The following is a 72,089-nucleotide window of genomic DNA, read 5'->3' as shown; positions in this document are numbered from 1 at the left end:
TTGCAAGGAGTTCTTTTGTTTTCAACTCTTTTCAGATGGAAGACGAAGAACCAAGAGGGTACATTGAAATGGAAACCTTTCTCCCTGCAGTGACCAAAATGATAAAAGAAGGAAGGTACGTGGGGACTCTTGAATCATGCAGACTTGCATAATGATAAAAAGAATCATGGTGACTCTTGCATAATCATCAAATATAAACTTAGGTGTGGAATAACAAAAACAATAAAATGCTTCTTTGCCGCAGAGCAACACATTTTGGGATAATTATATTTCATGATCCAAATAATTTTGCCAACTTGTAGTTTAATCCACTTGTTTATTTAATAAAAACCCTTGACTTATTGGGGCGATACAAATCACACAAATTTCACATTACACTGCACATTGCACCCCATTCAATTAACACAACTTTCGAATCAAAACACATTTAAAGTGTAGGTGTAATTTCAGATTCTTGTTTGAAACATTCTCCAAATCCAGCAGACACCAACCCTTTGTGTATTAGAGCAAGTCGTTACTTTTCTGCAGTTTTTGCTAAACATGCTTACAATGTCGTATTATTCTAGGTATAAACCCATTCCTGGAGATGCAATTTTGGCTGCGTTCCAGGTAAATACACATCCATCAAGTTGCAGCATTCACAATGTATCCCGTTTTTTAAGATTTTAAAATCCTCTGTTAATGCACTTCAAAAATGAGTCATTGGCTGACTGTATGAGACTTCGTAATGGCATTTGGTACCTTTGGTACTTTGGCACTTTGTGGTATTGACACAGTTTACTCCTCCATCAAGATTACATCTATTTTTTTTTTTTTTGGGCTAAAGCTAGTAATAGAGCACACACATCTGGTTTTTTCATTTCTGTTCCTCACAATTCTGTCTCTATCTTATACACACACACACACACACACACACACACACACACACACACACACACACACACACACACACACACACACACACACACACACACACACACACACACACACACACACACACACACACACACACTGACCTTGGGGGAAGTGCCATCACTTCCCAGGATACTCTGGGTACCAGCGACGTCATAACAATGGCACCGCTTTTCTCACCATACTCTCACTGAGGGGCATTTCCTCAAGAGGGATTTCCTCCTCCACATGGATGCCAACTGATGGGGATTGTCCATGCTCTACCTTTTCAGCGAAGGAAGCACCACGTACCATTTAATGTCTTTGGTATGACTTGAACTGGTCCAAACCGGATGGGTGATTTTTAGGACACACCATCTCCTTACTGGATGGCCATTGGAACCCTACGGGAGCTCATCCGCCCTTTGCCAGGTGTTGTTTTTGGTCCTGGCAGGGTGTTACAGTCACCCTCCACACCAGCAAAGCCAGTGAGGGATGTCGGTTTTGTCGCCGACAATCCGACCATGTGGCATGTAGCACTGGGTTACATGTTACCAGTGGCAGTCCCAAAAGACTGACCTTTCTGACTGACCCAAAAGACTGACTGAAAATTCCCAAAAGACAAAAGTGCGACGTGTTCCTCCCCGAACCCCGGTTACGGTGCACCTCAGAGTCTCGAGAGGGAACGTGGCAGAAAGATTTGTTATTTTGCTTGTTCTAATAAACCATGGTAAAACCACACCAATGCAATTGTAGAACAAAAGAAGTAATTGTATTAAGAACTCTCACATACACAATAATAACACTGTTAAAGAAAGTACAATGAAAATATAACTTGCCTCAAATGAACAATACATGTGATGGTACCATTATTCCCCCAATGCTCTCAAAGCAATAAACTCACGATATGACAAACGTGAGTGGAATGTAACATTCCCCAATGTCCGTTGTTACGGATTCGTCACTTCCGTTGTGGTGGTTTTCATCCATTGTAAACATTTCTGATTCCATGTATTATTATTGTTGTCATTTAAAGGGAATAGATAGTTCTATTTTCAAAAGTTAAAAGTTAATGTTTTAAATGAAACAGGAACAGGACGACGAAGAGGAAGAAGAGGAAAAGAAGGCGGAGCGAGTGAGTCGGACAAGAAGGAGCCAGGCTATTTGCGGTCTGGAGCGAACGTTGGCGAACAACAGTCACTAGTGAACTTTCGGATTGCCCAGGAAATGGATTCCTGTGACAGAGTGGTTATCGCTGTGAATGTCACAGCATTCCCATATGATGTCGATATGGGAATCCCAACGACAAAACAAGATGCACCAAGCGGACAGCCCCTTCGAGGACAAAATGACGTATCTGCCTGTAATGGAGGCATTAGATTTCTCTCTAACAATAACTCACACTTGGTGATAAAACTGAGATGCAGGTTTAATTGCGATTGCAATATAGGACAATGTCGCGGGCAATCCCTCCCCTGGGAAGCCTCAACTCATTTGCGACCAATATCAAAAAAGTCCGCTCACAGCCCCGATGCGACTTTACGGCTGTATCTCTCTCATGGCCGTCTCCTCCTCTCTCTGCCGACTTTTTCTTTATCCTCTTCCGGCCTATTTGCCACGACTTCCTTTTTCCTTCACAAACATTTATTTTCACATTTTACTAAAGTCATCTCCATTTCACAGAAAAATCTTAACAACAATATTACCTGAAACTAAAAATCCTACAAGTACATAATAACATCAAAGGTGGAAGTGACGGATCCTTAACAAAAGACTATTGTTGCATTTCATACAAATACATTGTCAAACTCCCTTTTTTTTAGTAAGCATCATTGATATTAACTCAGTTGTTTGCTTTTTTAAGGAACAGGGTGTCTCACCAATGCAGGATTTTCTAAATGATGTATGAATGCGAGTGAGACTTTTCGCACATGCGGTGTGCCTGGTGTTAGCCTGGTCTCACTATCTGGTGTTAGCCTGGTGTTGGCTTAGCGGTTAGGGTGCCAGCTTGGGATCCTAGGATCCTGGGTTTGAATCCCGGTCGATCGCTGAATTAACGCCGGGGGGTTGACTCAGCCTGTCATCCTTCCGAGGTCGGCAAATTGAGTACCAGTTCAATTCCCTGTGTGTAGCAAGGGGCGACCAACAGGGTTGGTGGCAGGAAGGGCATCCGGCCATAAAACATTGCTTCAAAAAGGGGACCAAGGTGCCCAAAAAAGGCCAACCCCTGCTCTGTGGGGAAAAATGGCCTCTAAAGGTGGTTCTTCTATCTGCCATAATCCTTCCTGGGAAAACCACATTTCAAAGCTGGCCGCCAAAGCCAGTCGCCAACTGGGCATCCTCCGTCGTGCGAAGTCCTTCCTTGGTACTACTGAGCTTCTCACCACATACAAAACTTTCATCCGCAGCTTGATGGAATACTGCTCTCCCCTCTGGGCTGGTGCTCCTGCCTCACACCTAGCTCGGCTTCACACTGTAGAAACCAAAGCTTTTAGAATCGTTGGTATCTCCTGTGATGAAGCCGATTCTGAGGGCCTTTCATTGTCTCCCCACAGGTAGGTTGGCAGTCTTTCTGTCTTCTACCGACTCCTCTCCGGCCTTACACCACCTGCTCTGTCTGTGCTCTGTCCCCCAAATATTCCTGCAGAACGCACAAGATCTGTCAGCAACTCTCTTCTGGTGAAACAGCCAAAATCAAGACTCTCTGTTCACCTTCACTCTTTAATTCCTCTTTTTCCCCGCCTCTGGAACAAACTCCCTCACTCTCTTCAATCCCACTCCTCCCTTCAGGTCTTTAAAACTGCTGTTCACCACCATCTCTTATCTTCCCCCATGCAAAACCTTGATCTTTTCTACCCATTTAATTCACCCCAACCCAACTCCTTCAAATTCCATTTTCTTTCCTGAAAGTCCTTGTAGTGTCCATAGTGTTTATCCTGTGTACTCCACCCTAGCCCCCCCTCTTCTACAGATCTCCTGATGTCCCTCTTCTCTGCTGTTGTGCTCCCGTCTCTCTCCCTCTCTTGTCTCCCGCTCCATTTATTATATGTTCTATGTGTTAGCTCTTGCACGAGCCACGATTTAGTATGCCAAAGAGGATGGCTAAGATATCGCCCAGACAAACAAACAAACCAACAAACAAGAAAACAAAGGGAGTGAAAACTGTGTACTCCCTTTTGGCGCACTCTATCACCAGGCCCCTTTTCGGCAGGTTTCAGGTCGATAGATTCTCAGATTTATATTCTCACTTTTCGTATTGCTCTACTTGCCCTCTGTACACCTAAAGTTAATTAATTTGCTTATTATGTCATAGTTACCCCAGCACCTGACTGTCAGTTCATGTCCTCAGACACTTTGCTCTTACATGAGCCTCAATCTTGTATAAAACCTTCCCCCTCTCTCCTTTTCTCATGTCTGCGGATGTAATATGAAAATGACCCCTTATTTTCCCCCTTTATTTCGTCATGACAAAAAGTGATAGCAACACTGTTCTCTTACAAATCAACACAACAGCATTTTATATAAATAATCAAGTGTTTATATTTACCTGTATTGCAATTTGCCCTTTTTGTGGTCAATCATAACTATAAACTTTTTTCCTTTTTCTACGGCATTGGATATCATTGCAGGTTTTGGATCAGGATGATAAAGGATATCTCACCCCTGAAGAACTTATTCAGTACATGATGCAAGGAGGTACTTTGCTTACGCTTTAGCAAAAACAATTCTGCACACACTGGTAAAAGTACAATCTCCTTAGAAAGAATTTTTTCTCTGCAAGAGCAAGGCTCATGAAAGAGCAAGGTTGAATGGGGTAGGGGGGAATAATTGGACACAACCGGCAAGGGAATAACTGAATAGGAAAGGAGATGGAGAGATAGAGGGGACTGGAGAGGAAACTAGAGAGGGAAAAGACGAGAGAGGCAGAGAACGAGAGTCAGAGAACAAGAATGGACAAGAGAGACAGAGAACGGGAATGAACGTGAAAGACAGAGAAAGCACTTAAATCAGCAAGGTAGAGGGTTGGGCTGGGAGAGATTAAAGGGGGGGGGGGGGGGTTATAAAGATCATGGATCAGGATGGGGATGACACAAGGCGAGATAAGTTAGTAGGAGAGGTTAAGTTTTAGAGGCGGGAGAAGTTAAGGTGTGCAGACAGCCTGGATTTTGGAAGTTTAGCCAGGGGAGGGTTACTGGAAGAATGTGTGCATTCCTGTAGTTATTTGGGAGGGTCAGAGGATGGAGAGAACAGAGAGAACAATAGTGGAGAAGATGCGGTCAAAAACAGAGGCCCACAGTCCCACACTGACCTGTCTGCAATATGAAAGCAACAGATCTTGTGCTTCAGACTCGTCATCGGACATTCCAGTAATGTTGAAAGCTTTAGATTCCACAGACTCCAGCAGAGACAATTGTGATGCTGGGGTGCCAGCCCATAAGGAAGAGCAGTACTCCATTGAGCTACAGACAAAAGCCTCGTAGAGTGTGAGTAGCTCTTAATTATTTTTTTTCCAAGGAAAGATTTGGATCGATTGAAAATGGCTTGTCTGCAACTGGGTTTCTAATAGTAGTAGTAGTAGTAGTAGTAGTAATAGTAGTAGTAGTCATAGTAATAGTTGTTGTTGTTGTTTTCCACATTTCAAACAAACAATAAAACAAGAAGCCGTCATGTGGAGCACGATACTTGCAAAATCCGTCCCCCCCCCCTCCCCAAGAAAAAAAAATTCCATTGATACAGCAAATTGTCTATTTCATCAAGATTAAAATTGACAATCTTGATCAAAGCTTGGGTCAATAGGAAGAAAAGTGATGATTTTTCAGAAGAAAAATGATGATTTTGGAAGGTTGACCTTGAGTTGACCTTTGACCTCAAAAATAGTTGGTTTCCCTATTTATTGACTCCATGTGCAAATGCTGTTTAATTTTCAAGTCAATTGGATGAAAATTGATGGCTTTTTAGATGAAAATTGATGATTATAAAAATAGCCCTTGAGTTGACCTTTGACCTTTTGACCTCAAAAATAGTTCATTTCCCAATTTAGTGACAATATACAAATGCTATTCAATTTTCCAGTCAATCGGATTTAAAATGGCGATTTTAGAAATTTGACCTCCAGATGACCTTTGACCTCAAAATCAATAGTCTTCTCAATTGGGACGACCAATACAACTTGGTAAAGTTTCGTCACGATCGGTTTAGAATTTTGACCTGTAGGCCGGTGACAAACAGACACAACAAGCAAGCAAACAAACAAACAGACAGAACCACAAACGCAACCGACCAATATACTTGAAAAATCTTCGATTTTGCAAGTAAAAATGTTTCTATATTAAACAGTGAAGAAAAAAATTGTTTCATGCAAACTAGTAGAAAACAAATCGTTACACAGTTCCTTTTGTACATTGTCAAATGAAGAAACCTAATAAAAAGCAAGATTGTGGAATGTAGATTTTTTTTCCGATATGGACGAGTAAATCTTAATTAATCATTGAAGACATGGAAAGAGGAAAGAGACAAGAAGAAAAAGGAAAAGGGGGAAAAGGTCTGCAGAACCATCACATTCTTTCACACACAGTAGTTATTAGTTAGCCTGGCGTTGGCTTAACAGTTAAGGCAGCTGGCTTAACATCCTCGGATCTTGAGTTTCAAGCCCCCTATCGTGCCATTGAATGATGAATGAATAGATGAATGAATGAATGGAAATGAAATGGATGAAATGAAATGGAAATGCTGTTGAATGCAGAGAATGAATGGGATGGCAACAATGAGAGTAACCCAGTTTTAGGACCGGCAGAGAAGATAACCGAGAACGAAGTTGAGGAAGTGATAAAAGCAATGAAGAGTAGAAAAGCGAGAGGGCCGACGGGAGTTGTGGGAGATATGTTGAAGGCAGCAGGAAGTTGGGATGTGAAGAGAATGACAGAGATCTGTAATCTGGTGGTGAAAGAAGGCCGCATTCCAGTAGATTGGGAACTGAGGCTCGTACCGAGCGATAAAGTTATTGGAGCATGGAATGAAGGTATTGGAAAGGGTGTTGGAGAGGAGGATAAGGAAGAAAGTGAAGATCGACGAAATGCAGTTTGGATTTATGCCAGGAAGAGGAACGACAGACGCGCTCTTTATTGTGAGGCAGTTGCAGGAGAAGTACATGGAGAAGAGGAAGAGGTTTTTCTTGGGTTTGTTGATCTGGAGAAAGCATTCGATAGGGTTCCACGTGAAGTAGTGACATGGGCATTGAGGAAGTTAGGAGTGGAGGAATGGTTGATCAGAGTAGTGATGGCAATGTACAAAAGAGCGTGCACAGCTGTAAGGATGAAGGACGGGAACAGTGGTGAGTTTGAGGTGAAGGTGGAAGTGCATCAGGGGTCGGTACTAGTTCCCCTACTATTTGTAGCTATGATGGAGGTGCTGGCTCGGAACATAAAGGAGGGCTTACCGTGGGAGTTGTTGTATGCAGATGATCTGGTGTTGATTGCAGAAAGTATGGATGGACTGAAGGAGAAGATGAACAAGTGGAAGGAATGTATGGAGACAAAAGGTCTGAAGGTGAATATCGGAAAGACGAAGGTGATGGCAAGTGGTAAAGCATGTGGTGAGGTGGAAAGAACTGGGAAGTGGCCGTGTGCTGTGTGCAGGAAGGGTGTCGGAGTGAATTCCATTCAATGTACAATGTGCGCTGGTGTTGGCTACATACTAGCCTGGTGTTGGCTTAGCGGTTAGGGTGCCGGCTTGGGATCCTAGGATCCTGGGTTCGAATCCCGGTCGATCGCTGAATTAACACCAGAGGGGTTGACTCAGCCTGTCATCCTTCCGAGGTCGGCAAATTGAGTACCAGCTTGCTGGGATGAATGATCCCGGTGTGTACCCCGATTTAGAATAGGTACACTGTACCCCTGCACATCGTAAGAGGCGACAAAGGGTTGGCGCCAGGAAGGGCATCCGGCCATAAAAACATTGCCTCAAACAGGGAACCATGATTGTCATGGGGCCCCACAAGGCTAACCCCTGCTCGAGCGGGGAAAATGGCCTTAAAACGATCATTCATTCGCACAATTCACGCACAATTCACGCTTTCACGGTGAGGAGCACGCACAATTCACGGTGAGGAGCACGCACAATTCATGTACAATGTGCGCTGAGTGGGTTCATCAAAAATGTAGTGGTTTGAGAGGGTCATTAACCAGTGTGGCAGCTACATTCACGTGTAAGGTGTGCACAGAGGGAGCTGCAGATGGAGGAAATGTTGAGTTGGATCTTGGAGACGGCGTGAAGCTGGAAGGTGTGAAAACATTTTGCTACCTCGGAGACATGCTGAATGGAGAAGGTGGATCAGACTCGGCAACGGTTGCTGGAGTGAGATGTGCATGGAAGAAGTTTCGGGAACTGAGTGGCGTGCTGATGAGGAGGGGAGTGGCGTTGAAGCTGAAGGGAAAGGTGTATGCTGCATGTGTGAGAAGTGTTATGATTTATGGGAGCGAGACATGGGTCATGAATGTAGAGCAGCAACGAAGGCTGGAAAGGGTGGAAATGCGAATGGTTCGGTGGATGTGTGGAGTATCGTTGAGAGAGAGGAAGACAAATGATGAATTGCGAAAGATGATGGGAATAGAGCCTGCGATGGATGCTGTGAAGAGAAACAGTTTGAGATGGTTTGGTCATGTGTTGAGGAAGGATGAAAGTGACTGGTTGAGAAGAATGATGGAAATGAATGTAGAAGGAAGTAGAGGACGGGGAAGACCGAGAAAGACTTGGCTAAAGATGGTGGAAGAAGAAATGCGGGCAAGGGGGTTAACAAGGGGAGATGCAGAAAATAGGGCAAAATGGAGAAGATTGTCATGGGGACCGCAAGGCTAACCCCTGCTCTTGCATGGAAAATGGCCTGAGAATGCCTGTTGTTGTTGTTGTTGTTATCGTTCCATTGAATTAACACCAGGTGGGTTGACTCAGCCTGGCATCTTTCCGAGGTCAGCAAAATGAGCACCAGCTAGCTTGTAAGGGGGTGTTGCATCAGCAGTGCAGCCACGACCCCAGAAAATGATGCAGCCACGACCCCAGAAAATGATGCAGCCACGACCCCAGAAAATGATGCATCTAGCAGCCACAGGCCGCTAACGAATAAATAAACACGGACATTGTGTAGAGTGTTGCAAAATCCCCTCCCCCCCCCCCCCCCACCCCAAAAAAGTTGTTTTGGAAGCATCAAATTGTCCATCTCTTTAGGATTTAAATTGACGATCATAATCAAAGCTCGGTGCAATTGGATGGAAATTGATGATTTTTCAGATGAAAATTGATTTTAAAAGTTTGATCTTTGACCTTTTGACCTCAAAAATAGTTGATTTAACAATTGAGTGACTAGATATGCAAAGGCTGTTCAACTTTCAAGTCAGTCGGAGGATAAATGCCAATTTCAGAAATTTGACCTGAAGATGACCTATGACCTCAAAATCAATGTGCTTTTTCCTTATGACCAACTTTTTTTTTTCTTTTTTTTTGTATACAAGATCGAGGCTCGTGAAAGAGCGAACATTTATCACACAGAAAGACAAAGCGACAAACCGACACACCGACACATAAAACAAATAACATCGGGAGCGGTAGACAAGATGGGGAGAGAGGGGGAAGGATACAAACACAACATTTGAGAGCAGGAACCGAGAGACATGGAGACATCGAGAGATCTGTGGGAGGGAGATGGCTTTGGGGGGAGGCATGGGAAAGGGGGTGGGAGAGGCATAAAACATATGGACACTGCCAGGACTACCAGGAAAGAAGTTGGAATTACAAACAACAACAATTACAAAACAACAATTACAAACAACAACAACAAACAACAAACAACAACAAACAACAAACAACAACGTGGATCTGGGGTGAATTAGTGGGGGTAGAAAAGATCAAGGTTTTGGATGGGGGAAGATAAGAGATGGTGGTGAACAGCTGTTTTAAAGACCTGGAGGGAGGAGTGGGATTGAAGGGAGTGTGGGAGTTTGTTCCAGAGGCGGGAGAAAAGAGGAATGAAGGAGTGAAGGTGAGCAGAGAGCCGAGATTTCGGCAGTTTAACCATCAGAGGCTTGCTGGCAGATCTTGTGCGACCTGCAGGAATATTTGGGGGACAGAGCACAGAGAGAGATGGGGGAGCAAGGCCGGAGAGGAGTCAGTAGAAGACAGAAAGACCACCTACCTGCCTGCGGTGAGTGAGTGAAAGGCCCTCAGAGATAGCTTCATCGCGTGAGATTCCAATGATTCTGAAAGCTTTGGTTTCAACAGCGTGAAGCCGAGCTAGGTGTGAGGCAGGAGCACCGGCCCATAGGGGAGAACAGTATTCCATTGAGCTGCGGATGAAAGCCTTGTATGTGGTGAGGAGCTCAGGTGTGCCTAGGAAGGACTTCGCACGACGGAGGATGCCCAGTCGGCGACTGGCTTTGCAGGCCAGCTTGGAAATGTGGTTTTCCCAAGAAAGATCATGGCAGATAGTGAGACCCAAAAGCTTGAGCGACAGAACTTCTTGGAGAGGATTGTTGAGAAAGTAGATGGGAGGGTTGTCCAGTCGATCTTTTCGGAGAGACATTGTAAGAGTGTGAGATTTGTCAGGATTGAAAGACATGTTCCACTTGTTTGACCAGTCTGTGATTTTGTCCAGGTCTTCAGAGAGTGAGGAGGCTGCAGACTGCCGATCTGAGGGAAGAGGAATGGAGCGGCAGAGAGTGGAGTCATCAGCAAAGATATAGAGAGGATTTTCCAGAGAGTCGGAGAGATCATTGATAAAGACCAGAAAAAGTACAGGGCCCAGCACACTGCCTTGGGGAACTCCAGCCTGAACAGGAAGGGGAGATGAGAGAAATCCATTCAGGGCCACACGTTGACTACGACCAGAGAGGAAGTCCACAAGCCGCAAGTCCGCAAGTCTACCGTTTGGTGAAGTTTTGTGAAGATCAGTTAAAATCGTGACCATTAGATGATTGACAGACAAACAGACAGAATGAAAAATCACTCATAGAGCGACACTTGGCAAAACAGAACAAAGTGGAATGGCACTCAGTGGAGCATCCTTTTAACCTCAAAAATAGTTGGTGGTTGAATTCAGTTGGCTGATATGAAAATCCTATTCAAATTTCAAGTCAATCGGATGAAAATTGAGGATTTTAGAAATTTGAAAAAAGTGGTTGACCTTTGGCCTATGTTGACCTTTTGGTCGAAGCTAATCTCAAAAATAGTTGGTGGTTGAATTCAGTTAGCCGATATGTCAATCCTCTTCAAATTTCAAGTCAATCGGATGAAAATTGAGGATTTTAGAAATTTAAAAACAGTGGTTGACCTTTGGCCTAGGTTGACCTTTTGGCCCAAGCTGATCTCAAAAATAGTTGGTGGTTGAATTCAATTCGCCGACATGTATATCCTATTCAAATTTCAAGTCAATCGGATGAAAATTGAGGATTTTAGAAATTTGAAAAAAGTGGTTGACCTTTGGCCTATTTTGACCTTTTGTCCCCAAAAATATATCACATTTTGTTGGACCACGAACTCTACCATTGGGTAAAGTTTCGTGAAGATCGGTTTAAAATTGTGACCTGCAGGCAAGTATAAGTGAGCGGACAGACAAACAAACACACACACACACACACACACACACACACACACACACACACACACACACACACACACACACACACACACACACACACACACACACACACACACACACACACACACACACACACACACACACACACACACACAAACCGGAGTGATCAACATACTTGCAAATTTTTTTTTGTTGTTGCCAAGTAACAAACACAAACACACATGAACCAGAGTGATTAACATACTTGCAAATTTTTTTTTCTTGCCAAGTAACAAACACAAACACACAAACCAGAGTGATCAACATACTTGCAAATTTTTTTTTTTTTTTTTTTTGCCAAGTAACGCACAAGACCAACTAATTTATACTTGAAAAATCTTCGATTTTGCAAGTAATAAACACAGAGTAGTTGTAGTATATTCTAAATATGCAGTATGTGAAATATGAAGTTAATGCTATAATTTCAATAACTGTCATTAATCGATTAAACATTGTGACGCAACACGAAGGAAATATGAAGTTAAGAGAAATATGAGGGTGACAAGATGGCCAGCCCAAGAGGCACACTCTCCTCTAAGCTGTCTAGCCTGGGTTCGAATCCCGACCCAGCTATTATCTGTCATAGGTCTACAATGTGACAATTTCAGTTATTGGCCTCTCCATCTCTTGCCTTATTAAATGTGACTTTCCCCGATTCATTAACCTTATATTCCATGTTCCAATTTTGTGAACTGCTGAGAAACTCAAGTTCAGCTTGCAGTTATGGCGACCTCAGTGACTGGATCAACTCGCAGATTTGATCCCGTCCCGTCATAGCGGCCAATTCAACTCGTCAAAACACTTTGCTCTTCTGCATTAGCCATTTGGATGTTTTCAAACCTGTGGGGCTCATTTACTTATCTCTTGCATTTCTGAGCATGATTGTTTTCTTGGCATGTATGGATGTGGTTTGCCGTTGCCTTCTTCCGGGCAGTGTCTATACTAGACAAGTAATCCTAGCCAATGATCTCCGTAAGAGAATCCTCTGCCTTGCATCAAAGTCCTCCTGCTTGCATGGTCATCCACATCCACCATCTGTTCCCATGGCTTCACATAACCCTGTTTGGGAGGCTAAATTGGGGGTAGCACAACTTGCCCAAAGGTAGCTCACAGGCCATCAAATGCCCCGGCCACCTCCTTTAAGCAGGATTGCTGCCTTTACCCCCATTAAATCCTTCGACATTGGTTTTAAAACCTGCACCGCAAGGCAGCGGCGGATGTGGATTTAGAGTTTCCTTCTCCAAGATGAGCTATATCTACCAAGGCTAACGACCCCATCTGCCCCAAGCAACTGGTTTTAAGGCACCAGTGATTCGTCTTTCACCTCTACACCCGTTAGTGAGAACAGCCCCACCACAAGAAGGCTGCTGTGAGGCAAGACTGTCAGAGACTGTTTGAAACGCTGAGCCATTGGAGTATTTTTTATAGACATCGACAGCTTATCCTCAAATTTCACCCCTGCATAACAATCCATGGGGGTCAAAATTATCGACACCACAACCGCCTTAAATAATTTTTTTAAATTATTTGCATCAAAACTTTCTTGCAACTCATCTGTAATCTCCGTAATAGCTCGAGTGATTCAGCTATCCAGCGAATCTAAGATGCATTCATAATATAGATCGAGCCAAGAACCGTTGCAAAATGATTTGGAATGTTATGTAAAGAAAAGTGAAATTCGTCATCATTGTCATCATCTATTTGTCATTGCTTAAAGAGCGAAAAAGAAATTCCGTCACCATCTTACTATAATTCACCAAATGGCCGTCTGTTCGTTTGAAGGTACCGCAAAAACGGCTCAACCGATCGCAACGATATTTTGGGTGGGTATTCCTGGTGTTGGGCTAGCGGCTAGGGTGCCGGCTTAGGATCCTAGGATCCTGGGTTCGAATCCCGGTCGATCGCTGAATTAACGCCAGGGGGGTTGACTCAGCCTGTCATCCTTCCGAGGTCGGCTAATTGAGTACCAGTTCACTGGTAATTCCCTGTTTGTCGTAAAAGGCGACAAAAAGGGTTGGCGGCAGGAAGGGCATCCGGCCGTAAAACATTGCTTCAAAAAGGGGACCGAAAGACAACAACAACCACGGTCCCCGAAAAAGGCCAACCCCCGCTTTGTGGGGAAAAATGGCCTCTAAAGGTGTTTTTAAAAAATTATTATTCCTGGGACCCCTTGGAGTAAAATAGGCTATATTGTTTTTCCAAGTTTTGCAATTTTCCAGTTTTTCCAAACACAATGGAATAATATTTACCGATATGAACAGTGATGTGGCTTTTGTTGAAATTATTCGTACCAGGAGAGTGGAGATCGACTCCTGACGAACTCTTCCTATATAAACGTGCGGCTCCGAAGTAATATGGCAGCGTGTGCAAAGCGACTGAGAAACAGGTGTAGCGGCCGCTTCCGTGTTACAGATTCGGCGCGCACTATTCACACATAAACGTGCGACTGAGAAAGACGTGTAGCAGCCGCTTCCGTTTTGCAGAATTCAATCTTTTTTCAAAATGGGCACCATGTTCTGTTTAGATTTTGATGATTTGCTGTGATATGATTCAACGGATGTTTATACGAGTCGTTTAAAATAAAAAAGCCTTCAATTTCTGATATTTTGCCTTTTCATTTGGGCTTCTCAATTGAAGCCCCGCCCGTAGGGCGGGTACCGTTGCTCGTCATCATAATACAATATATGTATGTATGTGCCCACTTTTTTTTGAAACACCCTGTATATATGTGGAAAATCTATGTTCATACATGTGTGATATTAGTAGAACATTCCAAAATAGTCATGTCGACGGGGTGGTCGGCAATGCTGGGTGAGGATGGAGGGGGATTGGAAGGGGTGGTCGTTAATAGATAAGCTTCCGGGATTAGCTAGACAGCTATGAGGATCGGCTGAAGGAGACAGGACTTTTTACATTATAAAGGAGGTGATTGTGAGGTCTGCTCAAGATGTTTAAGGTAATCAAGTGTGAGATAAAAAACAAGTGAAAAAGAGTTGTTCAGCAGAATGCACAGTAACTCGACCAGGGCCCACAGTTTCAGAGTAAAGAAGAGGAAAGTTAGGGTGGTACTAAGGCATGGTATTTCACTCAGAGTAGTAAATGCATGGAATATAGTGTCCCTGGAAAGGTAGCGAGAGCAGAAACAGGACACAGTTTAAAAATTGATTTGATAGGTACGGTATCTAGAAGTAGTGCGGTTAAGGGTGTACTGTACTTAGATATTGGCAGGATTATGCAGGCTTGATGGCTCTAATGGCCTCGTCCGACATTGAAGCTGCTTGTAATCCATGCAATTTTTCCACCTTGTGAATAAAGAGCAAGTGTACGTACCTTTTAGAGGAGAAGTATCACAAAGAGTATGAAGTTAAAGAATTGCAAAGATTAGTGGGATATGGATTTTTTTTTAACATAGCAATCACTCAAACTGAACTGTTTTTCTTTCCTTTAGGAGAACCGTTTACCCAAGTGGAAATGGATGAAATGATTTCTGCTGCTGTGGATCCTGATAGGCACGTCATTGTATATGAGGACTTTGTATCAAAGTTGGTAATAGAAGATAGATACTTGTAATGAATGAAAATCGTTCCGATCACTGATAGTTCTTTGTATTTTCATTATATCTATGAGAATAGGCAAGACATTGTTTTATACAAGACTTTGTTTATATTGTCACGTCGGAGGCTCGCAAACACGATATGCCTCAGCACCGGGATCGTAGATCCGCAAACGGCCGAAAGGTAGAAAGCTAAACCGCGTTCAAATATGAATTACCATGTGCTCGGATTCACCTTACAGAGTACACAAAGAGTTTTTGCATTGCCAATGTAGGTCGACTTGTCATTCAGAATGCTGAATTTCTTGCTTTTGAGAATTTCTGCAAGGTCTTCAAAATAACAGCAACCAATGACGTGCTTTGTGATAGCAGTAACCTTTTTGCGGCCAAGACTGACATTTTGTGCTACTTTTAAGTCCTTAAAATATCTTTCAGCACATCAGTTAAATGATCAGAAGTGCGCAATTTTATATTATGCTCAGACAAAAATCCAGGAAGCTTCAGCTCTGCCATTTTAACAGTGGTTTCTAAGTTCACTCTTCCAGTACTCACTTGCATACACTGCGTGATTTCCTTCTGAGTTAGACTCAACCATTTCGACCTTTCTTGGTGTTTCTACTATTCTACATGGTTAAAAAAAATTAAATAGTATGTTGTGCAGGTTGTTGCACATTACAAGAATGACACCTTCTCATGTTGCATTACTAATTACAGGCTGCAGCCATCCAGCGAATAAAGAATGAATCAGCCTCCCATTCTTTACGGTATCACTGCACCCGGTGTTTTTCTTTTTCACACATACTTTTTTTCTGAAGTGGATGTGCCTCGTTCGCCGAGTCCAAGTAATCAGTATTCATAATGCCAGTAGAGCTGTTTAATTAATTCAATATTCAAATATTTCAAACAAGATATTTTGCTGTCATCCCACTTCCCCACGGCCAATAGATAGTGAGTGAGCAGTCACATGACACTTCTTTCTCGATGAAAAGATGGTGGCGTCTGTGTGGCTTCAAATGCATTTGCACGATTGCAAGCTCAACAGACAGAATGGAAGTGATGGCGTGAAAGCATATGTACAACATTGCAATCTTCCCATTAAGCATACACCTGCATGGAAAAATCTGCGTGATGTGTGACGTACAGTCGTGGCCAAAAATAATGCACCATTTCTACCAGAAAATTATTGAAATAAAAAATATTTTGGTATCCACATATGTATTTATTTTGTTTGCAGTGGAACAAAACAAAAAAGCTGAAAAAATTATGAAATCTTGATGTTCTTGTGTCCACTGTACACAATGTTATCAAAAAGTTTAAGGCCCAGGTCACTGTAGCTAACCTCCCTGGACGTGGCCGCAAGAGAAAACTTAATCGAATATTGCAGCAAAAGATTGTTTGAATGGTAGAGAAAGCACCTCGATCAACTGCCAAACAGATTCAAGCTGACCTTCAGACACAAGGTACAACAGTTTCAACTCGCACCATTCGTCGCCAACTCAATGAAAGGGGGGTCTATGGTAGGAGACCCAGGAAGACGCCACTGCTGAGAGGAGAGACATAATAAAGCCTGACTGGAGTTTACTAAAACACATCTGAATAGGCCAAAATCCTTCTGGGAGAATGTCCTGTGGACAGATGAGACCAAATTAGAGCTTATGGTAAAGAACATCATCTCTATGTTTACAAAAAACAAAATGAAGCCTTCAAAGAAAAGAACACCTTCCCTACAGTCAAACATGGAGGAGGTTCAGTGATGTTTTGTGGTTGCTGCGCTGCCTCTTGCACAAGGTACTGTTACGTGGTCCTCCCGGTGACTACCTGGTCTCGGTGACCCCCGGACCGTGAGAGGAACCCCGCCAGAAAGATATATGATTTATACGCTTTCGTAACGCAATCAATATGAATTCCAGTCAATAAGAAACCCCACACCAAGGATCCGGATTAATCAATAATATATTCCCAATCAATCAACAACAATCAACAATATTACTAAGATGGCCATCTCATATATTTCCCCCCTTGACCCCACTCACTGCACCCTCAATGGTCACTGTCCCTCACAATGTCTCTGGGCCCCTCCAGACCAAGGTGAAGGTCGACTTCTCCGCACGGGCGGTTGAACAGACCCCTGGCTGACGTGCTCCAAACGTGCACGTCCCGTACCGGGAACGGCTGCTGCAGCGGACACCTCCTTGGGACGCCACCGGGGTCGGAGCCCGTGATCGCGGCCTCTGGGCTGTGAACGGCTCACAAAGCGCGCGAGGCTCAAGGTGTGACCCGTACACGCACTCGTAGGCGTCGAGGCGAACAGTGCCGGACGCTTGGTTCCTTCCAGGAACCCACGGCAACCTGACACGAAACAGGCAATCACCCCGCGCAGGTAACTCCTCTCGCCAGACGGGCTTTTCAAACGCAGCGTTCCAAAGCAGATAAAGATCGACTCGGCTCGCGTCGGAGCTGGTCGAGGATCAAGATGGCCGCTTCTCTCTCGACCTTGTCTTTTTCTTCCTCCGGTTCACCATCCCGTTTCCGGTCTCCTGTTATCAGGAGCGCTTCTAACCATTTAACCACAACAACCTTTAATAGAATAAACATTAATAAGCAATGACCTGAATAGTAATTCACATAAATCCGGAATCCGTAACAGTACCTTGAATGTGTGCATGGCATCATGAAATCAGGATATTAGGGAGGCATTTTGGAGTGCAATGTTGAACCCAGTGTCAGAAAGCTGGGTTTCCGTCGGTCATGGGTCTTGCAGCAGGACAATGACCCCAAACACGTCAAAAATCACCCTGGAATGGTTCAAGACAAAATGCTGGACTGTGCTGAATGGCCAGCAATGAGTCCAGATCTAAATCCCATTGAACACCTGTGGGGAGATCTGAAAACAGCAGTTGGGAGAAGGCACCCTTCAAATCTGGGAGAACTGGAGCAGTTTGCACAAGAAGAGTGCGTCAAACTGCCAGTAGAGAGGTGTGGGAAGCTCATTCATTGCTGGAGGAAGCACGTGACTGCAGTTATTTTGTCCAAAGGCTGTGCTACAAAATATTAAGTCTCGGGTGTCAATAATTTTGTCAGTCATTTCTTTTTATTTTCGGATTTAAAAGGACATACGTATTAAGTTCTGAATCAAAAACAAGGGTTCTGTAATATTAACAGTGAAATAAAGAATTGTGGAGACCAAATGCTTTTGTCAATTTCAACTTATTTTTAGAGAAAATTGTTCGTTATTTGAAAAAAGTGAATATTTTTGGCCACAACTGCAGGTCATAATCTGCACAGCAAAGTGAGAAAAACTTTGTGAAATGTATAATGCATAAATAAAATGCTTTGTGGATAGCCTGCAGTTTATCTTTAGTGGGGTTGGTTTTTGTTTAGAAGAAAAAGGGAAGCTGTTTTCTGTAAATTGCCTCATCGTATGAAATGTACCAGGAACAAGAAAGTGGGTAGGATAGCTGGAGGCATGAAGGTATGTGAGAGAGGAGAGAGAAGTTTATTGAGAAATGAGCCCCAGGTAAATATACAGTATAATCGAGAGATGAACAGATTGCAGACCATTCAGTGCACTCTCTCAAAGGCAGCAAGTTTGTATGCTCTCCATTTTAAACAATCTAACCTTGCTCTTCTATTTGTGGAAATGACACCAGATCTACTGTCTCATCCATCACACTTCAGCTTTTCAAACAAGTCGCCCACTTGCCCACCCCACCACCTCCTGCCACTCACCTATATACACCCATGATCTCTTTTACACATTCTGAGCCTCTCTGGCCCAGTTACTCTTCTTTCTTTTTTCTCCTTGTGCATGTCCACCCCACTCCCACTCATACCTTTTGGTAGTTTGAAACCTGCTCCCCTTTGTTAACCTTCAAAGAATAATCTGGGATTTTCATAGAGAAATCCTATGGTATCATTCCACCCCCACCTGACTCCCGACAAAATCCTCAAAGGACATTCACACAACGTATATCACATGCATATCACATGCATATCAGGTAAACAAAACTTTATCCCTTCACCCTATGTGACATCACAGCTTAGAGCAATCTGATAACTGTTACAGAAAAGATTTAAAAAACAAACAAACAAAAAAAAAACTTGCCTTTTTTTGTTTACAAGATCGAGGCTCGTGAAAGAGCTAACATTATTCACACAAAAAGTCAAACCGACACAGAAAACAAAAAAAGGGGAGCGGTCGACAAGATGGGGAGAGAGGGGGAAGGACACAAACACAACATTTGAGAGCAGGGACATCGAGAGAACTGTGGGAGAGGTATAAAACATGTGAACACTGCAAGGACTTCCAGCAAAGAAGTTGGAATTTCAAAAAAGTGGATCTGGGGTGAATTTGCGGGGGTAGAAAAGATCAAGGTTTTGGATGGGGGAAGATAAGAGATGGTGGTGAACAGCTGTTTTAAAGACCTGGAGGGAGGAGTGGGATTGAAGGGAGTGGGGGAGTTTGTTCCAGAGGTGGGAGAAAAGGGGAATGAAAGTGAAAGAGTGAAGGTGAGTAGAGCCTAGATTTTGATAAGGAAACATTCTTTGTTATCAATATTGGCACAGATAGAATTTTGTACAACCCCAAATATTTTGATATAGTGCAGCGTTTTCAATATCTATGCATATTAAACGAGAACGACACTCTGACGTTGCAATGTCGACCGATATGCCCCTGCCCACAATACTACATCATTATACATAGTTGTACCAAGTTTAATTTTAATCCCTTCAGCTGTTCTGAAGTATCACATCTTTACCTGACATGACCTCCGACACCAAAGTGTAATCAGTTTATCTATGCATCATAATGCATATGTGTATATATATATATATATTGTAATGGACTTGAGAAGTGTAACGGATTTGAGAAGTGTAACAATTTTGAGAAAGTGTAACGAATGTGAAAAGTATGGTTTTGTTGTGTGTAACACCCTCATAATGTAAAGAATGGTCGCAGCTCGTCCTCTTAGTTAATTCCATAAACCTACACACAGGACACGATATATCCTTTTAAATAGTTAGTCCCTTATTCTCTGTGTAGGCTAAGGATGTGTTTCCCACTAGTTTGACTCTTCATTGCACCGAATTAAATAAGAGTAGGCCCTCCGACGCCCCATGGCAGCTTCCAAGTGCCAGGTTTGCACTTTGCTGCATTTTCATCTGCCGTCCACTTTGCAGCAGTTGACTCCATTACGCACGAGGTAACGCCGAAGAAGAAAGGCGGGTCTCCACCTCGTCATAGAGGGGAGGAGTAAGTCGGCCCCGCTCATCCAACCCAGAACGAGGGGTTTGGCTTGAGAGGGCGGAGAGAGAACGTTTGGGGAAGGTTCGAAAAGGGTGAAGGGCGGGGCCTATATAACCCGCTGCGGGATGCTCCCAAGTCCCAATGAGTTGAGCTGAGAGGAGGGATGAGTTCTGGGTCCAGGAGATGCGCTGGAGACGAGCAGGTGTGACCGAGCCGCCGTAAGACGTGCCGCGCTGCAGGAGAAACGGACCGGAGCAACGCAAGAAGCGCACGAGGCAGCAGTACGGAGAAAGGAGCTCGCCCGCGCAATTTGGGACCAAAGCTCGGCTTCTTGACGGTGGTGCCTTCTGGCCCGACCGTGCCCAGTACCCGCTGAACCTTCCTTGCCTCTAAAAGCCACCCATCTCCAAGCCATTCCTTCCTGCCTGCATTTCCCATGTAAGTGTGATCGTCCGTCTGTCTTTAATGTTGTCCTGGGGTTTATTAATTAAGCTTGAATAGGTAAGCTAATGATTTCACTGTGTGTCTGCTCCTTCCATTTGCTGTATATAACCGACTGCTCTCGTTGCTTTGGCTTGTGAAAATAATTAATAAATCCTGTTATTCCTCCGTGCTTCTTCTTCTTCTTCTTCTTCTTCTTCATTCTCGTTCGGTCGCTTTAGAGGTTTCCATATTGAGCAGCTGCGGCGCGATACGGCCAAAGTTTGGGGTAAATCGGGTTTTAGTCAGGGAAGCACTGTCTGTCGGTCGCGGAGCCTCCGCTCGGCAAACATACCATCTTTAACCGCGAACCGTAACAATATGTATATATATATATATATATATATATATATATATAGATATATATATATATATATATATATATATATATATATATAATTATATATTATATTATATATATATATATATATATATATATATTTTATATATACATATATATATATATTTTATATATATATATATATATATTTTATATATATATATATATTTTATATATATATATATATATATATCTTTTATATATATATATATATATATATATATATATATATATATATATATATATATATATATATATACATTAACCACGTTTGGTCAAAATCCCATCATTGGTTCACAAATTAGCTCAGTAACAGAATTTATACAGGACCTCTGACCTCTTGACCCCATCATCTAATCGGTTAATCTTTGTATCATTATATGTACTCGTACCAAGTTTTACTTGGATCCCTTCCGCTATTCTTAAGTTATCGTGGTTGCAAAAACCTATCATGGACGGATGGATGCACGGACAACCCCCAAAAAGTGCCTCCAACGACGTCGTCAGGAGGCATAAAAAAATTATCCATCTCTTAAAAACATTCAATAAATCAAATTTATTTTCTCAAAGCAATTTCAAAAACAATAATTTTAAAATGTCTAGTTTACAAAGGTCTAACATTTGTCAATCGAATATTTTCAATATATATGCATATTTTAGAAAACCAAAATTTGTCTCAGCCTCTAAAAACATGAAATGAATCAAATGTCTCAAAGCAATTTAAAAAAGAAAAAAAAACAACATCTGTCGTTTGTGATGGTTTAACATTTCTCAGAGTTTTGAGAATACAACTTCCTTTGAACTTTTCTTCTGCATTACTGCTCCAGCAGACTTTACAATGTCATCAGTTTGCAGCATTGACATGTTCCAGGCAGCCTGAAAAACAACACAGCAATAGAAACATGTGGAAACTCTCCGCATCATTTTTAATCGACTTCACAAACAAAACAAACAAGGCACAAGTAACGAACGGTGAGTGCTTCATTTTATTTTTCAAATTGCCCACTTCCACTTGTAACCATAGAGATGTGCAGGTTAGCTGTTACGTAAACAATGGTTCGCGTAAAGGTTACCTTTGAGCAGTCGAGACTGTTGAGCCGCTCAAAAACAATTGGAAAGCTGCTTCTCAGACAGGGGATGGCAACATAGAGAGTAACCCAGTTTTAGGACCGGCAGAGAACATAACCGAGAAGTAAGTTGAGGAAGCAATGAAGATAAAAGCAATGAAGAGTAGAAAAGCGGGAGGGCCGACGGGAGTTGTGGGAGATATGTTGAAGGCAGCAGGAAGTTGGGGTGTGAAGAGAATGGCAGAGATCTGTAATCTGGTGGTGAAAGAAGGCCGCATTCCAGTGGATTGGGAACTGAGTACCCTCGTCCCTCTATACAAGGGGAAAGGTGACCCTCTAGAGGGTGGCTCGTACCGAGCGATAAAGTTATTGGAGCATGGAATTAAGGTATTGGAAAGGGTGTTGGAGAGGAGGATAAGGAAGAAAGTGAAGATTGACGAAATGCAGTTTGGATTTATGCCAGGAAGAGGAACGACAGACGCGCTTTTTATTGTGAGGCAGTTGCAGGAGAAGTACATGGAGAAGAGGAAGAAGTTGTTTCTTGGGATTGTTGATCTGGAGAAAGCATTCGATAGGGTTCCACATGAAGTAGTGACATGGGCATTGAGGAAGTTAGGAGTGGAGGAATTGTTGATCAGAGTAGTGATGGCAATGTATAAAAGAGCGCGCACAGCTGTAAGGACGAAGGACGGGAACAGTGGTGAGTTTGAGGTGAAGGTGGGAGTGCATCAGGGGTCGGTACTATGTCCACTACTATTTGTAGCTGTGATGGAGGTGCTGGCTCGGAACATAAAGGAGGGTTTACCGTGGGAGTTGTTGTATGCAGATGATCTGGTGTTGATTGCAGAAAGTATGGATGGACTGAAGGAGAAGATGAACAAGTGGAAGGAATGTATGGAGACAAAAGGTCTGAAGGTGAATATCGGAAAAACGAAGGTGATGACAAGTGGTAAAGCATGTGGTGAGGTGGAAAGACCTGGGAAGTGTCCGTGTGCTGTGTGCAGGAAGGGTTTCGGAGTGAATTCCATTCAATGTACAATGTGCGCCGAGTGGGTTCATCAAAAACTGTAGTGGTTTGAGAGGGTCATTAACCAGTGTGGTGGCAGCTACATTCAAGTGTAAGGTGTGCACAGAGGGAGCTGCAGATGGAGGAAATGTTGAGTTGGATCTTGGAGACGGCGTGAAGCTGGAAAGTGTGAAAACATTTTGTTACCTAGGAGACATGCTGAATGGAGAAGGTGGATCAGACTCAGCAACGGTTGCTAGAGTGAGATGTGCATGGAAGAAGTTTCGGGAACTGAGTGGCGTGCTGACGAGGAGGGTAGTGTCGTTGAAGCTGAAGGGAAAGGTGTATGCTGCATGTGTGGGAAGTGTTATGATTTATGGGATCGAGACATGGGTCATGAACATAGAGCAGCAACGAAGGCTGGAAAGAGTGGAAATGCGAATGGTTCGGTGGATGTGTGGAGTATCGTTGAGAGAGAGGAAGACAAATGATGAATTGCGAAAGATGATGGGAATAGAGCCTGTGATGGATGCTGTGAAGAGAAACAGTTTGAGATGGCTTGGTCATGTGTTGAGGAAGGATGAAAGTGACCGTCTGAGAAGAGTGATGGGAATGAATGTAGAAGGAAGTAGAGGAAGGGGAAGACCGAGAAAGACTTGGCTAAAGATGGTCGAAGAGGAAATGCGGGCAAGGGGGTTAACAAGGGGAGATGCAGAAAATAGGGCAAAATGGAGAAGATTGTCATGGGGACCGCAAGGCTAACCCCCACTCTAGCAGGGAAAATGGCCTTAAAATGTCTGTTGTTGTTTTGTTGTCTTCTCAGACAGGGTGTTGTGGGTTATCAAGAGCAAGTGGGTTATCCCTGGAATTTTAAACAAATTCCAAATGCCCGTCACCTTCAGTCAAACATCAGGCCTGTTCAGTCGGTTTGTGAAAGACTTGGGCCAGAAACTTTCTCTGGCCAACCTCACAATAAGGTGTGAAAAATTGGGGCCATTAAAGTATTGTAAATAGGTGCTCCAACATGGTGCTTAGTGCTGATGATATTGTAAATAGATGCTGCAGGTGGTTGTTCCAAGACATATATTGTCACATGGAGAGCCCCCACCCAAGACCGCAAGCGATGCTGAATGGGAATCGTACTGACTGATGTCCCTTACTCCCTTACTCATCACCAATTCGGTGTGGCCTTGGGACAGGGGCGCTTTTTCCTCTTCAAACGGGGCGTTGAGGTGGGAGGGGGAAATGGGCAGGTGCACTATGGCGTGGACTGAACAAGTTATTTTTTTCTCTTGCCTGGCTCCCGCCCAGTTCACTATGAGAAAACAAAGCAACAAGACACTAACCTTTTCTGGACCCTACGTGATACAACACAGTCTCCCAGTGGTGCACAAACACAGGATAACATTCTTATCCACAGGTGCTTTATACAGGGTTGAAAAGTGTTACCTGTACCTTCGTTCTAATAGCTGACCCACGCACACACACACACATTTATATGTAGAAAACAAAAACTGCCCTATCTTGCTCATATCTACTCTTATAGGTATCTTGTTCATATAACCTTTTGAACATCCCTTATAGCTAGCAGTAGGTAGGTAACGCCAGTCAGAGGTTGAGTATTATCATTGGTAAGAAGGTAATCGAGTCTGTGGAAAGGACCTCTGGTACGGTACTCTGGTTGCCAGAATACAATTTCTCATCGGACCTTGCTGTGTTATTTCCTTTACCTACGTTACAAACTAGTCAGTGGGTATGCAAGTTTTACAGGATGAACACCGTATCACATTTCGAGCAACGAAAATACACTGGAAGCATGATCAATCACCATTCGTTGCGTTCTTGTTTCTGGTACCTTGTCAATGAAGAGAATGGAGGGAGCTCCAATTAATGTTTTCTACTGTATAACCCACCTTTTATCCCCACAACGATGCTTGAGGTACCGTATTTTCACACAAATAACTCGCGACCTATACCTTAAATTAGTTCCATAAATTCCAACTGTGGGGCATACGGTATTTCACCATACGGCACGTGACATAACCACAGTGAACAATTTCAAGGAGATACAAAAAGAGGCAGTTCTTTTTGCAACTTTAATTGAAGACCTGAGTGGAAGAAGCACTTGAATCACATTTTTGGGCAAAGTGAGTGTGAACCAAGACCTCCACCTACAGTATGGTAACAATCCATATCTGTAATAATTTTGCATAGTGATATTTTGTGATTTAAGTACTTCTTATACTCGGCTCTTCAATTGTAATATCGTTAATTACAGTTACTTCGCATATTTTACATACACATATATGTAATTACAAAGTTGTGTAAGGTACCGGTAAGAATGTAAAAATATTATCTGTGTAATAAGTATCGTTCTCAATAGGTATGGAGACCCAAAATCTGGCATGCCTAACGCCCCACGCTTGCCGTTTGATGGATTCCCCGACGTGCGGCAAGAACTTGTAAATGGAATGGTATCGACGATTTTGTGGAACGATATAAAATTAAACTGCCTGCTGGGTATTTGTACATTTGTAATGGACGAGCAGCGTGGTTTCCGGTCCCATCGATACAGTAAACTTTAATTATTACTGCAACCCCTTCTCACGATATTAATTTTAATGTGAATTAGTTATTTACTACAGTTGTATTTGAAAAGAGCCGTTCGTTGGCCCTCGACAACAAGGTCGCGTCGGCTGCTGGAAATATGGAGATCATGCATCTCCAGGTCATGTGGAGACGAAAGCTGGCCTGCGGGGTTATACTCGTGTGCGGGTTATACGTGCCGCATTTGAATAACAGCTAGATTCAAAGTTTGGCATAATGGGTGTGTTGGGTGATGTGTAACGTGCAAGGTCCGGCGTGTACAATTTACTGGTAATATTAGATACGTATTATTGACCCTGGTGTTGGGCTGGCGGCTAGGGTGCCGGCTTAGGATCCAAGGATCCTGGGTTCGAATCCCGGTCGATTGCTGAATTAACGCCAGGGGGGTTGACTCAGCCTGTCATCCTTCCGAGGTCGGCAAATTGAGTACCAGTTCACTGGTAATTCCCTGCTTGTCGTTAACGGCGGCAAAAAGGGTTGGCGTCAGGAAGGGCATCCGGCCGTAAAACATTGCTTCAAAAAGGGGACCGAAAAACAACAACAACCACGGTTCCCGAAAAAGGCCAACCCCCGCTTTGCGGGGAAAAATGGCCTCGAAAGGTGGTTATTTTTTTTAATTTTATTAGATACGTATTATTATTATATAATGGAATGTGCCATGAGTATTACAAATACAGGATAATACTATAAACCCTCCAGAAAAGAAGGTAAACATATATATATATTGTTGCGGATATGAGGACTGTATATTTTTTTGATTGTGTGCTTTATTATTATTATTATTGTTATTCTGCGCCTCCTGCCTCCGGAGCTGTGTAAAGGTCAAAGGGCATCCCATAATTAGTCCACAAGCATACACGTCAGCCAATAATAGAATACCCCTGTTCGATAGTTATATCTTATTCTGTGTTTTAGGGTAAGGCTGTGTCTCCCATTAATAGAAGTACTCCATTGCACCAAGTGAAAGAGATAGATTCCCTTCATTCCCATTCCCAAAACCTCCATTCCCCCTTTTCGTCGATTAGAAACTACCTCCGCTCCAATTACCGCCATTGACCACGAGGCAGGGTCGGAGAAGAAAGGCGTGTCTCCACCTCGTCATAGAGGGGAGGAGTGAGCCAGCCCCACTCGACCAACCATGAGCCAGGGGTTTGGCTAGAGAGGGCGGAGGAAGAGCGATCGGGGAGGTTCGCAAAGGTTGAGGGGCGGGGCCTATATAACCCAAGGCAGGGCGTGTCCACCAGAGATGAGCTTTTACCAGCAGACAAAAAGGGAGCCCAAGCCGTTGAGAAGAGAGAGGGTCCAAGAAGCAGAGCTGAGTTGTGTGGTTTTGGTCGTCAGTGGTTGCGTTGTGGTGGTCAGTGGTTGCGTTGGTTGCGTTGAGTTGTCGGTGGTGAGGAGTGATTGGACCAAGAGAACATAGAGAACATCCAAGGAGAGGACATCCCAGAAAGCACAAAGCCTGTTGTAATCCTGGAAAAGCACGCGACGTCCACAGCAGCAGCAGCAGCGGCGGCCACAGCAGCAACAACACTCAACAGCCGCTTGGGGCCTGGACGGCGGTTTTGAGCAGGGCCGCGAAGGAACGGCGGCTGCTAAACGCGCCGATCGTGCTGCACAATACAACTCCAAGCCATCCTCTGCTTCCAGCCAATTCCTGTCATCATTCCCCGTGTGAGTCTGTCTTTTGTTTGTTCTGTCCCTGGGTTAATTAAGACTGTAGGTAAGCTAGCGTTGCACTGTGTATCTAATCTTGTCTGTAAATAAACGTGACTGCTTTCTTTTTGCTTGTGTGTATAATAAATCCAATTACTCTTCTGTCCGTCTTCTCGTCTTATTCCTTTTCCTCTTTGCATTCGGTCGTTTTAGAGTTTTCCAGATTGGGCAGCTGCGGTGCGATACGGCCAAAGTTGGGGGTGAATCGGGTGAGTTGGGGAAGAATCGGGGGAACTGTTAGGTCGCGGTCATACCAACCGCTCGGTCAAAAATAACATCTTAACCGCGACAGTAACAATATATATATATATATATATATATATATATATATATATATATATATATATATATATATATATATATATATGCCAAATGCTACAAGTACAAAGTTTGAATAGTGAGCTTGCTTTGCCAGGTTGACAAAATGAAAAGCTGTTGTTGACCCATGGCTTAAGTTATGGACCCACCATATGGAAAGGTTCTGGGCTAAAAGGGTCGAAATCTCTATGGAGAATGGAACCCAGCTTATGATCTGGGCAGTTGGAAGAATTCTTCAAATGCTTAGAGGTTAATAAGGTTCTTACTTTGGGAAAACAACTATTTTAAAGTTTGTGATCAACATAAAGTTAAGTAGAAAGTGTTGTAGAAAAAACGAATTCTCGTAATCTGCCCAAAGGCTCACCTCGTGCTGTCAAAGCACACTTTCGGCATGGATTACACCAGGTGGTTTGCTGTTGCTTTCCAAGTGATAAGAATTTGGCTGGGGTGTGCATGGTAGTTTGCATACTCTATGCGAAAGACACCATGGGATCTTTAACGTCCACCAACTAATGGCAGCAGATGAGGGGGGGAGGGTTAATGATGTGGGAGAAGTTACCGACGTATTGCATTTACGATGCAATTTCTAAAACACAAGGCTGGCAATATTGGATGATATGCAAAGTCAGAATTATGTCAAATTAGTCATGCTAAAATACAAGCACATGCCAAAAATCAGATATTTTTGGACCAAGTAACAATAAAAATAAAAACTAATGTACCATATACTCCAAGGAATCTTGAATTGTATGGTCTCTGGAGTATAGAAGGTTGTGTTTTGTTCCTTGAACTGCAACCGGGCTTTTGCTTGCAATTTCTGACGCAAGTTCAAATGCTCCATCCATCATGCTGTCCTTGTCTTGGAAAATTCGACTTGGGGAAAGAAAGGGAATTGGAGTAAGTGCAGTGAAGGGCCCAACTATTCTTTATTTGAATTCAATTTCCACATTTAAATGGAAAACTGGAACGGCGCTCGGTAGAGTGCATATACCTCCGCCAAGCTCACCAGTTTACGTTTAGGCCCGATCTGCATCCGGAAGTGAACCAAAATCGAATCGGCTTGTCTTATCACCTACCTTGTCCTACCCAACTCATCCAAGTTTTTTTCATAATCCGTCCACATCTTTTTGAAATATGCTACATATCGTTTGTGGACTCATCTCGCAATGGTGAAAAAAAATTAAAAAATTCTCGTATTCGGATGTGGAACTTCACCAAAATCTAATCGATTAGTCCGTGTCACACACCCAACCTGTCCACCATGTTTCGTCCTAATCTGTCCATAACTTTTTGATATATCGTGCTATATATCGTTTTTGGCCCTATTGCTCAATGGTGAAGAATCACTGAAAAATTATATGATCTGGATCCAGATATTCACCAATTAATCTAATCAATTCGTCCTTGTCACACCCAACATGTTCACCAAATTTCGTCTGAATATGTGCATAACTGAGATATCCTGCTCACAGACGTATATGACAGTAGCGTTTGAGACAAGGATGAAATGATTCGATTTTGGTGAAAATCCGGATTCGGATCCGGCTACTAGAATTTTTAAAGTGATTCTTCACCATTGAGAGATGGGGCCAAAAACGATTTTAAGTGATTCTTCACCATTGGGAGATGGGGCCAAAAACGATACATAGCAGGATATCTCAAAGTTGTGGACGGATTTGGCGAAACTTAGTGGACTGGTTGGGTGTCTGACAAGGACAAACAGATTAGATTTTGGTGAAGATCTGAATATTCGGATATGAGAATTATTTAAAATTTTAAGTGATTCTTCACCATTGGGAGACAGGGCCAAAAACAATACGTAGCAGGATATCTCAAAAAAGTTTCGGATGGATTTGGACGAAACTTGTTGGGCAGGTTGTGTGTGTGACAAGGAGGAACCGATTCAATTTTGGTGAATATCCAGATCCAGATCCAGCGAGTATAATTTTTTTAAAGTGATTCTTCACCGTTGAGTGATATGGCCAACCAGGCGGAGGTTTGCTCTCTACCGAGTGCCGTTCTAGTTACACATTTATTCACTGCTTTGGTTGGAACAAACCGTAACAACTCAATGGAACAAACCATAAGAACACAGAGCAACAAAAATCAATGTGCAAGGCCTGCATACTCTATATAACTCGAAGTTATGTCGTCGCACAGTGGATCGTTTGTTTCCCCAAAATGCACATTTATATTTACACGATAACCCTTCACGTTTGGCATTTTATGTACCATAATGTGTTCTGCGAATACAAACCTGATTAAGCCACAGTAATGGGCCTCGTCTGACATCAATTTCCTGCCTGTGTAGGCGAGCTCACATACCAAGCTAGAGGAAACATTAACAAAGTCAGTGTGACCTTTAAACCCAAAGGGCGCAAACTTTTGATTTGTCATCCAGATTTGCATCGGCAACACGAGCATACCTTCTGTTACCAATGACCCTTGGTAACCTTTGCAAAGTTCCCACGTCGGCAGCTAGGCCAATGTCCACCTCCTGAGCACAACATTTGTACATGAAGTCCATTGTCATTTTGCCTAATGAATGTGAATAACCAAATCAAATATAACATTGTCATTGCAAGTAGGACAAGAGAGTTGTTTGTTTTCTTCCTCCATTTCCTGCCAATGGGATTAATCTGCGGGTCAAACTTCAAATTCACACAATGGCATAAACTAGCAGTTATATATTATACCGAAGGTGGGCGGAGGTTATGTTATCACCCGTCTGTTTGTGAACAGGATATCTCAAAAAGTTGTTGATGAATTCGGCCTGAACTTGGTGGACGGGCAGGTGCGTGACAAGGAAGAATAAATTCGAATTTGGTGAAGATCCGGATCCAGATCTGGCCTATCAACGAGTATTGGCGTCACTTTCAACTCTGAAGCATTGTTGCGGTGAACGATTCACTTCTAGTGTTGCCACTGCTGACCTGTTTCCCACCTGTTATTTTCATTGCCACCAACGTGGCTATGGTTTGCACGTTTATCTCAATGTGATGCTGAATAATCTCAAGTAAAGAGCATTTCTGGATAGTGCATATTCAAGAGTCACCTGTGTGATAAAAATCGTTTACACACGAGTGTGTTCTTCAGCTCATGGTAGTTAAGCTGGTTCTTTTGTCTGTGCGTGATTTAAGCATCACCTTTCGTGCTCCGACTCCAAGTTTCTTAAATAGTAATTGCAACATGCCTTGCTAGGGAGGTACCCATGTGGGGGCAGGACTTTGATATCTGCTTGCTAAGCTATTCCCTCCCATTAGCTGAACTTGCAGGATAGCCGAGAGGTACGCACCCTTGCCTATGAGCTGTCTCGCCTGGATTCATATCTGGGCCCAGCAATAAACTGCCACCCTAGTGTTTCACAGGCAGGGTGTTAAATCAAAAATTGCACTGTACATCTGTGGGTGCTTAAACTGGCTGTCCCATCTACAAACATCAGTTGGTGTACGTTGAAGATCCCATCTAGTCTTTTGTGAAGAGGAGCCCAGTTATCGCACCTGAAGAAATTATGCATTCCTGCATGGATGTGCAGGGGGCACTGTGTCGGCGGCACAGCTGTTCCTCGGCAATGATGGAATCAGTAGTCCAAATTCAGAGTAGATTCCCAATCCAATATGCATTCGGTAACTAACTGCGTGTTCATTCCCACTCATTAACTTTCCTGCCGTGTTTAATCTCCGACACAATTCCCTATCCCTACATATGCATATTGCCTTAAACGTGAAGGAGAGAGGGAAAGCAAATGGCTGCATTAAAAATAAATAAACAAATTTGATGGCGAATAGGCTGCATGACCTTTTTTTGTTCCTACCTGCTGAGTTATACATGTCAATGACACTGTGTGGTACGCTGTAGTCTTGGACTCAGGCTAGGATGTAATGCAGGTGAGATTAGCAGCAGAGATGTTATGCAGTCGAGCTTGGCCACAGGTATGTTATGCAGTCGAGCTTGGCGGCATTGCTTTTTCCTACTTTACACTTTGTTGTATTTATTCATGGCTTCCTTGTATTTCAAGTCATGACTCTTTCCATATCTGATTAAGAATGTTCTTTACTCATGCAGTCATAATATTCCCCCCTCACCCTCAATCTGCTGTTTTTTTTAATTTTTACTTCACATGTATGCTCTTCCATCCCAAGGGCCCCTGTTACTGCCATTTTGTGGTTTAAAACCTAAATGAATGCATTCAAGGTAAATTTACCTTCACTTGAAACCACGCGTCGGTTGTGCACAGTCGAATGTCACATGCAGTGATCATATCAATCCCTGCAACACAAAAGGTCAAATCAAAGCATGCATTGTGTTCATGGTGTCAATTCAGGTAAAAATAGAGGTAGTGGACAAAAAAAGAAAAAGAAACAGGATGTCACTTAGTAAGGTGTTGGGCCACTACTTGCATCCATGACAGTATGGATACGAGCATGGAGTCAACAAGGGTCTGAAACTGTTCTGCAGGAATGTGGCACCATTCTTCCACAAGGAAGTCCTCCAATTCACGGTGGTTTGATGGAGGCGGAAACTGCCGTCTTAGGTGCTTCTCCAGTGAGTCCCACAAATGTGAATGGGATTGAGGTCTGTGATTGATTGGGAGGCCATGAAAGATGGGTAAGTTCGTCCTCGTGCTCCTCAAACCACCCAGTGGCAATACGTGCCCTGTGGACTGGAGCATTGTCATCCCGAAAGACACCGCTTCCAGCAGTGCAGAAATACTGCATCATAGGATGGACGGTAATGATCACTTAGGATGGTAATGTAGCACACTGCATCAATCCTGCCTTACAATGGAATGAGCGGATCGAGTCCATGCCTGGAAAATATGCCCGACATAATGATGGAACCGCCAAGGCCTTTTACTGTTGCAACCAGGCACTCAGGGCTGTAGAGCTCCCCGAGCTGCCGCCACCCATGCACGTGTCCATTCGGCGAAAACATGGTGAAGAATGACTCATTAGACAATATATTCCTCCACTGCTCGGCAGTCCATTGTCTATGCTTGGGAAAGCAAATGCCCGGGACCACATCACCCCCATCCTTCACAAGCTCCACTGGCTCCCCATCTCCCAGAGAATCCAGTACAAAATCCTCCTCCTGACCTACAAAGCCCTCCATAACCTGGCCCCATCCTACCTGACTGACCTCCTCCCCAGACACACTCCCACCTGCACCCTCCTCTCTGCTGCTGCCAACCTCCTGTCCCCCCCCATCCGGACCAAACTCAGATCCTGGGGGGACAGGGCCTTCTCCATTGCTGCTCCCACACTCTGGAACTCACTACCTCAAACCATCAGAGACGACGACTCCTCACTCACCGCATTCAAATCATCTCTCAACACCCACCTATTCAACACCGCATTCAACCCCTGACCGTCTCTTCTCCTTCTCCTTCCTTTCTGTTTGGTTATTTAATCATGTATTTTTGTCTTTTTTTGTCTTTGTTTTACGTACAATGTCAAAGCGTCTTTGGGTTTCTTGAAAAGCGTTATACAAAATAAATGTATTATTATTATTATGCTCCTTGCACCACTGGACCCACAAATGGGCATTGCCAGCTATTATATGACGTTCCCTTCGGAGCGTTTTAAACGTTCCCTTTTGGCCAAATGCACATGACCCACGATGAACTCTGCACACAGTTTGTCCACCATTGCTATCCTATTTCGCCACAGTCTGGACTAATGCCCGTGCATCATGTGGGTCGAGTAGTCGCTTTCACCTACTGTTGCTCTTCAATGATGACGTCTTTCCTTATTTTTCCCAGGATGACATCACCTTTGAGATAGTTCCTCCTGACACGTTAGCATTTTCTGCAGTCCTTGTCACTGAAGCACCACCAATCACACCCCGTTGGATGTCACTGAAGTCTCCTCTGTGACCATGCTGGCTCTTAATACCGGACTCTAGCAGTAGCCCGTTTTTTTTTTGTTTTTTTTCTAAACACACATACACATACACACACACACATATGTATATATATATATATGTATATATATATATATATATATATATATATATATATATATATATATATATATATATACATATATATATGTATATATATACATATACATATATACATATACATATATATATATATATATATATGTATATATATACATATACATATATACATATACATATATATATATATATATATATATATATATATATATATATATATATATTGTTACGGCCCGCGGATAAGGATGTTGGTTTGCCGAGCGGATGGCACCGCGGCCTAACAGTTACCCCGATTAACCCGATCCCCGAACGTTGGCTGGATCGTGCCACAGATATTCAATATGGAAAAGACAAAAGCGACACGGATGTGAAGAAGAAGAAGAAGACGAAAAAAAGGTTGAAAATACTACTAAATTTATTCCTATTATTTACATGCTCAAAGTAACCAAGGAAGAAGGAAAGATAAGAAAATAATTTACAGAAGATTTTAGACACGGTGCAACCTAGCTTATACAACTTAATTAAATACCCCGGACAGAACAAACAAAGACAGACTCACGCGGGGAATGATGATAGGACTGGCGGGAGGTGGATGGCTGGAGGGAGAGGAAAGTCCAAGGGGTCATGCAGCGCGATCGGCGCGTTTAGCAGCCGCCGTTCCTTCGCGGCCCTGCTCAAAACCGCCGTCCAGGCCCCAAGCGGCCGTTGAGTGTTGTTGCTGCTGTGGCCGCCGCTGCTGCTGCTGCTGTGGACGTCGCGTGCTTTGCCAGGACTACAACAGGCTTTGTGCTTCCCTGGATGATGATCTCCTTAATGTTCTCTATGTTCTTTTGCTCACATGCCAGCCTCGGACTCTGCTCGGAAAGGCATCAGCTCAGGAACAAACATCGGTCCACTTGATCAGCCGTTGCTGTGTACAAAGCTTCCTTGGGTGATCTCAATGTACTCTCTCTGTTGGTTCTCTCTCTGGATCCTCTCTGGATGATCTTTTTACACAACTCAGCAACTACTCCACTCTACGCAACCACTGAACACTCAACACAACCACTGACCACTTCTTGCGCGCGCGCCTTTATAGCGCCTCCGGCGATTAAGCCGCCGGCCTTCAGGACACGCCCATCGGTGTGCTCACCTCGGCCCTGGTTGGTCACGCGACCCTCTGGCTCCGCCCTTGATGACGACGGGCGGGCACGCCTTTCTTCCCCGACCCGAGCACATGTTCAATGGTGGTTTTGGAGGGGATGTAATCGGCAATCGAGGATTGGCCATGACGAAAGGGGAAATGGAGGTTTTGGGAATGGGAATGAAGAATGAAGGGAATCTATCTTATTTCACTTGGTGCAATGGAGTGTCATTTTAATGGAAGACAAAGCCTTAACCTAATACACAGAATAAGGAAATAAACTACTGAACAGGGATATTATAGTGTCCTTCATGTATGCTTTATTGAACTAACTACGGGAACGCCCTTTGACCTTTATACAACACTGGAGGCAGGAGGGTCCAGACTAAAGCAATATTCACAACAATTGGTATACAATACAACACAATCAAAAAAACTCAATCCTCATATCCGCAACAATAATATATATATATATATATATATATATATATATACAGTCACGTGAAAAAGTAAGTACACCCCATATAAAGTTTTGACTTTTTCAACATATTTAAACGTACAGCTATTTGATCTTCATTTCAACAATATTGATAGATAAAGGTGATATAATATAACAAATATCATGAAACATTTACATTTTGTAGTCCATTGTATAATTTCCATAAACATAAATGCAAATTTCGCATGTGGAAAAAGTAAGTACACCCTTTTGTACTTACGTACAGCATTTGTCAAAACGTACAGCTATTTGATCTTCATTTCAACAATATTGATAGATAAAGGTGATATAATATAACAAATATCATGAAACATTTACATTTTGTAGTCCATTGTATAATTTACATAAACATAAATGCAAATTTCGCATGTGGAAAAAGTAAGTACACCCTAATAGGTGGTATTGCCCCCTTTGGCAGAAACAACCTCAAGTAGGCGTTTCTTATAACTGTCTACCAGTCTCTGACATCGACTGGGAGAATTTTTTGCCCACTCCTACATGCAGAATTGTTTCAGCTGTGCGATGTTTGAGGGGTTTCTTGCATGCACAGCTCGTTTCAAATCCCCCCACAACATCTCGATGGGATTTAGATCCGGGCTTTGACTTGGCCATTCCAGAATCCTCCATTTCTTTCTCTTCAGCCATTCCTTGGTGGATTTACTGGTATGTTTAGGGTCATTGTCATGTTGCAAGGTCCACCTTCGGTTGAGATTCAACTTTCCGACAGATGACCTCACATTATCCTCAAGCACCCTCTGGTACAATGAAGAATTCATAGTGGATTATATGATGGTGAGCTGCCCAGGCCCTGATGCAGCAAAGCTGCCCCAAACCATAATATTTCCACCACCATGCTTTACAGTTGGTATCAGGTTCTTGTGGTCAAATGCTGTCTTTGGTTTTCGCCAAACATGTCTTCTGGTATTGTGGCCAAATAGCTCTACCTTTGACTCATCTGTCCAGAGCACATTGTTCCAGAAGTGCTGGTCTTGCCTCGGTGTTCATTGGCAAACTTTAGTCTTGCCCTGATGTTCTTTCTGGACAGCAAAGGTTTCCTCCTGGCACACCTCCCACGTAGATCAAACTTGTGCAGCCTCTTTCGAATGGTAGACTCGTGCACTTTGACATCAACAGTGGCAAGAGCTACCTGTCGGTCCCGTGATGACATTCTGGGGTTCTTGGAGACTTCTTTCAGCATCTTGCGGTCTCTGCTCTCGGGCTGAACTTGCTGGGGCGACCTGGACTGAACAAGTTTGCAGTTGTTTGGAATCTTCTCCACTTGTACATGATCTTCCGGACAGTCGAATGATTGATTTCAAATTGTTTGGAGATCTTTTTAAATCCCTTCCCAGACTCTTAGGCATCTATAACCTTCTCTCTGAAGGCCTCAGAGAGCTCTTTTGATCTAGGCATGGTGACGCCGCACACTTCAACAACAAAGAGCAAACCAAACTAAATGTCTGGTGTTTAAATGACAGGTTCCTCCAGGATCCTCTCTAACGATGCTCTAATCATTTGCACCTGAGCTGGTGCACCTGATTCTAATTTTAGGTATTTGAAGTAGTGATAAATGTAGGGGTGTACTTACTTTTTCCACATGCGAAATTTGCATTTATCTTCATTTAAATTATACAATGGACTACAAAATGTAAATGTTTCATGATATTTATTATATTATATCACCTTTATCGATCAATATTGTTGAAATGAAGATCAAATAGCTGTATGTTGAAAAAGTCAAAACTATACATGGCGTGTACTTACTTTTTCACGTGACTGCGCGCGCACGCGCACATGCGCACGCACGCACACACACACACACACACACACACACACACACACACACACACACACACACACACACACACACACACACACACACACACACACACACACACACACACACACACACACACACACACGATGAGAGGACTGCCAGAAAAAGAAAGATTGTACGTGTGGCGGTCCGATACTTTGCATACATGTTGTATATGGCCCAAGTACAATAGTATTTCCAATTTTTTTTGTCCACTATCTGTATATTGCATCATAATTTGAGAATGCAAAGGATGCAATGAAGAAACTACCAATTTACTATTATACGAGCGAAATCAGGTGCCTGGTATGGCACGACTTGCTGAAACTTACCTCCCCCAATGCAAGCACCGTGTACTGCTGCGATGACAGGTTTGAGGCACTATGAAAATAAGCAAACGGTTCAGAAAGCACAAAGCACACTGCATGAACAAACCTCAATGTCAATAAGAAGTCATCATACCTTCTCCAAAACGCTAAAAGTATTCTGGCACTGCTTGATAAACTGACGGAAATGCCAAGATTTCCTTGCCGTATCTTCACCCTCCATGTTCAAAAGGTCTCCTGCCATATCCTGGAGGTCAAGTCCTGATATGAAAGGTGAGCCTAAATGAGTGATGAGTGACATACCAAGCACATGCACAAAACAAACAAACAAAAAAAAAACAAATCATAAAGAGTAAAAGAAAAAGAAATAAAGAATCGGTATTAAAACAATAAGAGGAAAATAAATAAACATTTCTTCAGAAGAAGGGGAAAAGTGGAAAAGAGAAGAGAACTGCAGGTCAGTGAATCAAATTCCTCAATGATGGTTCACATTGCAATGCAAGACCAGTTGCAAAGTAACCCTCCTTACGCAATAATAGCCGGCGAAGCCGGTGTTGTGAATGAACACGTACGTATTATGTTGAAAAGCCAGATTTTGCTGGATCCCTTGAGAATTTCGAAGCTTTGATGTACCAAATCGCTCAATGGAGGCCGCCATCTTGCGGATGCGGAAGAATGCATAACAAATTGAAAAAAGTTCAATAGGAGTTTGTTTCACCCGTCTTTTTTTGATTCACAATCTTATGCACCTCTAATTTGTAATTAAAATACTTTAAGACCAACCTCGTTCCCCAGGCCCACATGGGCCCGGGTTATCTTCAACGAAAATCGTCACCAATTACCGGAACCAATGAAATTCGAGGATTTGAAAAAATATTTCAAAAACCAAATCACTCAATGGAGGCCGCCATCTTCCGGATGCGGAAGTATGCATAAAGAAATTGCGAAAAAGTTCAATAGGAGTTTGTTTCACCCGTCTTTTTTTGATTCACAATCTTATGCACCTCTAATTTGTAATTAAAATACTTTAAGACCAACCTCGTTCCCCAGGCCCACATGGGCCCGGGTTATCTTCAACGAAAATCGTCACCAATTACCGGAACCAATGAGATTCGAGCACTTGAAAAAACATTTTAAAAAGCTTTTTACCACATTTCGGACGCTGAAAACGGCGTCAAATATTGTAAAATTGACGAAGAATTATTTTTTAGAAATCTCACAGCCGTAGGGGATAGTTTTTCACGGCCGGAAATATCCTAAGTTGAGACGGAATTCACCAAATTAATCAAGAAGGAAATTTTATAGAAGGATGAATGTATTTATCTTGGACATCGAAGCTTATGGAAATGCTGAACAACACCATGTTGTATCAAGGGGAATATACAGGTAGTGGAAAAATAAATAAATAACGAAACACCTGGGAACTAATGAATTCGCTACAACCTCCGTCATGTGACCCTTGGTCCTCTTGTCAAGTTTGGTTGAGATTGGATAAGTAACGACCGAATGTATCGTGGTCAAAAATCGTCAGACAGACAGACATTAAATTGCGTATTTTAGTATGATACTAGCAGGAGTACCTGGCGTTGCCCGACGTTTTAATCCATTCTGTTGTCATTTTGAGGAAATCAATTTTTTTTGTGCACCGCTCCTTTTCTATTCCGTCTCCAGGTGCTGCATGACGTGATCGCCGGGCGCCAAAGGCCCGGCGATGACGCACGCTGAAAGGGAGGACTCAGTTTTCACTCCTTTGTTTTCTTTCTTGTTTGTTTATCCGGGCGATATCTCAGCCATCCTTTGGGCTAGGAAGCTGCAAATTGGGCACAATAGTGAGCACGTGCTTTGGAATAGATGGTATTTTTTATTTCTTGATTAATCAATTAGTCGATTAATACTTTCCCATCTGGGCAATATCTCAGGCACCTTTTGAGGAAGGAAGCTGATATTTGGACACGACAGTGACCAAATAGTGTCGTTGCCCAATGCCCTATTAAGTGACTTTACCTTGGCGTTTCCATTTTTTTTTGTCCACTACTTGTAGGTTGTTGGTGAAATGGCAATAAGGAGCGACTGATGTGCAGAGTAAAGACATCGATAATAAAATTACAAGCAGCTGATACTCTAGGTCCTCTGCCACATTTTGGGTGGCATGAGGGACAGATCTGTGTAAAGTGAGCGTTTTTTGAAGTATCGCATACACAAGCCAAGTTACTGAGATGGTTGCCATGGCAACACAACTCAGCCAATCACAGTCGTGATCTAATCAGGTTGATATAATGTCATGAGGAACAGATAGATATCTGGAATGAATGAATGAATGATCGTTTTAAGGCCATTTTCTCCGCTAGAGCGGGGGTTAGCCTTGCGGGCCCCATGACAATCATGGCTCCCTGTTTGAGGCAATGTTTTTTTATGGCCGGATACCCTTCCTGGCGCCAACCCTTAGTCGCCTCTTACGATGCGCAGGGATACGGTGTACCTATTCTAAACCGGGGTAGACACCGTGATCATTCATCCCAGCAAGCTGGTACTCAATTTGCCGACCTCGGAAGGATGACAGGCTGAGTCAACCCCCCTGGTGTTAATTCAGCGATCGACCGGATTCGAACCCAGGATCCCAGGATCCCAAGCCGGCACCCTAACCGCTAAGCCAACACCAGGCTTTCATATCTGGAATATGAAACTTAAATACAACATGCATTTTAAGGCCATTTTCCCTGCTAGAGCGGGGGTTAGCCTTGCGGTCCCCATGACAATCTTCTCCATTTTGCCCTATTTTCTGCATCTCTCCTTGTTAACCCCCTTGCCCGCATTAAATGTTCAACGGTTTTTGAAATATCGCGTACACAAAAGTACATGGACGGATGATCGGTCAGACGGAGCTCATTTTAATGTCCTTGCCCCCCTCGGACCTTGTCGGAGGTGCGGGTGGACAAAAAGTTCAAAAGTTGACAAGGAGAGTATGACATAAGGTAAAGGTGAGTCAACCATGCTCCTCAAACTCCCCCTCCAAACAAAAGTAAGTAATCAAAAGATGGCACCGACGAACAAATGACGATCAAGGAAACAACGTCCTTACATACCTGCTGTGAATAGTTTGCCAGCACCAGATAGGACTACGGCCCGACAGTCCTGATCATCAGCAATCTTGTCGAAACACGTCACCATTTCCCTGCAACACATGGCAAATAGTTTGAGAACCTCCAGTCCTGAAACCTGACTCGCTTTACCTGCAATCAATTGCTTCGCCGCATCACAATGAATGGAACGACGTTAAAACCTCAACACGCGTACACGTAAACAACCAGAGCCTTTTACAAACAAAGTTTTCACAAGAGTTCACCTTTCATATCCTTTATAACCGTTTCATAATCATTTTGATGTCTTTCGATGCTTGGTAAGAATTTTTATTTGTTGTTCATCTATAAATGACATACGAAAAATAAAAAAAGTGAATATTGATTTCCAAACTATGCCCATTTTTGTCACTCTTTTTGTGATGAAATTGTTAATAATAGTTATTTATCTTATTAATTTATCAAAACAAATAATTATTAGCGGAGTAGTGTCAATGCCAATGGCACTTCAACTGGCTATCTTCAATATCTCCAACCATGGTGTTTTAGCAGCGCTACAAGTCTGCAGTCATTACGCTGCCTGCCCCAGTAGCTGGAACTCTTCACCAGAATTTCATCAAGGACCGTGCCGGGTATTCTTGCACATGGAAAGGAGTGGCACGATTGCTTTTCTTTTGGTGTACATGTTGGGATCCCAAGTCACCAGTTTGTAAGATATGAATGGTCTTCGTGTATGGGTTACTCAGGTAGAATGGGGACATCAACACGCATGTTTAGGTCAATTACATGGTACATTGACTCGTGTGTGTGTGTGTGTGTGTGTGTGTGTGTGTGTGTGTGTGTGTGTGTGTGTGTGTGTGTGTGTGTGTGTGTGTGTGTGTGTGTGTGTGCCTCCCAATGGGCATTGAGATTCATACTCCTCTTCCCAGGAGTGAGATATCATGTGGAGTTGGAAACAACCTCCTGTTAAGGGAGAGGCTGTCCAACATGCAAAGGAAAATGTCGGAGGCAGGAGAGGTGTGTAGTGGGTTCTGTAAAAGAGTAGTAGGTAGTTACACATTTGCTTCAAATGATGCATGATCACCATGGAACGTTTCAGATGGATATCTTAAATGTCATCGATTTGATTGAGGTAGGAACACCTTCTTTCATATACATAGTCGAGGCTCGTGGAAGAGCTTGTACACTGAACGGATCAGGACGGAAGATAAAAACAACACACAAAGCACACGCATGCATGGGGTGGACCACATAGACACGTGTTACAGAAGTTGGTCTCGCCAATGCAGGTGCACTTTCATTCGACGGGAAGAATCGTTTATTACTTACTCCGACACATTCGGCTGCAGTGATTGAACTGGTTTTGGCAGTTATCAATTCAATTCATGGTTTTATCATCAAATCATCGCAGACAGAAGCTGAAATGTGAATTATTTACAATATGAAATGAAAACCAAGATAGGCCTAATGAAAAGAAAAATATATATTGCAGACTGCAAATGAAATTAATTAAAATTACATAAAAATGAGTTTAAAACAAAAAAAAAATTACAAATATATATGCAGGCACGTGAAATATGAAAAATAAGGATCAATACATAATATGCAGTTACAATAATTACAATACGAGGTTACAATAATAATTATAAATGAAGATATAATAAGATGCAAATTATGAAATGCATAGACCAATATAAAGTCATGTCAACAGAAAAAAGACCAAAAGAAAAATATGAAAAGCAATATTTAATATTACTTTAAAATGTACCTCAGAAAATCAAAATACAGTAGTTCATAGTAATTAGAACACAACAATCAATTGTGGTAGAGTAGACCCAGAGTGGTGCACAGCAAAGACACCATGAAGTGTAGCGAGAAAAAAATAAAATAAAATAAAGCTGTACCAAGCTCCCCATGGAGTTTAACCAGACTGAAGAGGCCATGGAGACTGCGACAATGACCGTCTCCTCAACCTCTATCGCACAACTCCGGCGAGGATATCCATGGCGTTTGTGCAGACGTCCCATGCACACGCAACAGAGAACACCAAGGCCCACACACAGACCAAGCAGAGGGTGGAGAGGTGCAGGACCGTACACGGTGGTGGGGCTGACAGCGAGCAGATAAGTCATGAGCAGAGGGAGGGCAGCCGTGCCAGGAAGGGAGTGCCAGTCTGCGACGTCAAGGCAGGCCCAAAACGTCGTCAGCATACCGGAGGAGAAGCATGCAAAACAGAGCCAGGAGTGCAGCCAGGAGTCGAATCCGTGGAATTCCAGGACAGCTCCCATCTTCATTGGATTTCATTGGAATCTCCCGTGATGAAGCTAACTCCGAGGGGCTTTCACTCACTCACCGCAGACAGGTTGATGGTCTTCCCGTCTTCTACGGACTCCTCTCCGGCCTTGCCCCCCCAGCTCTCTCTGGGCTCTGTCCCCCAAATATTCCTACAGGTCTGCCAAGATCCCACTGCCTCTTATGGTTAAACTGCCAAAATCAAGACTCTCTGCTCACCTTCACTCCTTCATTCCTCTTTTCTCCCGCCTCTGGAACAAACTCCCTCACTCTCTTCAATCCCACTCCTCCCTCCAGGTCTTTAAAACAGCTGTTCACCACCATCTCTTATCTTCCCCCATCCAAAACCTTGATCTTTTCTACCCCCGCTAATTTCACCCCAAATCCACTTTTTTGAAATACCAACTTCTTTCCTGGAAGTCCTTGTAGTGGGGCAACTTAGCATAACAATTGTGCATTTGGTGAGGAAAGCACCAAATTTGGCACACGAGTAGACTATCCTATTATGAACAGATTTGGATTTTGGGCCATCTCAAATTCAGCCCCTGATGGCTGTGGCAGCCATTTCCCAAAATGACACCTTCAGCTTGTTCCGACGAATTGCATCATCAATTGGCTTGGTCCTTTCCACCAGGCATTCTCTGGTGAAAGCCTGGAACTGCTCTTGGCCAATCTTCTTCACATTCCTGACAGTCTCAACTGCAGCAGGACCTGCAATTTCCTTTGTGTCAAGGACAACCAGATCCATGCTCTCTTCCTCAAAGGGGTTGCCAAGCTCTTCTATGATGCTGACAAGGGCGCGGACATCCTTGGCGAAAAAGGTCTGCACACTTGGCACGTCGTGATGACGTGTGTCCTCTCGCCTCCCCCAGTGTTGATGGCCATCTTGGAACTCTTCTATGGCCCTGGCAACTTCTGGCCCGGCAATCATCCAACGCCGCAGGGCACTTGGGTTGTCAGTGAGGCCGACTGCTCCACCATCTCCTTTGATGCAGGCGTTATTCTGTTCATGCGCCTGGTCGATTGGGATCGAAGAGAACACCTTCTTCGTCTTCTGTACAGTGAAGTTGCCAGCCCTGAATTCTCTGGCTACATCTGGGTGCTTCATTGGGAGTGCAACCATGTCCCTCAGGTGAACAGGGACCCACCTGGCATAGTGTGTGTGGTCTAAGGCATGGAACCATGGGACCAGTTCCGTCAGGGCATCAAGGTACATCGTGAATGAAGCCTGCCGCAGAGAACGCACGTAGACCAGTATCAACATCTCTAGTTCCAGCACAGTTGCCCAGTACTGAAAGTTGGGAATGTCTTCTCCTCTCTGGTGACACCAGTCTTCGAACTCAGGCAGGTCTTCTGCATCATCAGCATATGTCATACAGTGGCGTTCATACGCACGGTGTTGCAGGATGTGCAGTGCCGCTGCAGTGATTTGATGAGCTCTTCTTGTGCGGGTGACGTGGGCAGCTCGCAGGAAGGAGTCAGCCGTCCCTGGCGTTGCAATCTCAGCTTGCAAATCTGCAAAATCTGCAAATCTTGCAAATATCAAATCTGAATCTGAGATGGCCCAATATCCAGATCTTTTCATAATATGATAGTCTACTAGTGTGCCAAATTTGGTGCTTTCCTCACAAAATGCACAATTGTTATGCTATATTTAGCTTAGCTGCCGGACTATTGGTGTCCTTGTGTTTTATACTTCTCCCACCCCCTCCCCCTTCCCATGCCTCCTCCCCCCAAGCCCCCTCCCTCCCACACATCTCCCGATGTCCCTGTTATCAAATGTTGTGTTTATGTGCTTCCCCTTCTCTCCCCATCTTGTCTACTCCTCCCTCTTGCAGCTTAGGTGGTGTGGACAGTCATTATGGATGGATCCATTTTGAGGCATTGGAACATTTGCTCCATTTAAATATCAATTAGAATAAACCAGGCTGACGTCCATCAGCTGCAGAATTCATCATGGCACTTCCTGGGTGCTGTTATTATTACCCTCACCAGAGGAAAGGGTATTTCATTTGAGTCCGTTTATCTGTCTGTCTGTGTTTGTCCGCACAGAATAAATATGATTTTCTCTGCAACCATTGGTCCGATTGACAGGAAATTTTTTACCACAGGTCCACCTCCTCCTGTAGAATTTTAAAAAATGATAATTATGACGTCATAGGTCACGTGGTATGGGCGCCATCTTGGAAAAAACGAAAGCGCTGTAAAGAAAAAATTGAGACATGGCTCATTGTAAAGAACTCTCCATGGGGATCAACATGTTAATGATGTCATAGGTGCCTCCATTATGACGTCATTATTCGACAAGTGCAAAACTTCATCCGATAAAGATGAAATTTGTGGAGCATCATCTAGGGATAAATTGGCAGAGAATTTTTTTTGATGACGTCATCGGTCACATGGTTCAGCCGCCAAATTTGTTTGAACACAAAAGCCTTAAAAACCACTAAAACTAAAAGCATGTCCTGGGGAGGGTTTGCAATCTCCGATTGGTCTTTGTGATTACTGCTGTTTGCTATTTTGAGATTACGTGCCGGGTGCCAATCAATTTTGAGATTGGTAAAACAATTACTATTTTGAGATAATCTTTGAGACATTTTCCTTATTTGCATCGAAGCCTGAACTCGGATTGAATCTTCTTAAAGAATTTTGATCGCAGCTACATTTCGACTGAAAATGACTTTTCTTTGGTTGTCCACTGCATATTGAAAAAAAAATGCGGCTGCCTTGACTAAATCTAAATGTGCTGACCATACACGAACTCCACTTTGCACACATACAAAAAGTAAAGTAATCATGGACAGACACACGGACGCACAACTCAAAAATATGCCTTCGGTGACTTCATCTGCGGAGACATTTTTAAAAAAGGTTAAAGCAAAAAAATCATATTTTAACCAGTGAAATCCACCGCCAACACGACTGACCGCCGGTCTCACCTCCAGAAAGCCTTGTTCATGGCGTTCAGTTTCTCGGGCCGGTTCATCTCCACGTGCAGCACGTGCGGCCTAGGTTGTGTCACCAGCAATGTCTCAAGGCCATTCCAAGCAGACATGGTGTGGTTTGCGGCGCGTACAGTGGGGGCCATCGGAGTAAAAGCCGCACGAAGTCCCAAACCTGCACACGAACGGCGCAATCAGCAGGCGAACGGCGCAATCAGCAGGCGAACGGCGCACTCGGCACACGGACGGCGCCCTCGGCACACGGACGGCGCCCTCGGCACACGGACGGCGCCCTCGGCACACGGACGGCGCACTCGGCACACGGACGGCGCCCTCGGCACACGGACGGCGCCCTCGGCACACGGACGGCGCGCTCGGCACACGGACGGCGCGCTCGGCACACTGACGGCGCCCTCGGCACACTGACGGCGCCCTCGGCACACTGACGGCGCCCTCGGCACACGGACGGCGCACTCGGCACACTCGGCACACGGACGGCGCCCTCGGCACGGACGGCGCACTCGACACGGACGGCGCACTCGGCACACGGACGGCGCACTCGGCACACGGACGGCGCCCTCGGCACACGGACGGCGCACTCGGCACACGGACGGCGCACTCGGCACACGGACGGCGCACTCGGCACACGGACGGCGCCCTCGGCACACGGACGGCGCCCTCGGCACACGGACGGCGCCCTCGGCACACGGACGGTGCACTCGACACGGACGGCGCACTCGGCACACGGACGGCGCACTCGGCACACGGACGGCGCCCTCGGCACACGGACGGCGCCCTCGGCACACGGACGGCGCACTCGGCACACGGACGGCGCACTCGGCACACGGACGGCGCACTCGGCACACGGACGGCGCACTCGGCACACGGACGGCGCACTCGGCACACGGACGGCGCACTCGGCACACGGACGGCGCCCTCGGCACACGGACGGCGCCCTCGGCACACGGACGGCGCACTCGGCACACGGACGGCGCACTCGGCACACGGACGGCGCACTCGGCACACGGACGGCGCACTCGGCACACGGACGGCGCACTCGGCACACGGACGGCGAACTTGGCACAAGGACGGCACACTCGGCACACGGACGGCACGCTCGGCGCACTGACGGCACGCTCGGCACACGGACGGCGCACTCGGTACAGGGACGGCGCACTCGGCACAGGGACGGCGCACTCGGCACACTCGGCACACGGTCGGCACATGGACGACGCACACGGTCGGCGCACTCGGCACACGGACGGCGCACCCGGCGCACTCGGCACACTCGGCACACGGTCGGCGCACGGGGCACACGGTCGGCGCACTCAGCACATGATAACAGTGAATTTGCATCATTTACACTCACTTTTGCAAAGGACGCGCGGAACGGCAAAACTTGCCATGTCCGAGATACCTCGACCCTCTGACCTTATCGACCAATCAGCGTCACTCCGACTCACTCGTGTCGCACAGATGACGGAACAGCTGTTTGGGAATTTGCAACGAATTAACTGGTACGTTGCATGTTACACGTTTGTATCAGCTTTACAACGTGAATTACACAGATATGTTCACTCTGCAAACCCACGTGTCATAAGATTACAGGAACATATCGGGAAGCAGCACAAATCCTACTTATACACTCCTTAAAATGTAATCTTGCGAACGGTATGAATAATTTCTACATTTGTTTGTAAGCCAAGTCCACACTCGAGAAAGAGAAAGAACACAGAATATAAAATGGAGTAAAAATTGTGGAAACACACCAACGGCAAGGAAGAGGAACACAACAGGGATACTTGAAGGGCGATCTTGCCTTGGTGCAATGCAATCGAGCAACACGTTCTCTGACGCGTACCTTTATTTGGGCGGTGTACAGGCAACAACCCACTCCCTCAATTGCTCCCGAAAATAAAATACACATGTTTAGCTGCATTCAAAGTACACAACCCCTATGCCAAATAATAACATATCCCCCAGCGAGCAGCATTGCAGCACATCGAGACAGTATTGGGAGGGAGAGGTGTGCAATAATTGTTTGATTAATAATTGCGTATTTAAAATAAATAAATAATAATCGTAAAATAACAATTTTTTTTAATCAATTGGTTAATAGTATACCCAAACCACCAACGTTTCATACGAATCTGTAGTATTTTAAAAATTAATGAAAAAATTAGATAATTGGAAAAATAAATAAATAATGGATTAAATTGATTAATCAATAAATTTTAAAAAAACATTTTTACAGCCAAATCAATTGGTCATTGTCGTGTACAAATTTCAGCTTCCGAGCTCAAAAGGTGCCTGAGATATTGTCAAGATGAGAAAGAAAATAAACAAGTTGAAGGAGCTGTGCTGCCACGCGAGTTAAAAGGATTGACGCGACAAAAGACGGGAATTCATCCGAGTTTCTTTATTCAGCAAAACCAAACTCGGGTACTCTGAAAAGCCCGTTTATCGGGCAGCAATATATATATATGCAATCAAACGCGGCGAGAGTGGGCGTGCCCGGGCGGCCCGGGCGGCCCGGGCGAGCCCGGGAAGGGCAAGTCTGGACATGCCCGGGAAAGGCGAGACTGAGCGTCTCCGGGCGGTCTGGGCGAGCCCGGGAAAGGCAAGTCTGGACATGCCCGGGAAAGGCGAGACTGGGCGTCTCCGGGCGGTCTGGGCGAACCCGGGAAAGGCGAGTCCGGACATGCCCGGGAAAGGTGAGACTGAGCGTCTCCGGGCGGTCTGGGTGAGCCCGGCACAGCGATCGCTCCGTGGTTGCGTCCTCGGCAGGTGTAAGGCGATTGTGTATGTTCAGCGGCAACCGCTACACGCGCCCCCCCAGAATCGACTTGCACCGGCAGGGTCAATTTAAGGGGGGTCCTGATGACCCGGCCGAAGCGACCCCTGGAGGGTCGTGGGGGGGGGGGGGGGGGGTCCGGTGTGGTGGTGGGTGGTCGAGCGGGGGGAACCATGGATGGGGGGCGGCCTAGCCGCGGAGGAAGGGCCAACCGTGGTGGTTGGTCGACGTCCACGTGCGCCGGCTTGAGGCGGTCCACCGAAATCCGGTCCGACCTGCCGCCGACATCGATGACGAAAGACTTGTCGTCCCGTCGCAGGACCAGGAAGGGTCCGTCGTACGGCGGCCGGAGTGGCCCCCGGTGTGCGTCATGACGCACAAAAACGTACTCCGCTATGCGAAGCGCTGGGGGGACGTAGGACTGGGGGCCACCGTGGCGGGACGTTGGCACGGGGGCAAACCGTCGGGCGGCCTCCTGGACGTCCGAGCGCTGGCGAGCCGCGGACCAGGGCCTGGTAGCGTCGGGCACGAACTCGCCCGGGATGCGTAGCGGCTGGCCGTAGACAAGCTCGGTGGTGGACGCCTGGAGGTCCTCCTTGGGGGCCATGCGGAGGCCCCAAAGGACCCACAGCAGCCGGTCGGCCCAACCGCCATCCTGAAGGCCGGCCATGAGCATGGCCTTCATAGAGCAGTGAAAACGCTCGCACAACCCATTGGCTTGGGGGTGGTAGGCCGTGGTATGGTGGAGCTTGACCCCCAGGTTGCGGGCGACCGTGCCCCACAGCTCAGAGGTGAACTGCGGACCGTGGTCCGAAGAGATGTCCGCCGGTGCGCCGAAGCGGGCGACCCAGGTGGCGATGAAAGCCTGCGCCACGTCGGCGGTGGTGGTGGAAACAAGGGGAACGGCCTCCGGCCACCTAGTGGTCCTGTCCACCATGGTGAGCAGGTGTGTGAAACCTCGTGATGGGGGAAGGGGGTCCACCAGGTCCACGTTGACGTGGTCGAAACGCCGTTCGGGCACGGTGAAAGGCGCCAGCGGGGCCTGGGTGTGGCGGTGGACCTTGGCCCGCTGGCAGGCCGTGCAGGCGTTGGCCCAATCGCGGACATCCCGTCGAAGTCCGTGCCAGCCGAAACGCGCTGACACCAGCTTCTGGGAAGCTTTCCGGCCCGGGTGGGAAAGGCCGTGGAGGGAGGCGAAAACACGGCGCTGCCAGGTAACGGGCACGACGGGGCGAGGCTGGCCTTGGGAGATGTCGCAGAGCAGGACAGTGTCCGCGAAAGGGACGTCGGCCAGGCGGAGGCCCGTGTCCGCCGCCTGGAGGACTTGCACCGTGGTGTCGGTGGTCTGGTCGGCCGCCATAAGCGCGAAGTCCACGCCGAGGTGGACCGCGTTCGCGCTGGCCCGAGAAAGACAGTCGGCCACGGCGTTGTCTTTTCCGGCGACGTGTCGGATGTCCGTGGTAAATTCCGACACGGCGGAGAGGTGGCGCTGCTGGCGGGTCGACCACGGCTCCGTGACTTTGGCCATCGCGTAAACCAACGGCTTGTGGTCGACGAAAGCCGTGAATGGGCGGCCCTCCAGGAGGTGGCGGAAATGGCGAACGGCCAGGTATAGACCGAGGAGCTCGCGGTCAAATGTGCTGTATTTTAGCTCGTTCGGCCGGAGTTGCCGGCTAAAAAAAGTGAGTGGCTGCCAAACCCCGTTCACCCATTGTTCGTGTGCGGCGCCCACCGCGTAGTCGGAGGCGTCCGTAGTGAGGGCGATTGGAGCGTCGAGCACCGGGTGAGCCAGCAGCGTTGCGTCGGCGAGGGCAGCTTTGCGCCTGTGAATGCTGCGTCCATGGCTGCAGACCAGACGTCGTCATGCTTGGCCGGCTTGCCCCTGGAGGGCTTCGTAAAGGGGCCGCATGAGCTGAGCAGCGCGGGGCATGAAACGGTGGTAGAAATTCACCATGCCGAGGAACTCCTGCAGGGCCTTGATGGAGCGGGGATGCGGGAACTCGGTGATGGCCTCGACCTTCGTTGGCAGCGGCACGGCCCCGTTTCTAGTGATGTGGTGGCCCAAAAAGTCAATGGCCGTCGTGCCGAAGTGGCATTTGGCCGGGTTGACGATTAAGCCGTGCTCGCTGAGGCGCTCGAACAGTGTTCGGAGGTGGAGGAGGTGCTCGGCCCGGGACGTGCTGGCGACGAGGATGTCGTCCAGGTAGATGAAGAGGAACGGCAGGTCGCGCAGCACGCCGTCCATCAAGCGTTGGAACGCCTGGGCCGCGGTTTTGAGGCCAAACGGCATTCTCAAGAATTCGAACAGGCCGAACGGCATGATGACGGCCGTTTTTGGGATGTCGGCCGGCCTGACAGGTACCTGGTGGTATCCCCGTATTCGGTCAACTTTCGAGAAAATGACCCGCCCCACCAAACGGGCGGAAAAGTCCTGGATGTGCGGGACCGGATACCTGCCGGGGGTGGTAACGTCATTGAGGCGGTGGTAGTCGCCACATGGGCGCCAGCCGCCCCCCGGCCTCGGCACGATGTGTAGTGGCGAGGCCCACGCGCTATCGGAGCGCCGCACGATGCCGAGGTGTTCCAACGGGTCGAACTCGGCTTTTGCCACGGCGAGCTTGGCCGGGTCGAGGCGGCGAGCTCTGGCGTAGACCGGCGGGCCCGTAGTTGGTAAGTGGTGCTCGATACCATGTCTCACTGCGACGGCCGAAAACGTCGGCTGCGTGAGGGCCGGGAACTCTGAGAGCAGGCGAGCGAACTCGTTTGCCGCGGGGAGGGCGCATGCTAGTTCGGTCGGCGCGGAGCTGCTCATCGTGCATGCCAGGGAGCTGAAAGTCTCGGCGTTGACAAGGCGACGCCGTTTGACGTCGACCAGCAGCCCATGTGCGCAGAGGAAGTCGGCGCCCAGCAAAGCCATGGGCACGCTCGCCGTCACAAAGGTCCAGTTAAAGCGCTGGCTGCCGAAGCAGAGGGTGACGTTGCGCGGGCCGAAGGTGCGGATGGCCGATCCGTTGGCAGTGACCAAGGAGGGGCTGCAAACGGCGGTCTGCCTGTCCTGCTCGGAGGCAGGTATGACGCTCAGTTGGGCGCCAGTGTCACAAAGGAAGTGCCGCCCGGACGCTTTGTCCTTGATAAAAAGCAAGTTGCCCGAGTGGCCGGCGCTCATGGCTCGGAATAAACGCCGGCCTGGCCGTTTCCCGACTTGCTGAAAGTGCACGGGGGTCGGCATGTCCGAGCCTTGTGTCCGAACCTGGCGTGGTAATAACACCACGCCTGGTCAGGTGGCGGCCCCGGCCGTCGTGTTGGGAGCAGTCGGCGCGGCGTGGCGGCCGCCAGTTGCACCGGCAGTTCGGCCTTCAACCGCACCGGGCGCTCGGGCGCCATGGGCGTCGCCTCGGATGGCGGCGGACTCCAGGTAGCCGCCCCGATGTGCTGGCCTGCCGAGGAGATCTTGTCGGCTTCCCTGGCGAGGGCGCGGGGATCCGTGATCTGCGTGCCTGCCAGGGCGAGGCGTACCTGGCTAGGCAGCTGGCGGAGGAACAGCTCTCGGAAATGAAAATCCGGGGAGTGCTCACCGAGCAGCGGGAGCATGTAGTCCATTCGCTCGGACGGGCGCGTGTCGCCGAGCTCGGGCAGGTCGAGCAGGCGTCGTGCGCGTTCTGCCGGTGAGAGGGCGAATGCGTCGAGGAGGAGCGTCTTGATCATGCCATACTTGTCAGCGGCTGGCGGGTGCTGGAGGAGGCCCAGGGCGCGGGCCGCGGTGGCGGAGCCGAGTGCCACTACCACATGGTGGAAGCGGGTGTCGTCGGCGGTAATGCCTCGCAGGGCAAACTGGGAGTCCGCCTGGGCGAACCAAACCGCCGCGTGAGCCTCCCAGAAGGTAGGCAGTTTAAGGGCAACTGCCGTGTCCATGTCGGGGGTCACCAATGAAGGAGCTGTGCTCCTACGCGAGTTAAAAGGATTGACGCGACAAAAGACGGGAATTCATCCGAGTTTCTTTATTCAGCAAAACCAAACTCGGGTACTCTGAAAAGCCCGTTTATCGGGCAGCAATATATATATGCAATCAAACGCGGCGAGAGTGGGCGTGCCCGGGCGGCCCGGGCGGCCCGGGCGAGCCCGGGAAAGGCAAGTCTGGACATGCCCGGGAAAGGCGAGACTGAGCGTCTCTGGGCGGTCTGGGCGAGTCCGGGAAAGGCAAGTCTGGACATGCCCGGGAAAGGTGAGACTGGGCGTCTCAGGGCGGTCTGGGCGAGCCTGGGAAAGGCGAGTCCGGACATGCCCGGGAAAGGCGAGACTGAGCGTCTCCGGGCGGTCTGGGCGAGCCCGGCACAGCGATCGCTCCGTGGTTGCGTCCTCGGCAGGTGTAAGGCGATTGTGTATGTTCAGCGGCAACCGCTACAAAGTGATTAATAATGAAAATAAATAGATAATAATCGTAAAATAATTAAATTAATAATCAATTGGCTAATAGCATACCGAAACCCACCACCATTTCATCCGAATCTGCAACTTAAAAAACAAACCAGGTAATTGATGGAAGAATTAAACAATTAATTCATTAATCAATAAATCTCCCGGTGTGTATCCCGGTTTGGAAGAGGTATACCGTATCCCTGTGTCGTAAGAGGCGACTAAAAGGGTTGGCGTCAGAAAGGGCATCCGACCAAAAAACTTTGCCTCAAAAAGGGAACCATGACAATTACAACTACATATGGGCAGGGTACAGCCTTAAGTACCCCGTGGGGGACCCCACTCCCTCTCATCAAAACTCAACGTGGGGAACCCGATCGAAGCAAGGGTGGAAATCACTCCATTTATGACGACGAAACGTCTGATGCCCGACGTGGAGATTGGTTTCTGAGGTTTGGGATATGGAATGTAGGGACAATGACAGGCAGATCAGGAGAAGCGGTGGAAGTATTGGTCAGAAGAAGAGTGGACATATGTTGTGTGCAGGAGATGAGATGGAAGGGAAGTGGTGTGAGAATGGTGAAGGGTAGGCAGGGACAGAAATACAAGTTTGTGTGGCAAGGGTGCCCAGGAGGCGTGAATGGTGTTGGTGTCCTGTTTTCTGAGGAGTTTGTAGACAGTGTGGTGAGTGTGACTAGAGTGAGTGAAAGGTTGATGATGGTGAAAATGATGATTGGAAAGCTCTTGGTGAACGTCATCTCGGGATAATGTCCGCAGGTCGGTCGGAGCGATGAGGAAAAGGACAAGTTCTGGTGTGCGTTAGAGAAGCTGATGGAAAGCGTGAAAGATGAGGAAGTTGTTGTGGTTGGAGGAGACCTAAAAGGACATGTGGGAAGGAGTATGGACGGTTTTGAGGGAGTTCATGGGGGTTACGGATATGGTGTGAGAAATGGAGAAGGTGAAAAGATTTTTGGAGTTTGCTGATGGAGCTGATTTGTTGATTTGTAATACTCTGTTCCAGAAAGAGGATAATAAGCTTGTTACATTCACGTCAGGTGGGTCGACGACAACCGTTGACTACCTGATGGTGCGTAAGCAAGATAGGGGGCACCTCCAGGACACAAAGGTGATCCCGGGGGAGGAGGCTGTTTCACAGCACCACTTGGTTGTCTGCGACATAAGGGTGAAAGGTGTGAGGAGAGCTCGGCAGGTAAAGTACCAACCGAGAATGAAGGTGTGGAGGTTGAAAGAAGTGACAGTGAGGGAGGCATTAAAAGAGAGGCTGAGTATGGTAGAGGATGATGTGTTGAGCTTGAAAGTGGTTGGATGTCAATGAAAGATAGTCTGTTGGGAACCGTTGGTGAGGAATGTGGATGGACAAAAGGACCCCCGAGGCACTCGGAAACATGGTGGTAGGATGATGAAGTTGGAAAGAGGAAGAAGTTCAAGGAGTGCCAGAAGGCGAAGGGTACGGGGGCAGAAAAGGCAGAGCATGAAAGTTATAAGGCAGCCAAGAAGGCTGCAAAGAAAGAGGTAGCAAAGGCGCAGGAGGCATGTAGGAAAATGTTCGGAGAATGCTTGGATTTGGAAAAGGGTCAGAGAGCAGTATTCAGGATTGCAAAGCAGATAGCGAAAGAGAGGTGTGATGTGATTGGGGTGAGTTGCTTGAAGAATGAAGTGGGACAAATCGTTGTGGACCCAGATGGAATTAGAGGAAGATGGAAGAGATATATGGAAATGCTGTTGAATGCAGAGAATGAATGGGATGGCAACATAGAGAGTAACCCAGTTTTAGGACTGGCAGAGAAGATAACCGAGAAGGAAGTTGAGGAAGCGATAAAAGCAATGAAGAGTAGAAAAGTGGGAGGGCCGGCGGGAGTTGTGGGAGATATGTTTAAGGCAGCGGGAAGTTGGGGTGAGAAGAGAATGACAGAGATCTGACGACAAAGTGAGAGAGAATGACGGACAAAGCCGAATGCCTTAACTCTGTGTTTGCCTCAAAATCCTTAGTCCCAAACCCATCTCTCTCTGTTCCCACCTTTCCCAGTCGAACCCAACTGCTCCTGGACTCTGTGTCCTTCTCTCCTGACAAGGTGGAGGAGTTTTTGTCAAACCTCGACTCTGATTCTGCAACTGGACCAGACGGCATCAGCCCACGGGTCCTAAAATCCTGCTCTGCCGCTCTATCTCACCCTCTCGCTGTTCTTTTCACCCTATCTTTTGCTCAAGGTCATCTGCCAGCATCCTGGAAATCAGCAAACATTACCGCTTTACACAAAAAAGGTGCAAAAACAGATCCTTGCAACTACAGACCAATCAGCCTGCTCCCAATTATCAGCAAAGTCATGGAATCCATCATTGCTTCTGATATGAAATCTTTCCTCTTCTCCAATGGCTTGATCTCTGATCATCAATTTGGTTTCAGACCAGGTCACTCCACTCTGGACATGCTGCTTCTGCTGTCTCAACAATGGATGGAGGTCCTCAATGCCAAACAGGAAATCAGAGCTGTCTCCCTTGACATATCACGTGCCTTCGATACGGTCTGGCACCCAGCTCTGCTCACCAAACTCTCCTCCTATGGTATCCATGGAAATCTCCATGCATGGCTTGCGGACTTCCTCTCTGGTCGTAGTCAACATGTGGCCCTGAATGGATTTCTCTCATCTCCCCCTTCCTGTTCAGGCTGGAGTTCCCCAAGGCAGTGTGCTGGGCCCTGTACTTTTTCTGGTCTTTATCAATGATCTATCCGACTCTCTGGAAAATCCTCTCTATATCTTTGCTGATGTCTCCACTCTCTTCCGCTCCATGCCTCTTCCCTCAGATCGGCAGTCTGCAGCCTCCTCACTCTCTGAAGACCTGGACAAAATCACAGACTGGTCAAACAAGTGGGACATGTCTTTCAATCCTGACAAATCTCACACTCTTACTATGTCTCTCCGAAAAGATCGACTGGACACCCCTCCCATCTACTTTCTCAACAATCCTCTCCAAGAAGTTCTGTCGCTCAAGCTTTTGGGTCTCACTATCTGCCATGATCTTTCTTGGGAAAACCACATTTCCAAGCTGGCCTCCAAAGCCAGTCGCCGACTGGGCATCCTCCGTCGTGCGAAGTCCTTCCTAGGCACACCTGAGCTCCTCACCACATACAAGGCTTTCATCTGCAGCTCAATGGAATACTGTTCTCCCCTATGGGCTGGTGCTCTTGCCTCACACCCTGCTCGGCTTCACGCTGTTGAATCCAAAGCTTTCAGAATCATTGGAATCTCCCGCGATGAAGCTATCTCTGAGGGCTTTTCACTCACTCACCGCAGGCAGGTAGGTGGTCTTTCTGTCTTCTACCGACTCCTCTCCAGCCTTGATCCCCCAGCTCTCTCTCTGTGCTCTGTCCCCCAAATATTCCTACAGGTCGCACAAGATCTGCCAGCAACCCTCTGATGGTTAAACTGCCGAAATCTCGGCTCTCTGCTCACCTTCACTCTTTCATTCCTCTTTTCTCCCGCCTCTGGAACAAACTCCCACACTCCCTTCAATCCCACTCCTCCCTCCAGGTCTTTAAAACAGCTGTTCACCACCATCTCTTATCTTCCCCCATCCAAAACCTTGATCTTTGCTACCCCCACTAATTCACCCCAGATCCACCTTGTTTGAAATTCCAACTTCTTTCCTGGAAGTCCTGGCAGTGTCCATATGTTTTATACCTCTCCCACCCCCCCCCCCCCTCCCATGCCTCCCCCCCAGGGCCCTCTCCCTCCCACAGATCTCTCGATGTCTCCATGTCTCTCAGTCCCTGCTCTCAAATGTTGTGTTTGTGTCCTTCCCCCTCTCTCCCCATCGTGTCTACCGCTCCCGATGTTATTTGTTGTATGTGTCGGTTTGTCTGTTTGTCTTTCTGTGTGATTGGTGTTCGCTCTTTCACGAGCCTCGATCTTGTATACAACAAAAAAGAAAAAAAAAGAAAAAAAAAGAGATCTGTAATCTGGTGGTGAAAGAAGGTCACATTCCAGTGGATAGGGAACGGGGTACCCTCGTCCCTCTATACAAGGGGAAAGGTGACCCTCTAGACTGTGGCTCGTATTGAGCGATAAAGTTATGAGAGCATGGAATGAAGGTATTGGAAAGGGTGTTGGAGAAGAGGATAAGGAAGAAAGTGAAGCTCGATGAAATGCAGTTTGGATTTATGCTTTTTATTTTTTGACGTTTGGAACGACAGACAGGCTTTTTATTGTAAGGCAGTTGCAGGAGAAGTACATGGAGAAGAGGAAGAAGTTGTTTCTTGGGTTTGTTGATCTGGACAAAGCATTCGATAGGGTTCCACGTGAAGTAGTGACATGGGCATTGAGGAAGTTAGGAGTGGAGGAATGGTTGATCAGAGTAGTGCTGGCAATGTACGAGAGAGCGCACACAGCTGTAAGGACGAAGGACGGGAACAGTGGTGAGTTTGAGGTGAAGGTGGGAGTGCATCAGGGGTCGGTACTAAGTCCACTACTATTTGTAGCGGTGAAGGAGGTGCTGGCTCGGAATGTCAAGGAGGGTTTACCGTGGGAGTTGTTGTATGCAAATGATCTGGTGTTGATTGCGGAGAATATGGATGGACTGAAGGAGAAGATGAACAAGTGGAAGGAATGTATGGAAGCAAAAGGTCTGAAGGTGGATATCGGAAAGACTAAGGTGATGGGACGTGGTAAAGCATGTGGTGAGGTGGAAAGAACTGGGAAGTGGCCGTGTGCTGTGTGCAGGAAGGGTGTCGGAGTGAACTCCATTCAATGTACAATGTGCGCTGAGTGGGTTCATCATCGTTCATCGCCCGAAATCGCTCGTTCCACCGCTCGCCCCATCGCTCATCCCGCCGCTCGTCCCACCGCTCGCCCCACCGCTCGTCCCATCGCTCGTCCCACCGCTCGTCCCACCGCTCGTCCCATCGCTCGTCCCCTCGCCCGGCCCATCGCCCGCTCCATCGCCCATCCCACCACTCGCCCCATCGCTCGTCCCATCGCTCGCCCCATCACTCGTCCCACCGCTCGTCCCACCGCCCGGCCCATCGCCCGCCCCACCGCCCACCCCACCGCCCGCCCCACCGCCCGTCCCACTGCCCGTCCCACCGCTCGTCCCATCGCTCGCCCCATCACTCGTCCCACCGCCCGGCCCATCGCCCACCCCATCGCCCGTCCCACCGCCCGTCCCACCGCTCGCCCCATCGCTCTTCCCACCGCTCGCCCCATCGCTCACCCCACCACTCACCCCACCGCTCGTCCCATCGCTCATCCCATCGCTCGTCCCATCACCCATCCCATCGCCCACCCCATCGCCCGTCCCACCGCTCACCCCATCGTTCGTCCCACCGCTCGCCCCATCGCACGTCCCATCGCCCACCCCATTGCCCGTCCCACCACTTGCCCCACCGCTCGCCCCACCTCTGCACGCACCGCTGCATGTACCGAGCTCGACTATCCATTCTAACTCCTCTATCCCGAGGCCTATTCGCTACACTCGGCAAAAACTTTTGTCTTTCAACAACACCACTCGATTGACTCCTGGACTCATGTCAGGCCTCAGAGAACTTGAAATCGGCGTTGGTCTCCCGAGAAAACGCACAAAGCGAGGCGGGAGGAGAAAGCAGAGAAAAATACCGATTGTGATTTCTCTTTGTGACCAGCGACGGCCCGGCCCACATTTTAATAATTCCTGCGAAAAAGTGTCCCCTGTCAACTTCAATAACCTCATCTATCCCTGTAGAACATACACAGCACCAAAACAACACCGTTCTGACCTTTATCTCGCCTTATTCAACGCTCAGTCTGTAAGTAGTCCTGACAAGCAAACCGAAATTACCTCTTTTATTCAAGATAACGATATCGACGTGTTTTTTCTGACCGAAACTTGGCTCCGACCCAGTGGCGACATTGGGGAATGTTCTTCTTTTCGCTCACTTGGAGCACAGTGAGTTATATTGTACGAACCTGATGGTACCATCATAGGAAATATATATTGGTTGTACAATTGATTACTATTGTTGTTGTACTGTTATTCTTGTGTGATCTTAATACAATACTTGTTTGTTGTTAACAATTGGTGTGGTTTCACCATTGATCTTTGACATACAGAATAACACATCTTTCTGCCGTGACTCCTCTCGGGGCTCGGAGGTACACCGTGACCGGGGTTTGGGGAGGAGCACGTAACAATCTGCATACGCGTTCCTCTGTGCGTCTCTTTTTTAAATTAACTAATTCATTAATTAACCTTTATCTTGCAAGACTGATACTTTAAATGCTGGCTTGCACACATCTCCATATTTGTTGAGGTCCTTGATCATTAACTATATCATTATATAATTATTTATCCTTTTCAGTTAAATCTCATGAAACAATATAGAAATAAATCACCAGGCAAGACATTTTAAAGGGGGCACAAAGTACCCTCATTCATGCTTGGTACACTGCACTTGAGTTGTTTTGGGTGCAGAGGGATTAGCACAAGGCCTAGCGCTGTGAGCTGCATTCGTTTTGAGGGTTATAAAAGCCCTGGTGAACACCTGAGCTCCACGAGAGTTAAAGAGAACCATTGGAGCACCAAGTCTTCTTTTTGATGAGCTTGCCCCCAGGTGGACTCTATTTGTAAAAGGTGTGGTTTGCTGCTTGACACTTTAATTGTGTTCTCAGTCGCTCGCATTTTTCATCGAGAAGCAGACATGCTGACGGGAAACTTTTAGGTTTCTTGCTTTTTAGTCTAATTGCTGCCACGGAGGAGTTACAACCGATAGCAGGCAGCTATAGAGCCAAGGCAGAAATACCTTACCTGATAATACCACTACATGTGTGATTTCTGACAATGCTTGTCATTAAAATTTAACTCGGACAAATTGTTTTCACCATTTCCCACCACCCCTGGCATGCTGACTGCTGCAGTAATTGTAACATCACATTTCACATCTTGATATAGGCCTGAAGTGCAATATTTTTTTGTGGGAGTAAGCAAAATCTAGTTTTATCATTTGATATTTTAATTTCCATTGCTTTGTGAAACAGTTTGGCAGTGGGATACGTCTGCCCAGAGTGATATTGTGACGACGTCGCCTCTGGATAACTCTGAGATGACGGTGTGTCTTTAAGTGAGTACAATTATTGTCTGTCACCCCAGATCTTCCGGCGGGATCCCACGCCCAGAGTCGCGTTACCATACACAGAGCCCAAGTGCGAGTGAGTATCGTGCCGGCGGTTACGCAACAGACCTTAGTCAGTCAGCCGAGCGGAAACAATGTTGCATAACTGCATCTGGGATCGACCTTAGATAACAAATCTGCACTGGCCAAACACTTGTTGATTTTGACTCCCACATCATGACTGAAACTGGACCCTCCATGCCCCGTTCCTTGTAGAGCCAAAGCTCTGGCGTTTCCTTGTGAACCAGTGACTTAACTCATGGCATGCATTCAATGTGTCTCCTGGCAGGACGCCCAGGTGCTGGCGATGAGGCGGAGGGTCCAGCGACGTAGCTAGATTAAGTGGGCATGTGAAGGCAAAGGTGGACAAGGGTGGAAGGTGAGCAAGTAAGGAAGAGAGCAAAATGAAAGAGATAAAACATACAGCAAATAATGAATAACAATGACCAGATAGTGTGGCGAGAAATGAATAAATAAAGTGTGGATGAGAGTGAAAGAAAGAAATGCAAGCGAGCAAGCAAAGTAAAAGGAATGACAGAGAGAAGGACGAAGGGAGAGAAGGACGAAAGGAGAGGGGGACGAGAGGACCCTCACGTTCATGGGTCTGTAAACCCTCTCAAGCTTCAAATCTGCGATCCACCCAGTCTTTCTACCCCCTTCCTCGTAAGAGGCTCTCTGCACTACCTTTTATAGAGCCTCAAAACCTCCTTCGCTCAGGCCTCACTGCCCCTCTACCAGCCTCCCCTAGTCCGTGAGAGGAGCTGCCTTCGGCCTGGGTGTGGTGCGATATACTTTCGCAAGCGTTCATGAAACCTGTTTGAATCGGTTTTGGGGCGCTTGTGAAGAGAATGAGCCTCGTAACAGCCTTGGGTTTTGGAGCAATATTTTGCCTCAGGCATTCATGAAGAGGTTTGAAGTGGTTTTGGGGGCTGTGAGGAAAATATGCAGAGGGTGTGAGGAAAATGTGCAGCAGATGACTTGTAGAAAATAATGCAGAATCAAAACAATGGTATTTGGGATTTATAACTACACAATCACAATGCAGACCTATAACATGGACTTTAGACAGTGAAGCTAAACAATATAACCATGAAATAACTGATTTAACTATGTGAGGATCTCTTGTGGGACTCCTCAAAACCACAACAATATATCATAAAGTTATCAGTTAATATTGACTCAAAGTTAAAGTCGGATTCAAAATCCAGTGGTGGCATTCATTTTTACAATGCTTTGATTTGCAGTTCAATTGAACGTGATTCTCTTTTTGGATTGGAGCCATATTGGTTGTTTTTTTGTTTTTTTTGTATACAAGATCGAGGCTCGTGAAAGAGCTAACCGTAATCACACAGAAAGACAAACCGACACATAAAATATATAAAATGGGGAGCGGTAGACAAGATGGGGAGAGAGGGGGAGGAACACAAACACACACATTTGAGAGCAGGGACATCGAGAGATCTGTGGGAGGGAGAGGGCTTTGGGGGAGGGCATGGGAAGGGGGGGGGGGGTGGGAAAGGTATAAAACATATGGACACTGCCAGGACTTCCAGGAAAGAAGTTTGAATTTCAAACAAGGTGGATCTGGGATGAATTAGTGGGGGTAGAAAAGATCAAGGTTTTGGATGGGGGAAGATAAGAGATGGTGGTGAACAGCTGTTTTAAAGACCTGGAGGGAGGAGTGGGATTGAAGGGAGTGTGGGAGTTTGTTCCAGAGGCGGGAGAAAAGAGGAATGAAAGAGTGAAGGTGAGCAGAGAGCCGAGATTTCGGCAGTTTAACCATCAGAGGGTTGCTGGCAGAAATTTAAACCCAAGTGTTGCCCGAGTCCAAAGTACAGGCTTTTACCGCTGTTAACCCTGAGGAACCTGTATCAGATGATTTCAATCCTGTTGCACTGTAGACTTGTTATGGATTTGTCCATTGATTTTATTGTTACATTGATGTGGAGGTAAGGGGTGGGCAGAGGGGTCAGATATTATGATTCGGGTTTAGAACTCTATTTGTGTTCACATAGTTATATGTGAACTCTATTTGTAGGATTTTTCTCCCTGTATTAAGGACCTGTGTATAGGGATAACTCTGCCTGTTTTGTGTATCACCAGGGAGATTGTGTGGTATCCAGTAGAGTAGAGGGGATGGTTAAGGTGTCTCGTTGCTTTGATCTTCTGTGTGGAGCCAGGCGGGGATTACGTGAGAGAGAGAAGCGTCATCGCAGTCCAGGCCGAGGCATGCCCTTCCAACTCCCCACCTCTGCACACCTTGGGGAAAGAGGAAGAAGCTCTGTTCTCACACATAGACACCCCCGATTGACTGCAAGCAAGGTGGCATGCCAATGTGCTTATTGTCAGTGCCGCTGATTGGGTCAGAGGCAGTGCTGGCTAACTGGGTCAAGGTACTGTTGCTAGGCTAGGGGTTGACTGGTAATACGGGACTTGCAAAATGATGTATGAACACAAAGGAGGCCTTTTGTGCATGCGCAGTGGCCTGTGTGTGTCTTTTCAGCGACTCACTTCCTCAAAGTCTCGAATTTTGGTCCAGCTACAAACTGTTATCCTGGTCGTTCGAAGGCACAGTGATTCATCAATGTGTGTGGCATCGCTTCGATGGACTTAAACGGGCGTCCTATCTGCCAGCATTAGTTGGTGGATATTAAAGATCCAACAGTGTCCATCGCGAAGAGTAGGAGAGCTATCGCCGATATACCCTGAGCAAATGACAAATTCTTACCATAACCTGCAAGAGGGCATTGCATTAGCGGCACAGCCGTGCCCCCAGACAATTATGCAACCCCACAGCCTTGTGCTGTGTATGAGAGAATAACTTCTTTTTAGACTACAGGGCAAAGTGGGTGCAAGCGAAACATTGGAGATGTGTGATAACGAAAATGTTTGTAGTTAGAAAAGAACATGTACAATCCAATTTTTAAAAATTGGAAGTACAAGGCAGCCTATGGTGCGCATTGCTCTTTAGGGGATTTAGGAAGATTAAGGAGTTGTGGAAAGATAAGAAAGAACAGGTATGTGTGTGAGATCAGCTGGAAGGATTGTAGGCTATATAATAATTGTGAGGGGAGAGCAAGTTGCACATTGAAGCCTAGAATTGACGAATGAAGTCAGGTTGTCTTTTTCAAAAGTGAGATAAAAAGGGATAATGGAGCATTGGTGTGCAGTGAGCTTATAAATGATAAGGTGGATCTGAAGTAAGTGGATGAACAAATGCACACCTGTGTAACTGAGTTTGAGTGGATGACCGGCAGTGGTTGCGCAAGTCTCAGAAATAGCCTGTACAAAACTACCAGCCACAAAACTGATGTTGTGTTAAATCAGGAGGCCCGAAGTATTTTCCTTGTAATGAGAGATCCCAATCATGCCCAGGGCCTTCAACGCCACACAAATGCATCGAGAGCGTGTTTTTGCAATCTCAGCCCTTTACATGCTCCATTGCACTAAGTACAAGTGCCAAATGGCATGGAAGGCCTTGGCACACCAAAGTATTCCCTGACTGTATTTACCCTTAGACGCCATCTTAATTTTGTTGGTTGCTCAAGATAGGTCCTGAGTAATTGTGAAACTAATGAGTTCCAGAGACCGTCCTTCCCCGAGTTCCAGTTGCAGAAAGTAAGAGGTGGATAAGATAACCTTTCTGAGAGACAGAATGCATACATTTTGATTTGTCCAGGCCATATATGTTCCAGGCTGTCCACGAGGACTGAAATATTTACACAGGTTGGCGGACTTCAGTGTAGTGGCAGATTTTCTTTATGGCAGGGATACGATCCGACAGACCGTGTAATAATCAGCAAAGTGGTATTGAAGATTGATCTGGATTACAGATAAATTATCAAAATTGTCCTGGATTGCAGATAAACTAGACCCAGTACACTTCACTGGTGGCTGCCAGCTTCCAGCTCAGGCAATAGGAAAGTGGTGCCATCTTGTGCCACATTCTGCTTACATTGAAGGATGGAGCCAGCGAGCCAGGAGAGTGGTGGGCCATGAATCTCAATAGTTAGGAGCATTAGAAGTAGATTCAGATGCCACGATTATTCAAAAGCCCATGAGATGGCCCTGACCTTCTGCTTGAGATCAAGGGTGTCCATTTATTGTGTTAGCCGAAGCAGGGTGACCCAGAGTTAAGTGGCCATTACAGAGGCCAAACGGATGATCATTGAGCAGCAATTATGTATGCCATTACCATTGTCTTGCTGATTATCGACACAAGACTTAAAGTGGATTTGTTTCAGCACTTTTTATATGCCAAAGAGCTAGACTTCCAACCTTGTCTGAAGTTGGAATGTTGCCCATGAAGAAGGCATTATTCAGGCATTGAAAACAAACATCCTGCTATTACAACAAAATATAATTTCAGTTAGAAAGTATGATAAATGGCATCAGGTACTGTGGCAGAAAAGATAGCAAACAAAACCAAGGCCTGATTTCTACATTCTTCATTGAGAAGCACAAATGGCTCGGTGGTCAATTTGTTATCAAAGACGGGGAAGCCTAAACAGTAAAAAAAACTAGAAGGTTACCCGGTAGCGCACGTACCTCCACCAGGCTGAACAGTTTACGTTTTTTATCTCACTGATAGGCCAGATCTGGATTCGGACCTGAACCAAAATCGAAACAGCTTGTTCTTGTCACCTGCTCAACTCGTTTACCAAATTTTGTAAGAACTCGTCCACAACTTTTTGAAATATCGTGCTATATATAGTTTTTGGCCCGATCACTCAATGGTGAAAAATCACTTAAAAATTAAATAATTCTCAAATCAGTATCTGGAAATGGATCTTCACCAAAAACAAATAAAGTTGTCGTTGTCACACACAACCTATCTACTAAGGTTTGGCTGAATCCGTCCATAACCTTTTGAGATATTTTGCTCACAGACAAACAAGCAGACAGGGGTGCGAACATAACCTCCATCCACCTTTGGTAGCGGAGGAAATGAATGCTACCACCAAATCAACTTTCCAAAGTATCCTTTCTTCAAACCGGCTAGTTCGAACAACCATCACATGTATTGTTCATTTGACATTTTCATTGTACTTTCTTTAGCAGTGTTATTATTGTGTATGTGAGAGTTCTTAACACAATTACTTGTTTTGTTCTACAATTGCATTGGTTTGGTTTTACCATGGTTTATTAGAACACGCAAAATAACAAATCTTTCTGCCGCGTTCCCTCTCGAGACTCTGAGGTGCACCGTAACCGGGGTTTGGGGAGGTAACACATAACAGTACATCATGGGTGATGAAGGTTGTGGTGAAGTTTCATCGAAATTGTGTGTGTAGTTTCTGAGAAGAAAGCAAATTCCAATTTGGGATGGTCAAACCTGGATCCACTTTGACCCCCCGTAGACCCCCAGACCCCGATGTGTTTAATGCCGTGAACAAACTTTTGTCACAACATAACAAATATAATTTGTGCCAAGCTTGGTCACAATCCCTTCAGCGATTTCGTAGAAGAAGTTGCAATTGTTTACGGACTGACGGACGGACGACGCGCCATCGCATAAACTCCCCTGAACTTCGTTTCACACCCCTCCCCTCACACATCGCACACATCGCATAAACTCCCCTTCGGTGTATTCACACCAATGCACTCACATACACAATAAACACTATTAAAGAAAGTACACTGAAAATGTCGCATCTCATAAACCATACAATACATATGATGGTACCATCGTTCCCAATATCTATCTATAATTCCATTAATCTCTGTGTGTATGTGTGTATGTGTGTATGTGTGTATGTGTGTATGTGTGTATGTTTGTCTGTGACCGCTGTTTCTCGACAACCACGGGTCCGATATACTTTAAACTTGCCAGGTATATTGCTGGGGACCCGAGGATGTGCCTTTTCAAGGTTTGAAATTAATCGGACAAGTAGTTACCGAGCTATGGCGATTTCTTTACCAAACACCGCAAGCCGTTCGCTTTGGACCAAACCATTTCATGTAAATAGAGGGGGGGGGGGGGGTTCTGTGGTCGTTGCGAATGGACCAAACCATTCATGTAAATAGAGGGGGGGGGGGGTTCTGTGGTCGTTACTGCCACGTGGTTTCAAAGTTTTTTTTTGTTGTTGTTGTTTGCACGCATGTTTTTTTGCACCCACGTACGGGCACGCCCTAGGATGTTTACACACACACACCCCTACACAAATTTTTTTTTTTTTTTTTTTTGGGCAAGGAACGGGCACCCACGTACGGGCACGTCCTAGCTTATATATAGTACGGGCATGCCCTAGTACTCTCAAATCCATAAACTCACAACACGCCACGTGTGAGTGAAGGGTAACAATCCCAAAGTCCGTGCACTCCCAAGTCCCAACACTGGGTGAAGGTAGAAGTCGAACAGGCAGGTATCAGCGCTGCTGCGGACGAAGAGTGATGAGGTGAAGGGTCTTGCCGCGGGCAGCCCGTGATATCGATTCCCCAAAACGTGAGTGCAATCCACACCTCACGTCCACCAACGATTAAGCCAAAATGGACCAACAGCAATCACCACCGTGACGTCGAAAGGAAAATTCCAATGACAAACACAAGGCTGGTGGTGAACGGCTTGCTCGAGGTAAAATGGCGATCCGGCCGATTAATGGAAGCGTTTGCTTTCTCTCCAATGATAGTTCACACTTGGAACCAAAACCTGAGCCGCAGGTTAACTTGCAATCGCAATATGGACAATGTCTCCGGCAATCCCTTCCCTGGGAAGCCTCAATTCACTCGCGACCAATGTCAAAAAAGTCCACTCGCCACTACGATGCAAATAATCACGGCCTCTTCACCGTCTTTTTCCTCTCTCCTCTCTTTCTGCCCATATCGATCTTCCTTCTTCCGGTCTCTTTGCCGCGTTTTCCTTTTTCCTTCACAAACATTTATTTTTACCTTTAACTAATTAATTTGAGATTTTAATTAATTTGAAATTAACAGATTAATTTGAGATCTTTTGTCACTGATCTACACATTATACCCCACAATGTCAAAGTGGAATTTTTCTTTCAAATTCTTTTTTTACAAAATAATTAAAAATGAAAAGTTTAAATGTCTTGAGTCAATAAGTATTCAACCCTTTGCTAAGACACTCCAAATTGAGCTCAGGTGCATCCAATTTGCTTTGATCATTCTAGAAGAATATATATATATATATATATATATATATATATATATATATATATATATATATATATATACTAGCAGAAGTACCCCGGCAACCGGGCGGGGGAGGGGAGGGGAGGGGAACGGGGGGGAGGGGAGGGGAGGGGAACGGGGGGGGAGGGGAACGGGGGGAGGGGGGGGGAATGGGGGGGAGGGGAGGGGAGGGGAATGGGGGGGGGAGGGGAGGGGAGGGGAACGGGGGGGAGGGGAGGGGAGGGGAACGGGGGGAGGGGAGGGGAGGGGAACGGGGGGGAGTGGAGGGGAGGGGCACACCTCCCATGTAGATCAAATTTGTGCAGCCTCTTTCTAATGGTAGACTCGTGCACTTTGACATCAACAGTGGCAAGAGCTACCTGTTGGTCCCGTGATGACATTCTGGGGGCTCTTCGAGACTTCTTTCAGCATCTTGTGGTCTGCTCTCGGGTTGAACTTGCTGGGGCGGCCTGGCCTGAACAAGATGGCAGTTGTTTGGAATCTTCTCCACTTGTAGATGATCTTCCGGACAGTCGAATGATTGATTTCAAATTGTTTGAAGATCTTTATAAATCCCTTCCCAGACTCGTAGGCATCTATAACCTTCTTCCTGAAGGCCTCAGAGAGCTCTTTTGATCTAGGCATGGTGACGCCACACACTTCAACAACAAAGAGCAAACCAAACGAAATGTCTGAGGTTTAAATAAGACAGGTTCCTCCAAGATCCTCTCTAACGATGTTCTAATCATTTGCACCTGAGCTGGTGCACCTGATTCTAATTTTAGGTATTTGAAGTAGTGATAAATGTAGGGGTGTACTTACTTTTTCCACATGCGAAATTTGCATTTATGTTTATTTAAATTATACAATGGACTACAAAATGTAAATGTTTCATGATATTTGTTATATTATATCACCTTTATCTTTCAATATTGTTGATATGAAGATCAAATAGCTGTATGTTGAAATATGTTGAAAAAGTCAAAACTTTACATGGGGTGTACTTACTTTTTCACGTGACTGTATATATATATATATGTATATATATATATATATATATATATATATATATAATCGGGAGATTAAATCAGACGCGGACGTAGCTTCAGGACGTCGATCTTAAATTTTCGACAAGCTTTCGACCAACAAAGGTCTTCTTCTTAGTCGTCCCCAAGTTCAACGGAAGGGGACGTGATGATATTTGATGATATATATATATATATTTCAAAACACACCTGGTCACAAGTGTGCCTCACTGACCGGGTCCTCAGTCGAGGTCCTCAGCATCATCCCATTTCTGCCCTTCAACCTCGATACGGCCAGCTAAGGTGGGCCAGCAGGGGCACATATGCTTCCACATACAGCAGCTACACCTGGATGCGTACATACCTCCACCCCCAGCCAGTGAGAACACAGACAATATATATGTATATATATTATATATATATGTATATGCACTACATGGCCAAAAGTATGTGGACACCCGAACATCACACCCGCATGTGCTCGTCGAACATCTCATTCCAAAATCATGGGCATTAATATGGAGTTGGTTCCCCCTTCGCTGCTATAACAGCCTCCACTCTTCTGGGAGGCTTTCCACTAGATGTTGGAACATTGTTGCGAGGATTTGCTTCCATTCAGCCAGAAGAGCATTCGTGAGATCAGGCACTGATGTTGGGCGATTAGGCCTGGATCACATTCGGCGTGCCAATTCATCCCAAAGGTGGTCGATGGGGTTGAGGTCAGGGCTCTGTGCAGGACAGTCAAGTTCTTCCACACCGATCTCGACAAACCATGTCTGTATGGACTTCGCTTTGTGCATGGGGCCATTGTCATAGTGAAACAGGAAAGGGCCTTCCCCAAACTGTTGCCACAAATTTGGAAGCACACAATCCTCTAGAATGTCATTGTATGCTGTAGCGTTAAGATTTCCCTTCACTGGAACTAAGGGGCCAAACCCGAACCATGAAAAACAGCCCCAGACCATTATTCCTCCTCCGCCAAGCTTTATAGTTGGCACTATGCATTCGGGCAGGTAGCGTTCTCCTGGCATCTGCCAAACCCAGATTCGTCCGTCGGACTGCCAGATGGTGAAGCATGATTCCTCACTCCAGAGAACGCGTTTCCAATGCTACAGAGTCCAATGGTGGCAAGCTTTAAACCACTTCAGCTGACGCTTGGCATTGTGCATGGTGATCTTAGGCTTGTGTGCGGCTGTTCGGCCATGGAAACCCATTTCATGAAGCTCCCGAAGAACAGTTGTTGTGCTGACGTTTTTCCCAGAGGCAGTTTGGAACTCGGTAGTGAGTGTTGCAACCAAGGACAGACGATTTTTACGCTCAACTCGCTCAGCACTTGGCGGTTCCGTTCTGTGGGCTTGTGTGGCCTACCACTTCACGACTGAGCTGTTGTTGCTCCCAGACGTTTCCACTTCACAATAACCGCACTTAACATTGACCGGGGCAGCTCTAGCTGGGCAGACATTTGACGAATTGACTTGTTGGAAAGGTGGCATCTTATGACGGTGCCACGTTGAAAGTCACTGCGCTCTTCAGTTCGGCCCATTCTACTGCCAATGTTTGTCTGTAGAGATTGCATGGCTGTGTGCTTGATTATATATACCTGTCAGCAATAGGTAATAGGTGTGGCTGAAACAGCCGAATCCACTAATTAGAATGGGTGTCCGCATACTTTTGGTCATGTAGTGTATATATATATATATATATATATATATAATGATCCAATAAATTCATGTGGAATTGCACCGATGACTCCCAAGCTCTTGCCTTAACATTTGATATATGTACAAACTCATCCATGAGGGAGGCTGCAAAAAAAACAAAAAAAAAACACTCATGTTCGGTCATCTTGTCAGGGAGGCGGCAAAGTAACACCCAAAAAGAACCAGGCACATATAGAGTTTGGTATCATATTCATACTTTTTGAAGTTTGATTTGACCACATATTTTCATTTTGTTGCTTTTACAAAAGTCGGGTATTACATTATTGAGATTAAAGCCATCATTCAAAGGGAGTGTTAAGGCAGCCATATGTTTTGCGGAATAAAAGGGAAAGCATTATTGTTTTCTCAGAATGCCCTTGTCTTTTTTTCCATATTGCTTTAATAATCCTTCTTTTGTTTCATTACCTTACAATTTGGTCGATGGCAAGAAAAATGAATCCAACAGAAATGTCTGAGGCTTTATCATGGGTATTTCAATGCTCTGCACGTTATTGTATTCATTTTATTTCTTTTTTGTCAGGAGGTTTGTTTTGGATTGTGCTTGTAGTGAAACATGAACAAGGATTGGCAAGGAGCATTCATTCCTGGTTAAACCAATGGGACACAAAGCTGAGGGTGGTGAGAAGTACCCTTATCTACAACACTGACGATGACGATGGGATGACTGATGATGGCCCAGCATTTTGAGCACTGGATAATAAAATCGGTGGCTGGGTATCGTAGAGGTGTGCACACTTCCCCTGACCTGTCTGACTTATGCTCGAATCTCCACCCAGCTATAAACTGTCACCCTGGTGCATGGACGTCTCGGTGTGTGTGCTGTCCCTCGGAAGGGCGTTAAACCGGGCATCCCGTCTGCCAGCATTAGTTAAACTGTTCGAAAATGTTAAACATCCCAAGGTGTCCTTCGTGAAGGGTAGAGGAGCTATTGCCTGCACACTGAACAAATAGGGTGGGCCATACTTTTTTTTTTTTGTAAATCAATCGAGAGGGGTGTTCATATTACGTATTTTGGTGTGTAGAACACAAATCTGAGGTTTTTTTCTAAAATTCCGATAACCCTAACCTACATCAATTTGCAGTTGATTATTATAAATTTTTGATTATTTTGCTATTGTTCTGGAAAAAAAGAGACGTTTTTTATTTTGAAGTTAGGGCTTTTATTTTGGTAACTTCCTGTTGGGACGGCAGTTGTAGCCATCTTGTTGCTGAAAGCTCGATGTTGAGGAGGTTGGCAATCCTTATCCATCCGTCTTCTCTTCTCTTCTTATGGCATTGCCAGTAAGTACGTTTTTGATTAGGAACCTGAGGAAAAAATAGATAATAATTTTAGATGTAAATTACCTTGTTTTATATTATATTTGTTAATTGATTTGTGTACTTACCTATTGCTAGCCTGAGTTACATGTGAAGGAAAATAGTGACCTGTGAAGTGAATATTTTGATGGTTTTCTGTAATACCTGTGTAATACCTTAATATCTGTCTGTCGTGGATACTTACCTGTGTATTATTGTTTTTATTTCAGTGTGAACTACTAAAAATGGCTCAAGTCAGAACAAGGATGAAATTAAGTTCTCATTTAAGTAATCTTGTTGGCACTGGGCAGGAGCTGTTGGTGTCTGAACTGCCAACTGTGAGGGATATCCTGAGGTATAGCATCTACTTGAGGGAGCAAAGTGAAGATGACAGGAGGAACTACCCAGTGGACCAGCTCGTGTCTGACATCTACCCTGGTCTGATTTGTCAGTGGAGCAAAGCTAATGCTCTTTTCAAGCCTCCTGTTATCAATGAAAAGGTGACCATCATGTCCAAGCTCAAGGAGGTCTGGAATCAGGCAGTGAAGTTTTCTCTTGGGAAGGGCAACCTTGATGCCAAAGAGAGGTTCATTGTCAAGTTAGACAAGTTATTTGATATTTTAACTTGCAAGTGTCAGATTACCAGTTGTGATTACCGGAG

The 72,089-nt window shown here is 45.9% G+C and overlaps 2 protein-coding genes across 3 annotated transcripts in view; one reads left to right on the top strand and one right to left on the bottom strand.

The window, feature by feature from the left end:
* DRC8 (dynein regulatory complex subunit 8) overlaps positions 1-15,835 on the top strand; it is a 45,296-nt gene extending 29,461 nt beyond the window's left edge. Inside the window, exons 4-7 of the mRNA XM_078778874.1 lie at positions 36-115; positions 567-609; positions 4,521-4,587; positions 14,964-15,835. Coding sequence (XP_078635000.1) covers positions 36-115; positions 567-609; positions 4,521-4,587; positions 14,964-15,085 — 312 coding nt within the window. The 3' untranslated portion in view covers positions 15,086-15,835. The remainder of the gene's footprint in view (positions 1-35; positions 116-566; positions 610-4,520; positions 4,588-14,963) is intronic.
* A 5,838-nt stretch (positions 15,836-21,673) lies between these two features.
* ECH1 (enoyl-CoA hydratase 1) lies at positions 21,674-47,705 on the bottom strand. 2 transcript variants are annotated; one of them, XM_068115918.2, is made up of 11 exons: positions 47,656-47,705; positions 47,256-47,374; positions 45,884-46,061; positions 40,659-40,747; positions 37,712-37,836; positions 37,582-37,630; positions 32,055-32,119; positions 30,277-30,347; positions 30,108-30,179; positions 28,573-28,723; positions 21,674-22,012 (listed from the first exon to the last, which is right to left on the bottom strand). In XM_068115918.2, the coding sequence occupies exons 2-11, from the start codon at positions 47,290-47,292 to the stop codon at positions 21,908-21,910; spliced, it is 942 nt and encodes a 313-aa protein (XP_067972019.2). In that variant the 5' UTR covers positions 47,293-47,374; positions 47,656-47,705; the 3' UTR covers positions 21,674-21,907. The 2 variants fall into 2 exon arrangements, with proteins under 2 accessions (XP_067972019.2, XP_067972020.2); XM_068115919.2 differs by lacking the exon at positions 47,656-47,705 and having other exon boundaries at positions 47,256-47,392.
* Between the last annotated feature and the right edge of the window lie 24,384 nt (positions 47,706-72,089).

The sequence above is a fragment of the Myxine glutinosa genome, chromosome 5 (assembly GCF_964187855.1).
Source record: "Myxine glutinosa chromosome 5, kmMyxGlut1.1, whole genome shotgun sequence".
Classification (NCBI taxonomy): Eukaryota; Metazoa; Chordata; class Myxini; order Myxiniformes; family Myxinidae; genus Myxine; species Myxine glutinosa.
This window is presented reverse-complemented; position numbering and strand designations above follow the sequence as displayed.

Excerpts from the sequence above, each read along its gene's own strand:
- ECH1 (XM_068115918.2), bottom strand. The coding sequence starts at position 47,292 with ATGGCAAGTTTTGCCGTTCCGCGCGTCCTTTGCAAAA. Across the intron at positions 32,120-37,581 it reads CGGTGCTTGCATTGGGGGAG|GGATTGATATGATCACTGCA; the intron begins GTAAGTTTCAGC and ends TTTGTGTTGCAG. Across the intron at positions 30,180-30,276 it reads AGGGTCATTGGTAACAGAAG|CTTGGTATGTGAGCTCGCCT; the intron begins GTATGCTCGTGT and ends TGTTTCCTCTAG.